The sequence below is a fragment of the Saimiri boliviensis genome, chromosome 7 (genome assembly GCF_048565385.1).
Source record: "Saimiri boliviensis isolate mSaiBol1 chromosome 7, mSaiBol1.pri, whole genome shotgun sequence".
Taxonomy (NCBI): domain Eukaryota; kingdom Metazoa; phylum Chordata; class Mammalia; order Primates; family Cebidae; genus Saimiri; species Saimiri boliviensis.
In genome coordinates, this window is record NC_133455.1 from 6,705,554 (window position 1) to 6,777,642 (window position 72,089).

The following is a 72,089-nucleotide window of genomic DNA, read 5'->3' on the forward strand; positions in this document are numbered from 1 at the left end:
TTAATGAGTCGTGTTCTGTAGCAATGCAGGGTGACTATACGTAACAATAATTTATTGTATATGTCAAAATAGCTGGAAGATATTCAAAATATTCCCAGCACAAGGAAATGATCAATGTTTAAGGTGATAGAGATCCTAAATACCCTGGTTTGATTATTACACATTTTATGCATTACCAAAACACCCACAGGTACCCTATAAATATGTATAATTATTATGTATCAACAAAATAAATTAAAAATTAAAACAGATTTAAAAAAATTATTGCCATAGGTTTTGGGGGCACAGGTGGTGTTTGGTTACATAAGTTCTTTAGTGGTGACTTGTGAGCTTTTGGGGTATTCATCACCCAAGCAGTACACATTGAATCCAATTTGTAGCGTTTCATCCCTTGCTCCCCTCCCACCCGTTCCCCCTGAATCCCCAACGTCCATTGCATCGTTCTTATACCTCTGCCTTCGTGTTATCTTAAGCATTTAACTGACTGAAGCCAAAAAGTGTTCTCATTATTGCTGTCAAGACACGCAAAGATCTGACAAAAAAATGTATCGATCAAGCAAAGCTAAGTAAATCAGACTTACCTCAGGGAAGAATCCTTTGAAAGACCCTAGCGAAGTTCTTAAAAGGGTAATTAGGGCAGGTGAGCCTGGGCTGGGTGTTGTGAGATGGGCCTTGCAGGGCAGGGAGCTGGTTGAGATCAGGCTCTCGACCCCACCTGCTGCAACTTGGCCAGGAGCTCAGGCCGTATCAGCCTGACTTGACACTAGTCCATAGAACCAAGGGCCAAAATGTTGCATGGTCTCACCTGCCAGGTTTCACTGTGCCTTTCTGTGCTTTTTGAGGAAGTTTGCCTCATCTTATTATCATACATAGCAATCTCAGAGCCTCTGGGCCCTTCTGATCTGCTAAGGGTCTCTTTGGATGAGTTACAGATTTCCACGGCACAGCAGGGCATCACTTTATGATTGTAAAGGTATCATTTCCTACTCTTGCCTGAGTCCTGCAATCCGTCCATCTCCATCATGGATACTATTGGTCATCCTGCCTGACATCTGATGGGGAAAGGGGGTGACCTGGTAATGTGTTTGAGCATTCTCCCTGGGGGAAGTGATTCTCTGTATGTCTCAGTTGAACACAGTTCAGATGCTCAGGACTGGGTCTGCAGCTTAGGAGATCTGAGTCTTATAGCCACTTCAGCTTGAGAGACAGCCAACCCTCTCTCTCAGCCTCACTGTGGTTCCTGCCCAGCATCACCTGCACACCCACTCTCTGTGTTGAGATTCACTCAGGGTGGCCGGCAAAACGTTATGGAAAATATTCAGGGAAAATTATAGATTATAGTCACAAACCTTTTGGAAGGTCAAAAGGTTTTATTGAGGCAGGTTGAAGGCAGCTGCCTCATTAACTAATATAGGAAAGAGATAGAGACTGATCAAAAGACTTTACCCCATACCCATTTGTCTCCACTCTGTTTACTCATGTTAATTTTGTGCTGGGTAGTCTCTCTGGGGAAGATCACAGGGGAATTACCTATGAATAGTATTTACTCTGGGCCCCAGAACCTAAAGCTCTTATCAGTCGTATAACCACTTTCTTAACCATGTTAATTATCTACACGTGTGTTAACTTAGAACCTCTGTTGTAAAACCTTAAGGGAATAAATGTGTGGATAGACAGAGGGTAGATTGGTTGCATTTGGCCCTCTGAAAGCAGCCAACGGCCATCCCTAGCCCACTTGAAACACTAATGGTGTGAGGAGTGCATTCATTCATCCGTCACTGAGTCAGGGTCTGCAGGTCAGACTTCCGCAGGTGGTTACCCACGTCTCACCTCTGCACCCCAGCCCTGTGCCCCATGGTCCAGCCGGCCTCTCTCTCTCTCTCAACCTAACAGGTCTCAGATAAAGGAGCTCCCAGATCAAGAGGGCAGCTAGAGATAAGTCCCTGGAGCCACAATAGAAAGCTGTTCTTATAATCAAAACACATTCAATTTCCCCTGGGCCCAATATGCTGGCCTTTTGCATTAAAACTCCAGCTTAGATTTTAGCTGGGTAGTGTCTCATCCACCAGACATGAAAACTTTTCCCTGACTTTAAAACCTCTGTGGTCACAGAACATGGGGTCCCCCTGGGCCTGCTTCTCTGGAGCCTGCAGGAGAGCACCCAAACCCAGCCCCTTCTCCACACCCTGAGGCCTGTCCTGTGATGTTGGATTCCTGAGCAGGTGACCAGCTTGCACTCACAATGGTGTCAGACATCTAGTTATCAAAAGCAGGGTAGGCAAATGGATTTTGATCTTCAGCCAGCAGCATAAGTATCGGACTTGAGTTCTTGGTCTGGTGAAAATTCAGCCTTATCCTGGAACTCCCCAAATCTTAGTGCTTACTGAATCCAGAAATGGGGATGCCCTTTGTTCTGGGTCTTGTTATGTTGAGGCATTTGAAAGATTCTCAGGGAGAGTAGGTGCTTTGTGGATTCCAGCTTGGGCCTCACTAAGAACCAGGCATAAGCAGATCATGGCTACCAGAGTCCTGAAAGAAACCTCTGCTACATGGACCTTATAGGTTTGGATGGGTGGGCACGGCCGTGGGAGGTCATGAAGTAAGTCTCACTAGGCAAGCAACTGGTCTTGATAAGACAGCTGTTTAGCTGATTCAGCCTTACCTTCCAGAAGCAGGCATTTTCTGCAACAAGGATCTATATGACTATGCTTGGTCTCTGGACTGACACAGGAAGAAGGGACTAGAATGACTCAATCATAGTATCTTCCATTTCTGTAGCCTTGTAGTATAGTTCGAAGTCAGGTAGCACGATGCTTCCAGCTTTTTGTTTTTGTTTTTGTTTTGTTTTGTTTTGCTTTGCTTAGGATTGTCTTGGCTATGCAGGCTCTTTTATGGTTCCTTATTAAGTTTAAGGTGGTTTTTTCCCAGTTCTATGAAGAAGGTCAATGGTAGCTTGATGGGGACAGCATTGAATCTATAAATTACTTTGGGCAGTATGGCCATTTTCACAATATTTATTCTTTCTAACCATAAGCATGAAATGTTTTTCCATCTGTTTGTGTCCTCTCTTATTTCCTTGAGCAGTGGTTTGTAGTTCTCCTTGAAGAAGTCCTTCACGTCCCTGGTTAGTTGTTATCCTAGGTGTTTTATTCTCTGTAATAATTGTGAATGGGAGTTTGCTCATGATTTGGCTCTCTGTTTGTCTGTTATTGGTGTATATACTTCAAGGCCACAATAATCAAAATGGTACGGTACTGGTACCAAAACAGAGATTTAGACCAATGGAAACAGAACAGAGGCCTCGGAAGTAGCACCACACATCTACAACCATCTGATCTTTGACAAACCTGATAAAAACAAGAAATGGGGGAAGGATTCCCTGTTTAATAAATGGTGTTAGGAAAACTGACTAGCCCTATGCAGAAAGCTGATACTGGACCCCTTCCTTACACCTTATACAAAAATTAACTGCAGATGGATTAAAGATTTAAACATAAGGCCTAACACCATAAAAACCCTAGAAGAAAACCTAGGCAGTATCATTCAGTGCATAGTCATAGGCAAGGACTTCATGACTAAAATACCAAAAGCAATGGCAACAGAAGCCAAAATAGACAAATGGGATCTAATTAAATTTAAAAGCTTCTGCACAGTGAAAGAAACTATTATTAGAGTGAACCAGCAACCAACAGAATGGGAAAAAATTTTTGCAATCTACCCATCCAACAAAGGGCTAACACCCAGAATCTACAAATAACTTTTTTACAAGAAAAAAACAACCCCATCAAAAAGTGGGCAAAGGTTATGAACAGACACTTTTCAAAAGAAGACATTTATGCAGCCAAAAAATATATGAAAACTGCTCATCATCACTGGTCATTAGAGAAATGCAAATCAAAACCACATTGAGATACCGTCTCACGCCAGTTAGAATGGTGATCATTAAAAAATCTGGAGACAACAGATGCTGGAGAGGATGTGGAGAAATAGGAACACTCTTACACTGTTGGTGGGAGTGTCAATTAGTTCAATCACTGTGGAAGACAGTGTGGCAATTCCTCAGGGATCTACAACCAGAAATACCATTTGACTCAGCAATCCCATTACTGGGTATATATCCAAAGGATTATAAATTGCTCTATTATAAAGACACATGCACTTGTATGTTCATTGCAGTACTGTTTATAATAGCAAAGACTTGGAACCAACCCAAATGCCCATCAATGATACACTGGGTAAAGAAAATGTGGCACATATATACCATGGAATACTGTGCAGCATTCGAAAAGGATGAGTTCATATCCTCTGCAGGGACATTGGATGAAGCTGGAAACCATCATTCTCAGGAAACTGACACAAGAACAGAAAACCGAACAGTGCATGTTCTCACTCATAAGTGGGTGTTGAACAATGAGAACACATGGACACAGGGAGGGAAATATCACACACCAGGGCCTTTTGTGGGGGTGGCCTTTTGAGGGATGGCAGGGGGTGGGGCATTGTGGAGGGATAACATGGGGAGAAATACCTAATGTAGATGATGGGGGATGGATGCAGCAAACTGCCGTGGCATGTGTATACCTATGTAACAATCCTGCACGAGCTGCACATGTACCCCAGAACTTAAAGTATAATAAAAATATATATCTTCCATTTCATTTTCTAAGTAGTCTTTTTAGAACTTTATATTTCTTCTTTCCCCATGATCATGAACAGGACTATTTTTTTAATTAGTGTACTGAAGTGCAATACATCTCACATTTCCTTATTTATCTTAATGTCACCCAGTTTGGCTCTGATCTACCCGTCTGCTATAGAAGGAAATCAATCCTGGTAATTTTTAGGGGATGTTTCCTCCCTGACTTGTCATGGAACTCTCTATATCCCTGACACTTGTTCAATTCAGATTTGAGTAAATTCCCTGGTCCTCAGTCCATCCCAGCCCCCACCCTTTTTTTTTTTTTTTTTGAGACAGAGTCTCAATCTGTCACCTAGGCTGGAGTAGTGCAGTAGTGCGATCTTGGCTCATGGCAACCTCCACCTCCCGGGTTCAAGCAATTCTCCTGCCTCAGCCTCTCCAGTAGCTGGAACTACAGGTGTGTGCCACAATGCCCAGCTAACTTTTGTATTTTTGGTAGAGACTCAGTTTCACCTTGTTGGCCGGACTGGTCTTGAACTCCTCACCTCAAATGATCTGCCTGTTTCAGCCTCCCAAAGTGCTGGGATTACAGGCGTGAGCCACCACGTCTGTCCAGGACCCACCCTTTAAGCAAAGCCTGGGCCACATGCTTGATGCACACCCTTCTCAGGAAGTTTCCCACCTCCTCCATGTGATGTTCTAGTCCCTAAGGATGCTTTCTTTGTGTTTGAAGATAGGGTGGCTCACCATACCAGTTGGCCCAGGAAACCCTTTATTTTAACATGGAAAGTGCAGCTTCCCAGAAAACAGCTTAGTCCTGGGTCAACTGGGACCATTGGGAGGACAGTTGGAAGGATGGCAACTCCTCCATTTTCCAAATTGAGTAACTTCCCTAGAAAAGCCTCTCAATGGGCTGCTCCTGTCAGTTGAACCCCTAGGACTCTCTCTTCCTAAGAAAATCCAGATACCCACCACCGAGAATTCACACTCTTGAAAACCAAACCTTTTTATCTAGTCTCTGCAGTATGGAAAATGTAGACTTTTAGAAGCAAAAGCTATAGTGTGAGCCTGGTTCTTGAGAGGAGAATCAAAGCACATCTTCAATTCTCTCAGGATCACCTTTCTGCTGAGAAAACAAGGCACAGCTATTCTCTCAATCATGCCATGCCAGCTCACAGGAATTTCTGATAGGAAGTGGTTCTCAGACCCAGCTATAGGTAAGCATAATCTGGGGAACTTGAACAATTCCTCCATGTCTGGACCCTTCTCCTGATCAATTAGGTTAGAATCCGTGAGGTTTGGCAGGGCATAAAAACAGTGAAAACCCTTCATTTCTTGGGAAGTGGTAAAGAGAGGCTTTTGTTTCAGATACAAATATTTCAGTCATATTTGTAAGAAATTCAATAAGCAAATTAAGTAGATGACTGGTTCTATATATTATGAACCCTCAAATTCCCTTGACTTCTGACCTTTGAAGGCTAAGGCACTAAAGGTCATGTAAGACAGGCTGCCATGCATGCTGAAATTCACTGACATGGAAAATTTCTTCATCAACCCCACCATAAATATTGTGAATTCTTCTGACCTCCATAAATACTAAATGTAAAACTCAAGTGTTTCTTAGACTGGGCTGACAAATCCTGTAATCTCAGGATTTGAGATCTGATAGCCTCCTCCACCCATCTTTTTCCATAACTAAATGAAATTAATATTATCAAAATTATTGTTGTTATTAATTTTCTGAGCTCCTTCAAAATCTTCCTTGGCAAGCAATTGCTTTATTTTCTAGGTATTTTCTCAGATTGAATTTTGGTTACATCAGCTCTAGAGAGTACATAGGATCATGTATACTTAAGCATATTTTTATCATAAATGTGCTGGCAGCTGCTTTTAAATGATTATCATGGACTCAGTCTCAAATGTCACACTTTTACATTAGTTTGACACATTTATAATTGACTGGAAGGATTTCTTTAACAAGTAGCACTTTTATTGGGTCGGAAAATCTTGATGTGACCTAAATTTTATATACAACCTCTATTTATTTCTGTTGTGGATGAAAACGATTGAAGTAATTTAAGATACCACTGAGTAGGAAAATCAGGAAAAGTAAATGGCCTGATTGCTGCCTTTTAAAAATTCTAATTAAATAATTTAAAGAAGTTTGGATAAAATATGTGATACAAAATAAAATTACCTGGGAAATGTTCAAGACCATGTATTATGTAAGACCGAAGTATGTGAGTAAAAATATTAATAAGGTTGTGCGCATCTGGGTCTGTTTAAATGCGGCCACTAATGAGACCAAGCTTTGAAGGTGGTGAGTCTTAAATTAGTAACCTCTCATCCAGGAACTCTTGAGAATGAGGACACTGAGTCTCCAAAAGATTAAGTAGCTTGGGGTTAAGTGACTTTTTCAAGAACTCATTCCTAGTAAGTGGCAGGCCAACCCAGGTTGCTTCTGATTTCTGATCTCAGCTTTTCACTACATTGCTATATCTCCTTCCATCAGGGGAAAGTTTACAACATATTCTTAGGACAGAAACAGACTTCCTTCCAGATACAGGTTAAACGATACCTATTCCTTACCAGTTTCTCAAGGTTATTCTCATGATTTAATAGTCTTTTTTTTTTTTTTTTTTTTTTTTTTTTTAAGAGATGGTGTCTCACAACATTGACCAGACTGGTCTCAAACTCCCTGGCTCAAGCAATCTCCTGCCTTGGCTTCTCATCAATTATCGTCTTACGAAGTTGGTTTGCACTCCAGATCATGGCTATTATTACGATTTCTTTATAGCTTAGAGAACTTTTTCTTCCCCATTGGGTACTTTCAGAAAGTTGGTGGTCATTTCTGCAGAACAAAGAGAAGCACCCTCTGCCGCTGGGTGCTTCCCAGGCTGGTGTGGGCCATGATGTATGAGGTGGGCAGCACCAGATATTTCATTAACATTAGAACAACTAATGGCCTGGAGTTTCTCCTCACTGACAGGTGGCTGACCCAAGTGAGCACAAGGGTCCATGCATAATTACAAGTGATACCTGAGCTGCTGTTGTTTGCAGCATTCTTTGATGCAATATATTGGTTGTACACAAAAGTTACAGCAAGAATTGAGTTGAGAGGGAGGGAAGCAAGACAAAAAGATTCATCAAAGTTCTCTTGGTTATAAGTCATAAAAATCCAACTCAAGTTAGCTTAAGCGTGAAAGTCATGTACTGTCTGAAATAACTGAAGTGTTTAGGGGTAGGGTTCCTTTCAGGTGTGGCTTGATCCAGGAGACTTGGGTTCTCTTCTTTTTTTATTTCATGGTTCCTTTTCTTCATGTTGGTGTCATTCACAGAGAAACCACCATGACTGCAATGGTTACAACCTGATAGCTCTATTTGTTCTTGTTTCTGGGAGAAGCGGGTATCTCACTTTCCACATTTCCACATGGACTTTCCTTACTCTTTGATCCCAAATGAATTGTGCATTTATAAACCAATTGCTGAGCTCAAGAAATTTGAGTTTCTGATTGGCCAGGAAAGCTCATATGATCTTTTCCTAGAATGAGGCAAGAAAAGCCCCCTACCACTCAGAATTAGGGAGGCATATTTTCCCCAGAAAAAGATCTGTTACTAGAGGAGGGTACAGCTGTTGAGGCTCTCAACAAGCAATAAATATCCACCATAGTGGATGGTGGCCAGATGGTCCATGCCTTTCAGAGTGTTACACATGAGAGGGCTTGTGATTAGGTGGGTTCTTCAGGACCCCTGCTGCTGGACTAGCACCCAAGTCAAACTTTCAGATCTATGCAGTGGAGAGCTTTCTTTCCAAATGAGAACAACCTGGTTATGAGGGAGTGAGCAGGTAATTACTGTGGAGGAGAAGCAGAGGCTAGATCAGTCTTTACCCTAGGACAGGCATCCCCAGACTTTTTACACAGGGGCCAGTTCACTGTGCCTCAGACCGTTGGAGGGCCGCCACATACTGAGCTCCTCTCACTGACCACCAATGAAAGAGGTGGCCCTTCCTGAAGTGCGGTGGGGGGGGGGGGCAGATAAATGGCCTCAGGGGGCTGCATGTGGCCTGCGGGCCGTAGTTTGGGGACGCCTGTGCTAGGAGATCAGAAATGCTTGTTGGCCAGTAACTAATGTGAAAGTTATCGGGATCAAAATGGAGTCACTCGTGTCAAACCAAAAGAAAGGAAAGAAAGAAAAGAATGGGAAGGAAGGGAGGCAGGGGAGAGAGAGAAAAAGAAAAGAAAGAGAGAGAGAAAAAGAAAAAAGAAAGAAAGAAAGAAAGAAAGAGAGAAAAGAAAGAAAGAGAGAAAGAAAGAAAGAAAGAAAGGAAAGAAAGAGAAAGAAAGAGAAAGAAAGAAAGAAAGAAAGAAAGAAAGAAAGAAAGAAAGAAAGAAAGAAAGAAAGAAAGAAAGAAAGAAAGAAAGGGAGAAAGAAAGAAAGAAAGAAGGGAGGGGAAGGAAGGAAAAGCCAGGCCTCTCTTAAAAAAGGGAGGCCTTCGCACATATATGCCTGTGCTGGGAACTTTTACAAAGACTCCGAAGGGCTTTTACCCACATATGCCTGCAACAAGAACTTTATCAAGGACTTTTCAAACAGCTTGCTACCTGAGCTACAAGGATATCTAGTCAGATGTACAAGAACACCTGCCCTGTCTCTACTAATAAACTGGCATCAGCTCCTGGAATAGCCCCTGTAACCAATGTTCTTCGCTTTCAGAACAAATTATGTCTACATTTTCCCTTTTCCTTTAAAAGCTTGTTCTTACCTCAACCTCTTTGAACATGCCCTTGATCCCCATACCCTGCAAGTCCTGGATTTGCAAATCCCCTGTGCACTCAACGATAAACTAATTATCTTTGGAGGATCTTTCTCTGTCTGCTGTTTAAGTGGACACATAGATTCAAACATTTTAGAAAACTCAAACTTTCAAGGTTGCTTCTGAATGTGAATGAAGTCAATGAGAGACTCTGGAAGGATGAAAGGTAGTTCATCAGACACTGTTACACACCTGCTCCCAACACATGTTACCTTCCGTGGCCTCTGCAGGGCGTGTCCTTACGTACACATTCCATCATTATCTTCTGGATGACAGAAATAAGTCACACTGCATTGTATGTGTGTTTTTGTGAACATATCAATTTGTGTTGTGGAAATCTTTAAGCATAGATGCGAACTTGAACCTCACTTTTGTATTTCTTGTTTCTGCCAAGTCTACTTGAAGCCTCTAAAGTGGGGGAACCACAGCACTGGATGAGAGGGTGACGATCTAATGTGCCTTCTGACTCTCACCCGCTGTGACCAGGGAATGGGACAATGGTTGTGACTGAGGGTTTCTTTGATGCAACACCTAGAGTAAGTTCACGAGCCACAGGGTTCACGGTTTAGAGTCCCTGCTTGTTCTCCCCTCCCTGTCCTGGAATCCCTTTTACAAATTCCACCATGGGGATGCCCAAAGAAATGCAGAGCACAACTGGCTTCTAAATAATTTCACTGTATTAAGTGCCCAGTTTAGTGCCAGTTGTGTACAGAGCCAATTCCTAGATCCACAAATTCATAGAATCGACAAAATTCTATAAAAAGGAAAAATAAAATTAGACCCTGTTGAGCTCATCTGCTGTTTTTGGCAATCAGAATCCACTCCTTTTTCAGATAGAAGCAGCTGATTTCTCTTTGAGGAACCATTCCCAAACAGGAGAAGTTCAAAGAAAAATCAGCTTTTTTTTTTTTTTTGAAAGAGCCTCTCTTTTGCTCAATCAGTGGGCAGTGGAGAAGTGGGGACCATACTTATTTCTTCCCCATTCCTGTCTTTAAGACCTTTCATAAGGCCAAGGCCTTTCTTCTCCATCTGTTCCTCCTCTCTTCAAGGTGATTATGTGAGGGCTGAGCATGGACTGGTCTATTTGTAGTCCGTCAGAATTGGCTTCTGCTCCCATGGGAGTGTACAGAGGGTATCCCTGTTAAGCAGATCAATGCAGATAAACTGTGTTCTACAAAACATGGGCATTAGGGGGGTGCATTGTGGAGGTACACTGCTTACTGCAGATGATGAAGAAAAGGTTCCCTGAGAAGATGTCTGAAAGATGCATAGGAGATAGTTACCGACGTGGGTGAGAGTGGGAAGAGAGAAGTAAAATACACAGGAAGTCTGATTACATAAAGATAGGTAGGTACTGTATGAACAGAGATGCGGGAAGGAGGGGCTGCTGCAAGATGAAGGGCTGGTGAAGATGCCAGGAGCAGGTGACATGGACATTTTGAAACCCACTGGAAAGAATTTTCAGCACTTACAGTGCAATTGGCATATGCAAAAATAGATCAGAATGACTCATTTTCAGCCATGAAGAAGAAAGGTGTCATTGATGGGATTCTAACTACCAATATTTGGAGGTCAAAATTATGAATATATATAGTCTGATATAGCCTCTGCTTTTCCTCTGTAGTAATCATTCACTCATTAACTCATAAAGAGGTTGTTCCAATTTGAAAAGAAGGTTCTCCACTGTGTTGATCTAGAAGTTTGACTTGGGTGCTAGTCCAGCAGCTGGGGGTCGTGAAGAACCCACCTAATCACATGCCCTCTCATGTATAACACACTGAATGGCATAGACCATGTATATATATACAACTGTTATATATATATGTTTATGTATATATATGTTTATGTACATATGTTTATATATATTATACATATATGTTCATATGTGTAATATATATACACACATATGGACATATAGGTATAATTGATGAATAGGAATATTGATAAAATTAATATATATATCTAATTGTTATATTACTTGAACTCACAATTATCCTTCTATACTGTATTCTACAGCAATATTTGGATAAACATGTAAAAAATAAAGCATGCCAAATGGAACACCATTGAGAGTAAGAAGAATGAGCTCGGCAAAAATGTACATCACTAGGGGTGAGTTATATTATTTATACTACAGCCACACAATGGGGTGCACTGCAGTCTTTAAAATAATGTGGTAAGTTTAGGTGGACCAATATGCAAAGATACATAAGAAATATTAAGTGAAAAAGGTAATTTACAGGTAAGTGTATTTGACTACATACAGACGCTTGCAAATGTTCACACACAACTCTAAAAAGATAAATTCCAAATTGTAAATACTTTGGGATGACGGGGTGGAAAAGTAAAACCATTAAAGACATTTCTAATTTATAAATTTATATATTATGATACTATTTTAATAAGCAAAAAATAGATGTTGTAACCATTTTTAACCTTTAAAAATTTAAAGAAATAACTTGCACCTGGAAAATAAATGCATACTGAGGCATTTATACAGGCTTAGTTCAAAAACACTGTACTTTTTTTTTTTTTTTTTTTTTGAGATTGAGTCTCACTCTATCTGATGCTCAGGCTGGAGTGCAGTGGCGTGATCTCCACTCACTGCAACCTCCGCCTCCTGGGTTCAAGTGATTCTCATACCTCAGCCTCCCAAATATCTGGCATTACAGGCACACACCACCACGCCTGGCTACTTTTTGTATTTTAGTAGAGACAGGGTTTCCTTCTGTTGGCCAGGTTGGTCTCGAACTGCTGACCTCAAGTGATCTACTTGCCTTGACCTCCCAAAGTACTGGATTACAGGTGTAAGCTACCATGCCCAGCCCAAAAATACTGTAGTTTTGAAATAAATCTTGTTAATCACACAAACCCTAGCACAATGTCCACAAGACATGGGGCATGCGGGTGAAAGTCCTGGGAAAGGAGAATGTATGCTAACCCGGTCCTCAGGGCCAACATGGAGGTTGCACTGCAGGTGTCAGAGCTCCAGGTGCTCCCTGACTCTTCCTTGGAGGCCTCTGCATAAAGTAGGCAGGAGAATGGCTGCCTCTGATGGTTTCCTGGGCTTTCAGCTGCTGAAGGAGCCCAAGCCATCTTCTGGAAACAGCTTTCCTCAGACAGAATGCAGAGGACACAGGTGCACAAGGTGACGGTGCCGTAAACCTCGCGCTGCCTCTCTTCCTCTGCCACGTGCTGACTGAGCACCCCCAGGTGACATCTTTCACTTTTCTGAGACTTGTCTCTCTTCCCTGAAAAGTGGAAGCAATCATTCTTGCTCTGCTCACCACGCAGGTTGTTGTCAGGATTGTTTGGATTAATGAATGTGAAAAAGATCTTGCAAACCATGAAGGGCTGTCTGTGCCTAAGAAAAGAAGCACTTTCCTCACATAGGGATGATTTTCATCTGATTTCAAGGGTAGGAAAAAATAGTCAAGCTTTCAAAGGCTATGGGTAAGATGATGGAGCTTTCTTTGCTTAATAAATAAAGGGGCCGGGTACAGTGTCTCATGCCTGTAATCTCAGCACTTTGGGAGGCTGAGGTGGGTGGATCTCTTGAGGTCAGGAGTTCAAGACCAGTCTGGCCAACATGGCAAAATTCTGTCTCTACTAAAAAATGCAAAAATTAGCTGGGCACGGTAGCAAGTACCTACAATCCCAGCTACTTGGGGGACTGAGGCCAAAGAATCACTAGAACCCAAGAGGTGGAGGCTACAGTGAGTCAATATCACATCACTGCACTCCAGGGTGGGCAAAAGAGCAACACTCCATCTCGAAAAAAGAAAAAAAAAGATGTTTGAGAGGCTGATGCCCAAAATCCCTTAAGCCTTGGAGTTTGAGGCCACGCTGGGAAATGTAGGGAGACCCTGCCTCTCCAAAAAATAAAATAAAAAATTAGCGAAGCATAGTGTCATGCACCTGTGGTCCTAGCTACTCAGGAGGCTGAGTGGGAGGATCACTTGAGCCCAGGAGGTCAAGACTGCAGCAAGCTGTGATTGCCCCACTACACTCCTGCCTGGGCAATATAGGACACACTGTCTCTAAAAAACAAAAATAAACAGAATTTTAAAAGTCTGGCAATTTGATTTTGCAAGACAAGGTCATGAGCCTTCCGGCCCATGGTACTGTTAGCACTCTGCTTCAAAATTAGCTCAATGATCTCTCCCAAGATACAAACACAAGGAGACAATCACAGACAGATCCATTTATCACTCAAGAAGATAAGAAAGGCTTTAATTCTTCCTTCTTCCATTTTCTAAATACATGTGAAAGTCTGTCCAGACTTCGTTGACACTTCAGAGCCGTGTTCACATCGGTGTCCGTTCCTGAATTGTGTGCCCTCTCACACTGAAATGGAGGGCAGTTTTGTTGGCTTACCTGTTTTATTTTCTCAAGTCAATCTCAGACTGAAAGCATAACCTGCAGATTTTACACTTTTAGTTTATTAAGGGTGTTTTGGTGGATTGATTTAACTTTGGCAGAAATTTTATTTAAATGTATTTGTTTGAAGTAAATATTTAAATATTAACAATCACTGAGGACGAAAGAGGGTCATTTATATCTAGTTGATTTCCTGGAAGGAGCTTTGGTTTTTTCTCTCTCTCTAGAGGTTTATTAATCATTTCTCAGTATACATTGTCCTGTCCTGGAGGGGCCACATTGAAGTCAACCAAGCCCCAGGCCAGACCAAGAACAGAACAACTTTGTATGTGGTGCTGGGGAGGGAATGAAAGTTAATAAAGGAAGCATTCTGACATCCAAAAGGTCAAGGTCTGTTTACAGACACAAACACGCCATGTGTCAGGATAATATGACCAAATATTAAACAAGGTGTGAACTTTCTCACTCTTCCTCCTGTCCACACTTATCTCCAACCCTGGAAGCTAGGATAGTCCTATCATATTACCCAAGATAGGACCCAAATCAAGCCAAAAAGAAAAGTAAATAAATCCCTTCTCAGCTTTGGGCTTTCACAACAGAATATTGAAAGAGTGACTTCTATTAAAGAGATTTGTATCATAAGAGCCTACTTGGTGTTTTAGTGAATTGATTTAACTTTAACCTTGAAATTTGACCTAAACAATAGGCAGAGAAAATCTATGACCTGGCTGGGTGCAGCGGCTCATGCCTGCAATCTCAGCACATTGGGAGGCCAAGACCAGCTGATGGCCTGAACCCAGGAATCCAAGAGCAGCCTGGGCAACATGGTGATATCTCTTCTCTACAAGAAATACAATAATTAGCTAGGCATGGTGGTGCACACCAGGAAATAGAGGTAGGAGGATCGCTTGAGTCTAGGAGGTCCAGGCTGGAGGTACATGAACCAAGATCATGCCACTGGGCTTCAGTGTGGATAACATAGTGAGAACCTGTTTCAAAAAATAAAAATAATGTGTGTGTGTGTGTGTGTGTGTGTGTGTGTGTGTGTGTGTGTGTGTAATCTCTCAGAATGGACTCTTGTTTTCCTGCAATGACCACCCCCAAGTACTTAAGGGTAGAATGTGTCTGGCAGGAAAGCAAGGGAAGGTACATCGTTTCTACCCACTGGTCTTGGTCCTAAGTGGTGATAACGGGGTCATATGTCTTCCAGAAGGTTTTGGAGATCTGGAATAGAAGCAACCTGGGTCTCTTTTCTTATCTGGTTGCCACAGAGTTCCTTGTGCCACCTTGGTTTAAGAGAGTAGACTAAAGATGGCCCCATGTGAATTCAAGGCACAGGGGCCTGAAGGGACCATGCACTCCAGTGTTTCCCAAGAGAACGGAGAAGTCTAGCAGTCTTCTGAGCAACCAGCACTGGAGGACAAGGATGGGCCTCGTGACTGAGTTCAGAGTGCACATTCTGGATATGTGGCAAATCTCATATTAGGGGACCAGCTGGGATGTAAACTTATCAGGGAAGGTTAAGGAGGGAAAGAGGTCAGGCAGGAAAAACCATCTCTGTGGACACCAGCATGGAACAGAGAAGGGCAGAGCTGAGAGATTATTTGTGCACCTACTACAGTACTGTGCGAGCCTCCTGGAGCTTAGACTCAACTCCATGAAAAACAGGAGGATGGAATGACCAATTAATTGAGTGTCATGCATATTTCTTGAAATCAGTCAGAACTGATGGTCTGATGCTTTGCACCATCTGGCTAAACAGGGCTATAAATAAGTGTTAAGTTGATTAGGTAGACTGAGAGTGTGTGCCTAATACACACAGAAAGAATGAGAGATAGAAATGGAGATAGATATGGGGGGAATAAAGGAAAGAGAGACAGAGAGAGAGAGACAGAGAGACAGAGACAGAGAGACAGAGACAGAGAGAGAGAGAGAGACAGAGAGAGAGCACATGCATGATCTATCCTGGTACACAAGCATGACTCTGATTAGTACATGGCTTGTACAGAGTAGGGACTACTCAGTAAATGATTATTGAACAAATTAAGCTGAAAATGGAATCTGAATAAGGAGGTGAAGACAGAAATAGATGGTACAGAGTGAGATATGAGGGGAAGTTGTTCGCTCTTTTTTTAAAAAAATCTCTGTCATCATTTTTTCCTGCAGTAGGACCCAAGTTTAAAGTAAGATTGGAATGTGTTCCCTGGTGTCCTCAACACTCCGCTCTCTCACTTGCATTGGAAAAACTGGGTGTCCTGGTCAGACACAGTGCGAGGGGACAGTTCACAGGGTGTCCAGCTCCTCCCTGTTCGCTTGGGTCTTGTTCAGCTTTAGCACTGAAAGCCTGTCTTAGAAAATCTGCAGTCCAGGCACATGGGGATGGTTGATCATTCTGATTCAAATTCCGAGTATCCAGTCATGGAGGGATAGTGTTCACAGCTCACAGCTCTCTACTTTGAGGATCTGAAAACCAAGGAAATGGAATTCGAGGTACTCGGCCTGTTGCATCTGCACAGATAATGGTCAATGTTCAAACAAGAGTGTTATTGAAAAATAAATGAGCTCATTATGGTTGGGGTCATTGAGAAAGATGTGGTCTCACCAGTCTTCAAATCAAGAGACACACTGGTGAACCAAAGGTCACCATCCCTTTATCACATCCCTATCTGAATGCAAAGCCCCACTCAACCTGAGCCACATCACAATGAGATTTTAAAAGGGACCCTTCTCTGGAGAGAGGAGACCATTCATGTGGCCACGTTAATTTATCACAGTTGTGATCTGGTGCATAATTTAACATTTATCTCATTAATTTTATAGGTACTCCACAGCTCTCACAACAGAAATGTTTGAGGGAAAAGAAAGCTTTCTTCACCTCCTAGTCACTCCATGAGAAAAGGTTTTGGGAAACGTTCTATGTTGTGTGTTTCTCCTCCCTGACCTCTGTTTTCAGGCTGCTGCAAAGCGCAGTGTGCCCAGTTTTCTGGATGATGAGGAGGCGCAATTCACAGCATCAAGTCATGCAGAGGGGAGGGGAGTTAACTTGATGGGTGTCTGAGATGGGCTGATGAAATGCAGCATGGAAAATTAGCCCAGTAAAACAGCTATAAAATTTGAATCACAGTATCATAAAAATGCCAACAGACCAAGAACAATAAATATCGCAGGCAGCCAAGAACAAGGCAAGTTACCCTACGCACAAAAGTGGATATACACATTACCTTTAATAATTTCCTTGTAACATTGTTAATTAAGTCGTCTCTGAAACAACAGTCAATGTACTGAAACAATGATTCTACCATAGAAAGTAGAGACAAGGTTTAACCCTGATGACTTTCTACTTCTTTTCATAAAAATATCTGCAAAGATGGAGAAGCTTGAAGGATATTCTAGTTCGCTGTTTTCCCAAGCAGAAATAAATTCTTGTTATCTGTTGCAGCTATTTTCTTTTTGCTTTTTAAATTTTTTAGTTGACAAATAAAAAAGTATATACTGATGACATACAACCTTGCATTTTGAAATATACATACCATACTTTGTATAACTAAATAAAGCTAATTACTGTATGGATTACCCCGTTCTTATTTTTTTGTGGTGAAAACACTTCAAATCTACTTTCTTAGCAATTTTCAAGAATACCATACCTCATTGTGACCTACAGTCACTATACAATAGTTCTCTTGAACATTTTCCTTTTATCTAAAAAAAATTTTGTATTCTTTGACTAATTTTTCCCCAACCCATCCCCCATCCTGCAGTAATTATGTTTTATAGCATCACCTTGGATACGGAATTATCAAATACTGAACATTTTCTAGGAGAAACAGAGAGAAACTTGTGCAAGCCTCTTGCCACAACATTTTCATCCATCAATGGATACATAACCTTGTCTTATGTGTGTTTCTGTTTAAAGACACCTTATTTAATACATAGCACCAACCGCTGTCTGTCACTCATGCCTGAATGAAGCGTCTTTGCGTTTTCTCTGTCAGGTGCCTCACACTGCCTTCTTGTGTTAGACAAGACTTCAGCACTGTGCTTGCAGGCCATGTTAAACAGCAAAAGCATCCATTAGAGAAACACAAAAATAGGCCAGGCGCAGTGGCTCACGCCTGTAATCCCAGCACTTTGGGAGGCCGAGGTGGACAGATCATGAGGTCAAGAGATCAAGACCATCCTGGCCAACACAGTGAAACCCCGTCTCTAAAAAAAAGAAAGAAAAGAAAGAAAGAAAGAAACACAAGAATGCAAACAGTTTGGCACTAAATAGCCTACAGGAAGGACATTGATGCTATGAGAGCTGAAACGAGACAACTCAGTGTTACCTTGTTTCATCTTGGGTAGAAACTTAAATTTTTTTTTTTTTTTTTTTTTTTTGAGACGGAGTTTCGCTCTTGCTACCCAGGCTGGAGTGCAATGGCACGATCTCGGCTCACTGCAACCTCTGCCTCCTGGGTTCAGGCAATTCTCCTGCCTCAGCCTCCCGAGTAGCTGGGATTACAGGCATGCACCACGATGCCCAGCTAATTTTTTGTATTTTTAGTAGAGACGGGGTTTCACCATGTTGACCAGGATGGTCTCGCTCTCTTGGCCTCGTGATCCACCCGCCTCGGCCTCCCAAAGTGCTGGGATTACAGGCTTGAGCCACCGTGCCCGGCTGAAACTTAAATTTTTTTTTCTGTTTCATGTATGCTCAAAAATGAGCACAAAAAACCCAGGAACATTGATTTTGGAATTATAAGTACATTGTAGCAAGGACATTTGCAAACACAGTATCTGTAAATAACAAGGACAGAGAGTGACTTTGTTTGCATCTTCCAATAATTTAAATAATAATTAAACTAATGTATTTTTCTGTACCAGTCTGAGTCTCTGGTTGCAATAAACAGGAAGGATAGAAAATTCATCTTTCTTAGAAAGCAACATAATGGAAGGATACAGGAAAACTCAAAAAGTCAAGGCAAAATGTAGGGAAAAGCTATGAAAGGAGAATCTCCTAGGATTAGGTGGCATTCATTTCTGCATTCCTACGTATTTACAACATTGCTATGTGTTAGGCACTGTTCATGTTTGGGATACAAAAGTGAACAAACAAGGTCTCTGTCCATATGGAATTTACAGTTTATCAGAGAAGACAATAAGACGTTAACATATGTTAGAAGTGATATGTGCTATAAAAACTAAAAGCCAAGTCACTGGGCATCTGGTCTGCCAGGGACAGGAGGAGGCAGGTGGCAGTTTTCGGTCCTATTTCTGCTTCTTTAGCAAGTCATGTGAACTCAGCTAATTTTCTTAACTTCACTGCATCTTTTACTGTGTCATCCGTGGCATGGGTGTAATAATGACACCTAGCTTACAGGGTTGTTCATAGGATTTTTAGGATTATGGCAGGTGAAGTCTTCGGCACAGTGCCCCGCACATAGTAGGTATGTTTTCCGTTTCATGCTTATGCTAATATTCTATTACAATAATGATGCAAATGCTGCATAGGCCCTCTGAATCACCACCAGTGCCGAGCCTGTCGAAGATTTTGACTTTCCTGACATACTTGTCAATGGAGAGATTGTCCCTGTCCTAAAGAATGTGCTTTCCACAATTGTAGAATAAGGAAAAGACAGTAACAGAAAACCCAGCCTTAAAAAATATATGGTGCAGCAAATGAATTTTTTTCAAACACTTTACATATTTTTTTTCTTTCTCATCTTAGGAGAACAAAATAGCTGTGTTCTACTATGCAGCATTTATAACTTTCTTGCTGTAGAGAATGCCTTATTACTAAACCTGATAAGGAACAGAGCTTTTTCTTGTGGTTTTCAACCACATCACCCAGATAGAAACAAGCCTGCAGATATTTCTGCCTCTCAGTTGTCTCTTTGAAAGTTTAAAATCATCCCCTAATTAAACTAGAAGACATTATGTATGATTTTTTTTTAAAGGCTGTAGCTGCTGAGACTGACTAGCTAGCGAGTCAGTTACCTGGTGAATAGCTATTTACCAAACCTCTTTCCTTTTCTTCCTGAGCTCATAATTCTACTCCATTTATAGCCTCCCTTGCAGGGGACAAGGACCTAGCTGAGAAAGATGAGTAGAAGCCCTATCACCACCTCCCAGACTGACCTATAAAACCGCTCATGGACGGTCCTCCGCACTCCATTGCTGCAACACGGAAGATGTTTGTTAAAGATGGAGAAGTCACAAGATGGAAAGAGCCTAGATTCTTGAATCAGTGCTTGGTGGATCCGCTCACCCATCAACAAAAACGACCAGACTGGACTTTCAATGAGTGAAAAATAAACCTCTATGGGTCTCTAACCATTATGTATCTTGAGGTTCATTTGCTACGGCATGAAGCTTTACCCTAAATGAGAATTGACTTTAGGGACAGACCATGATTTCTTCAGATAGCATAAACGTCTAAGATCTTTACTTATTGATTTCAAAGAAACAAGGACACAGCTATCCCCACCTTCTCAAAAACATTGCAGGAGTTGAAAACATTTCTGGGATTGCACCTAGTCACACTGATCATAGAGAAAATGTCTGTGCAGGTAACTTGGTTGGGCTGTGTTCTGGGATGGTTTCTTCCATTTCTGCTGAATTTATGGTCTCTGTTCGGCACACGGAATACCCAATGAAACACTGACCTTGCATCTGTAATTATACCACTGTTTTCAGTAAGTATCTGGGAAATGTATTGGCTTTATAATTTCCAGCGAGGATGTGTTCTTCCCTTCCATTCTCTGTAAAATTTCCCTGAGTCTGTGAATTGACTTGTTTATCCCTGATCAGTCAAACTGTGAATTTGGGGAAAGAAGTTGCAAAACCAATCTAAAAAGCACATAGGGCAGTCAGGGTGCTGCTATTAGGAGAGAAAATCCTGCATGTGCTTCAGGACTAGGAGAGCTGACCCAGCCTCACCTGCAGTTGTGAAGCAGGGTCGCATCTCCTGCTCCCAGTTCTCCAGGTTTCCAGAGACAGACACTCCACAAGCCAGACTCCTTTGTCATGACACTGCTCAAGATGTGCTTCATGTATTTCAATTTCTGATTTGCACTGAGGAGAGAAAAGCAATCTATCATCTCTTAGGAGAAGAAAGCCATTTGGAAGAATCTATTTTGTACATTTATAACAGCATTGCTGGTTCTTGATGAATATCAACAGCAGCAAAAGAAAGAAACAGGGAGATAGGAAGGGAGGCAGGACGGAGCGAGAAAAGAAGGGAGGGAGGGGGAGAAGAAAGGAAGGAAGGAACAAGGGAGGGAATAGAGGAGGGAGAGAGAATCCTATGAAAGAATCTTCAGAGTTTCCCATAACCTCAGACACCCTAAGTAGTCAACGGGCAAATCTGTTTACTTTTTTAATGTATGAAAAACAAGCCATGTAAGTAACTTTTCACATAGAAGTGAATTTAAGGCACCTGAGACTTTCATGTGTGGGCAGAGGATAAAAATTATGTTGAAATGTTTTCATGCATCTGTGCCTAAAATAATATTCTGAGATGTTATCATCTTTTAGTTCCGATTCTCTTTGTAGTGTCCCCTTTTCCACCCACTCCCTGTCCAACAGTCAGATCCCTGTTCATTGTCTCAGGGAAGATACGAGGAATAGTGGAAAACAGAAATACCTTATTATTTTTTGGCACTTAATTTAGAAACGGCTGGTTCTTAGGAGACAATGGTAGCTAGCACGCTCACAGTTAGCATGTGCTGGGTGCTAGTCCAAGTTCTTTGTTCTTTAACTCATTTAACTCTTAGGGCAGTCCCATATCATCCCTATGCTACAGAACAGGAAAACCAGACACAGAGAGGTTAACAAAGTTGCACAGGTGTGTACAGATAGTAAGGGGCAGAGGCAGGTTTTGAACAAAAGGAGTCTGGTTCCAAAGTCCGGCCTCTGTGCCGCCCCACTGCAGGGTTTTACGACACTACGATGCCTCATTATGCTAACAGGCTTTTCTCTGAGCAGGGTTTTCGGGGAGACAAATGGAACACGGTTGTCAATCTTTGGTAAGATCTTTTGCTCACCAACAGGAAGAGAGAAGGACTTGCACACTGAAAAACAGTGCCATCCTCCAAGTGCCTGGGGGAGGAATGGACACAGGAACAAAGAAGACCTCCAATCTCATCTTGGCATGGCCTCTGGAGGAAGAGAGGGAGAAGGAAGGGCTCTGTGTGCAGCTTCCAGAGGTCCCCAGTCCTGGAAAGAAGCAGATTTTCCATTAAACTAATGAAGCTTGAGCTACAGAGCCCTTCATTGGCTTAGATCTCCCAGTCCTCAGGAAGAAGGGCTGGCCACGTGTGCATTCTGTGACATGCAAAAGATGCTTTCATTACAACCCGTCAAGACCTTTGTTCTATTAGGTTGGTGCAAAAGTCCCTGTGGTTTTTATTATTACGTTTGGTGGCAAAAATCTTAATGACTTTTGCACCAACCTAATAATTTCTCCTCTGTCGTGCATCCCCAAGTTGCATGATGGGCCAGTGGCTGCAGGCATGTTAGCCATGCGGCTAAGTGTTCTTTGAGTTGGGTGCACATTTGTCTGGATTTAGTGGGATGTATTTAAGTGGCCAAACTCAATTCTCAGTATAGTTATGGCTCGTTGTCTTGCTGTAGGAAGAACTTCCAGGAGTAATTCTTCCGCACTGTGTCAACCCACTCAAGGTGATGGGTCAAGTTTTGTTTCCTGATATGAGCTTGTTCTAGAAGTGAGCCTGATGTGGATAGTGCAGGAGAAAAAAGTTTTAAATGAATGGAAGGAGAAACTTGTCTATAATTGTCCCTCCAATCTTCAGAGGTATAAAACTATCAGTGAAGGATTTGGTTTTCATCAATGCTTAGTCACAACAAGATTTCTGGTGATTCAATGGTATCTACTACGTGTTTGCATTTCCCCACAATTCATATGTTGAAGCCCTAAACTCCCTTTGGCTGTATTTGGAGATGATGCTTCTAAGAAATCAATTATAATAAATGAGATCATACGGTGTAACTTAATCATATAGGATTGGTGAATTTATGTTAAAAAGGTTGAATATCTTTTGGTAGTAACATATTTTGAGCTTGTCATCAAAAGCATCTGGAAGGCAATTCTTTAAAATTCCTTTTTAATTCTTCTGTGTTTGTTTACATGTTTTATTAAAAAATCAAATATTCCCAGTTTTGACAGTGTATATCTCAACTTCCTGGAAAGGTCACCTGATTATCAGTAGTATTGACAGAAAAGGACCTTCTTATCAGCACAGAGCCTCATTCCTTTGTGTAGCTCACAGGTCTCTGAAAAGCCTCGTGTATGGGCATTAATTGCTATTCAGAGCTAACACCTAGCACCAGGAGATTTTTGTCTTTCTGAAGATTTGCCTGTCAGTGTGATTGGATTATCTGGCTATTAAATAGTGGTCCTTTCAGCATGCCAACCCTCTAAAGAGATTGTGCTAGCAACTCAAGAGATAAACAAAGTGACTTTCTCTAAGTGTAAGCAGACTCCAGCCTTATTCTTGGAAACAACTAACAATCTAATGTGCTACTTAATCAATCTGCAAACAGCTAATGGGTGGCCCCTGGGTGCTGGACACTTCCAGAATATTAGCACCATGCTGGATGACATCAATCAGACGAGGATTTTAAAAGTTAGCCTGTTGGGTTTTTTATAAGGTGATGTGCTTTCTAATTTTGGAGTTGGAATATTTGGAAAAGAGAGGGATTAAGGAGATAGGCCAGAGACTAAGCATATTTCCTGCTTTGTCATGGAGAAGAGAATTAATAAAACATGAATTGTGAACAGTCAGAATAGAAGCAATGTAGTACTTAAACACGATGAGATTAGAATTGATTGGGGTTTTCTTTTTATCCTTTTTATGTTTTGGCCAATTATTAAATGTTACTTGTATAGTTAAAATAAAATGAAGGTAAAATAGTATCTGTATTGCTTAGGATGCTTCAGCGGTAGAAGGATAAATACCCAACCAGCAGCAGCTCCTCCCAGAAGGAAGATGATTGCTTCCTTCACAAGGATCAGGAGGTTTGTGGTTCTGTGCCTTTGTCCAGGGTTCCACGATGTCACATGACATTTGACCTCTTTGCATCTTTCCTCATTGCTGTCTTCTCTGTGCTGGCGTTTCCTCCTCCTGGCTCTCATCCCATGATGATAAGACGGCAGGTGCGGTGCCAACCAAGTATTACGTGAGTGTCCCAAGCAGGAAGGAAGGAGGTGACAAAGTGGCTTTCATCTTAGATGTTTCCCCAGCAGACACTCCCCCTTTGGCTGAAGAGAGGCCAAGAAAACCAGCGCCTGAGAAAGGGAATCACGAAGGGCATGATTTTCAGCTGTGGCCAATCAGAATCCATGTATTGTGGGTGAGCATGTTGCATTGCAGTCACATCAGGATTCTATCATCAAGAAAATTCCCAGATGGGCGGACAAATAAAAATGTCAGCCCCTACCTTCATCACCCTCCTCTCCACTCCTGTCGAGAGCCCTAAAGATTACCCGATTCTCAGCTGGGCTCTCTGAAGAGCCAGTTGTCATAAGGAACAGGAGAGAAAACTTCTGATTCTGAGTCTATCACAGGCGTCCCCAAACTACGACCCACGGGCCGAATGCAGCCCCGAGGCCATTTATCCGGCCCCCCACCGCACTTCAGGAAGAGGCACCTCTTTCATTGGTGGTCAGTGAGAGGAGCACAGTATGTGACGGCCCTCCAGCGATCTGAGGGACAGTGAACTGGCCCCCTGTGTAAAAAGTCTGGGGACGCCTGGTCTATCAACTTAGCTTCTGACACTGCACACAATGCTTCATCCTAGAGTACCACTTTTTTTGGGGGGGTAGGCAGCCACCAGAATCCAGAGTTTATATTATTCAGAATATCTGCTTGTTGTAAACAACAAAGCTATACAAGTAAAACAAAAGAGGTTTGTTTATGCCTCTAAGATTCACTCTAAGGGGCCTTTTTTTTTTTTTTTTGCATTTGAAATTGTTTGTTTTACTTATATATGGCCCTGTGAATTTTCCAGTGAAAAGAATCATGCTTCTCTGTAAGTGCTAAGAACATCACCCTGGAGAAATTGGAGACAGCCAGTTCTCTGCTTGGGGAAATAAGTTTCTTTCCCACGGAGAAAGAGAAACAAGGAACAGGGGAACGGAAAGAGCCACTTTCAATCAATTAATCCACCAAAGCCACTTTTTGTAGCTGGCCCCATGATTGACGTGCTCCATACTGCAGCCTTGGCTTGGTGCCTAGGTCTTGTATCTATGTGAGCTGAGCAGTCTCCTCTCAAAATGCCTGAAGTGCCACTACTAACAAGATCTTTATGCTAAGAATTGCCCTTTCTAGTCTGCTGCTGTGAAAGCAAAAACAGCTCTTCTAGGGAAGAAGAAGGATAAATAACATTTATCCAAGGAGACCTAACATTACATTGGTGGGATGAGATTAAAGATACTGTTTTGTGTCTGTGGGGTGTGGGCGGGGGTGGTGTGAGACGGAGTTTCACTGGTCACCCAGGCTGGAGTGCAGTGGCGCAATCTTGGCTCATTGCAACCTCTGCCTCTCAGGTTCAAGTGATTCTCCTGCTTCAGCCTCCTGAGTAGGTGGGATTACAGGCATGTGCCACTACGCCTGGATAATTTTTGTATTCTAGTAGAGATGGGGTTTCATCATGTTGGTCAGGCTGGTCTTGAACTCCTGACCTCAGATGATCCACCCACCTCGGCCTCCCAAAGTGCTGAGATTACAGGCATGAGCCACCGCACCTGGCCTTAAAATGCTTTTATTCCTCGTGAAAGAAACAGACAGAAAGAGCATCCTGGAAAAAGTGAAACAATCAGACAGGTCACACCTTACACTGCCGTATGCTTCTAAAGACTGCATAAATGTGAAAATTAGGCATGATCAAAATACCTCAATAAATTCAGAAGAGACAGTGTTTTCCTCCAAGGTCGCAGATCGCCAGTCATTTGTTGCACCACAAGACCCAGGACCTGACACGTATCTTCCGTTACCACCCCCTTTTTGAGAGATTACCAACACTCAGTCAAGGTGAGGCTTTCTTGCTGCAGCGATTACAACAAACTCAGCTTTACTTCATCAACATGTTTGTCTGATGGTGTTTCTGGGGTAGCCGAGAGTTGACACTAGGAGGTCTAAGATTAGAGCTGTAATTACACATTTAAAGTCTCCTGGTGTCATAACCATTATTTTGTCCTTTGAGGAGAGTATATATCAACCACTAGTATTTCAGCCATTGCTTTATGGCTTTGTATTATTATTTTCCCATTTCACCCACTTAAACTCTTTCAGCTGTGGTGTCTGCCCTCAAGTCAGAGGTATATCTGTAATTCCTGTTGATGGTGGATAGGACGTTGCTGTTAGAATTCCAGTTTCATGAGGGAGAAGAAATACTGGTGAAGAAAGGAAGTGTTTAGAGTCCCTCAAGGCATTTATCCCCTCAGGAAGCCACAATGTAAAAGCTAAGAGATACATTTTAATTGAGCTGATATCCTAAATGTCAAACCAGCCTGCAGCACGCTCTCCAATGGGTGTTTATTGTCCTACTTCCCCACACAAAACTGAGGGCATTTCATCTGTGAAAATTCCTTGAAGAGTTCGTCTCTCAGCTGTTCTCAGCCTGAAGAGGCATTTCAAGGAGGTATTGGAAACCTTAGGAAAAGGTTAAGTTTTTTAGAAATAATTCGTGGTCAACAGATTCCACTAGGTAAGAAACAACCTTCTTACTGCTTCTGAAGAGTAGAAAGAGAAGACTTGAAGAGGCAACGCTTAATCTAAAAGATTACTAATAATGGAATTTGGGGCATCTCAAGAGACCGCCACTCAGATTCTAGCAGACCCAAGGCCCAAGCAGAAGGCTGTGGCTGCCCGCGTGAAGGGTGTCAATCACGAGAGGCAGGTACAAAGGTGGTTTTCCAGAAATAACACAAGGAGCTAGGGAGTGTGCCAGGCTCATTTACGGCCTCTGGATTCGTGGCCAGAAAAGTAGGTAAAGAGGCAACCGTGGCCACCTGTTGCTAGGTTCCCCAGCAGGCAAGATGTCTCTGGGCTGTTGTGGTCCACAGTGGTTGGCTGTCACTGAAAGTAGCAGGTCGCAGGGTCACACCTTCACTAAGTATCTTCTTTCACTTTCCCCCCAAATGAGAGCATGGCTCCCTGTGGGTTGCCTGAAAATTTAAACCACTTAATATATACTTACCTAGTTGACACAAAATACCACGGCAGCTGGGTTGCTTATTGGGTATGCTTACTCTCATTTTTACAAGGATATGAATTTGCTTATTATTTTCTTTAGGTGAGGAAGTTCCTGCCTTATGAGACACAAGTGTGAATTCATCCCAACTCATACAATAATCCCAACTCATAGCAATCCACTGTGAACCTCCCCACTCCGCTGGGCTCCATGATGCCGCTCTGCAGCTGGTTCATACTGAAGTTACCTCTGAAGTCAGAGACTTACACATTTTAAGGATTTTGTTTTATTTTAAGCCGTTTGTTTGTCCTTCTATCTCGGATTTGCCTGCATATAAAAATATGTAGTATAAATTATAATTTTTGTTCCTAATGTGCATTGCTAAGTTGTTTGTCACTTTTAGCAGCAGTTTCTGTCTAATGACTGTCCTCCTTTTAATTCAAGTATTAAGAATCTGTAAAAGACAAAGTCCATATGGTAATGCTTCATAGCCCCTTGTTCATTTATTATGTATCCGTGTACTCAGTAGCTGCTGTATATAGCCTGAATAGAGCCTACTTTGTTACACTCTCCAAAATTCTTGTGCTAATGAGATAAGACAATATTTGCTCAACACCAGAACAGTATCTGACTTATACTAAACGCTCCATAAAAATCAGCTGGTACCTTGATTAAAGATATTTAAGTCATTTGCTTATTCACTCATTAACTCTGCACCAAGCAACTATACAAGAGGCACTGTGCACACCAGTCGAGAGAGAAGGCATGTTCACTTAGACGAAACTTAGTCTAGGTTTTGAGATCCCAGGAGCATGGACAGATGCTGGGGAGGAATAAGATAAGTTTACATGTGTTGCTTGAGCTTCTCTCTTTAATTCATTTAATTTTGTAGTTATACAACAATAGATTAGTTTGGTTTTATCTGTATTTACTCTGGGAATTTAACCTATCAGGGGATGGCTCATTGCTGGGAGAACAGAAAACGACACAACAGTGTGCTGGAACTGGTGACAAAGGCTTAGTGGCAGAGACAGAATCAACAGCCATCTGCCCCCAGTGTTAGCATTTTTCTCAATGTCAGTAAAACCAATGTTAACTGAGATGTATCCTAAGTGTTTACTCCATCACTGGTTACTAATTTAATTTACCCAAGTCCCGAAGGCCGGACTTTCAAGATGGCCGCCTAAGAACAGCTCAGGACTTCAGCTCCCAGTGAAAGTGCAGAGGGACAGAGACAGACAACAGGTGGATAAACCCACAAAAATGGGTAGAAACCAGCGTAAAAAGGATGAAAACTCCCGAAATCAGAACACCTCTCCTCCTAAAAGTGATCACAACTCCTCACCAGCAAGGGAACCAGACCAGATGGAGAAGGAGGGTGATGAAATGACAGAATCAGACTTCAGAAGATGGGTAGTAAGAAACTACAATGAGCTAAAAGAACATGTTCTAACCCATCGCAAAGAAAATAGGAACCTTGAAAAAAGATTGGACGAACTGCTGACGAGAATGGACAGCATAGAGAGGAGAATAAGTGAATTGATGGAGCTGAAAAACGCAACACGAGAACTTCGTGAAGCATGCACAAGCTTCAACAGCCGAATTGACCAAGCAGAAGAAAGGATATCAGAGGTCGAAGACCAACTCAATGAAATAAAAAGAGAAGGCAAGAACAGAGAAAAAATCGCAAAAAGGAATGAACAAAATCTTCAAGAAATGTGGGACTATGTGAAAAGACCTAATCTACGTCTGATAGGGGTACCTGAATGTGATAAAGAGAATGAATCCAAGCTGGAAAATACTCTTCAGGATATTATCCAGGAAAACTTCCCCAACCTAGCAAGGCAGACCAATATTCAAATCCAGGAAATACAGAGAACACCACAGAGATATTCCTCAAGAAGAGCAACCCCAAGGCACATAATCGTCAGATTCACCAGGGTTGAAATGAAAGAGAAAATGCTAAGGGCAGCCAGAGAGAAAGGTCGGGTTACCCACAAAGGGAAGCCCATTAGACTCACAGCAGATCTCTCAGCAGAAACCCTACAAGCCAGAAGAGACTGGGGGCCAATATTCAACATCCTTAAAGAAAAGAACTTTCAACCCAGAATCTCCTATCCAGCCAAACTCAGCTTCATAAGTGAAGGAAAAATAAAATCCTTTGTGAACAAGCAAGCACTCAGAGATTTCATCACCACCAAACCTGCTCTACAAGAACTCCTGAAAGAGGCTCTACACATATAAAGGAACAACCAGTACCAGCCACTCCAAAAACACACCAAATGGTAAAAAAGCATCAACACAATCAAGAATCTGCATCAACTAACCAACAAAACAGCCAGGTAGCATCAAAATGACAGCATCAAATTCACACATAACAATACTATCCCTAAATGTCAATGGACTAAATGCCCCAATCAAAAGACACAGACTGGCAAATTGGATAAAAAGCCAAAACCCATCAGTGTGCTGTATCCAGGAAACCCATCTTACATGCAAGGATACACAAAGGCTCAAAATAAAGGGATGGAGGAAGATCTACCAAGCAAATGGAGAGCAAAAAAAGGCAGGAGTTGCAATTCTCATCTCTGATAAAATAGACTTTAAAGCAACAAAGATCAAAAGAGACAAAGAAGGACACTACATAATGGTAAAAGGATCACTGCAACAAGAAGAGCTAACGATCCTAAATATATATGCACCCAACACAGGAGCACCCAGATACATAAGGCAAGTTCTTAATGACTTACAAAGAGACTTAGACTCCCACACAATAATAGTGGGAGACTTTAACACCCCATTGTCAATATTAGACAGATCAACCAGACAGAAAATCAACAAGGATATCCAGGACCTGAACACAGACCTGGAACGAGCAAACCTAATAGACATTTACAGAACTCTCCACCCCAAATCCACAGAATATACATTCTTCTCAGCACCACATCACACCTACTCTAAAATTGACCACATAATTGGCAATAAATCACTCCTCAGCAAATGCAAAAGAACAGAAATCATAACAAACAGTCTCTCAGACCACAGTGCAATCGAGTTAGAACTCAGAATGCAGAAACTAACTCAGAACCGCACAGCTTCATGGAAACTGAACAACTTGCTCTTGAATGTTGACTGGATAAACAATGAAATGAAGGCAGAAATAAAGATGTTCTTCGAAACCAATGAGAACGAAGACACAACATACCAGAATCTCTGGGACACATTTAAAGCAGTCTCTAGAGGAAAATATATAGCAATGAGTGCCCACATGAGAAGAAAGGAGAGATCGAAAATTGACACCCTATCATCAAAATTGAAAGAGCTAGAGGAGCAAGATCAAAAAAACTCAAAACCTAGCAGAAGACAGGAAATAACTAAGATCAGAGCAGAACTGAAGGAAATAGAGACACAAAAAACTCTTCAAAAAATCAATAAATCCAGGAGCTGGTTTTTTGAAAAGATCAACAAAATAGACAGACCACTAGCCAGATTAATAAAAAAGAAAAGAGAGAATAACCAAATTGATGCAATAAAAAACGATAAAGGGGATATCACCACAGATTCCACAGAAATCCAAACCATCATCAGAGATTATTACAAACAACTCTATGCACATGAACTAGTAAACCTGGAAGAAATGGATAAATTCCTGGACACCTGCAACCTCCCAAGCCTAAACCTGGAAGAAGCCGAAACCCTGAATAGACCAATAACATGGTCTGAAGTCGAGGCAGCAATAAAGAGCCTACCACCCAAAAAAAGCCCAGGTCCAGATGGGTTCACAGCTGAATTCTACCAGACATACAAGGAGGAGCTGATACCATTCCTTCTGAAACTATTCCAGACAATCCAAAAAGAGGGAATCCTTCCCAAATCATTTTACGAGACAAACATCATCCTGATACCAAAACCCGGCAGAGACTCAACAAGAAAAGAAAATTTCAGGCCAATATCCATGATGAACATAGATGCAAAAATCTTCAATAAAATACTGGCAAACCGATTGCAACAGCTTATCAAAAAGCTCATCCACCATGATCAAGTAGGATTCATCCCGGGGATGCAAGGCTGGTTCAACATACGCAAGTCCATAAACGTAATTCACCACATAAACAGAACCAAAGACAAAAACCACATGATTATCTCGATTGATGCAGAGAAGGCTTTTGACAAAATTCAACAACCCTTTATGCTAAAAACCCTCAATAAACTAGGTATTGACGGAACGTATCTCAAAACAATAAAAGCTATTTACGACAAACCAACAGCCAATATCATACTGAATGGGCAAAAACTGGAAGCATTCCCTTTGAAATCTGGCACTAGACAAGGATGCCCTCTCTCACCACTCCTATTCAATATAGTACTGGAAGTTCTAGCCAGAGCAATCAGGCAAGAAAAAGAAATAAAGGGTATCCAAATTGGAAAGGAGGAAATCAAATTGTCTCTATTTGCAGATGACATGATTGTATATCTGGAAGACCCCATCATCTCAGCCCAAAATCTCCTGAAACTGATAAACAACTTCAGCAAAGTTTCAGGATACAAAATCAACGTGCAAAAATCACAAGCATTCCTATACACCAGTAATAGACTTCAAGAGAGCCAAATCAAGAACGAACTGCCATTCACAATTGCTACAAAGAGAATAAAGTACCTAGGAATACAACTAACAAGGAACGTAAAGGACCTCTTCAAGGAGAACTACAAGCCATTGCTCAACGAAATAAGAGAGGATACAAACAGATGGAGAAACATTCCATGTTCATGGTTAGGAAGAATCAACATAGTGAAAATGGCCATACTGCCCAAAGTAATTTACAGATTCAATGCTATTCCCATCAAGCTACCAATGACCTTCTTCACAGAACTGGAAAAAAACACCTTAAACTTCATATGGAACCAAAAGAGAGCCCGCATAGCCAAGTCAATTCTAAGCAAAAAGAACAAAGCAGGAGGCATCACACTACCGGACTTCAAACTATACTACAAGGCTACAGTAATCAAAACAGCATGGTACTGGTACCAAAACAGAGATATAGACCAATGGAACAGAACAGAGGCCTCACAGGAAATACAACATACCCACAACCATCTGATCTTCGACAAACCTGACAAAAACAAGCAATGGGGAAAGGACTCCCTGTTTAATAAATGGTGTTGGGAAAACTGGCTAGCCATGTGCAGAAAGCAGAAACAGGACCCCTTCCTGACACCTTACACCAAAATTAACTCCAGATGGATTAAAGACTTAAACATCAGACCTAATACCATAAAAACCTTAGAAGAAAATCTAGGCAAAACCATTCAGGACATAGGTGTAGGCAAGGACTTCATGACCAAAACGCCAAAAGCAATGGCAACAAAAGCCAAAATAGACAAATGGGACCTAATCAAACTCCACAGCTTCTGCACGGCAAAAGAAACAGTCAGTAGAGTGAATCGGCAACCAACAGAATGGGAAAAAATTTTTGCAGTCTACCCATCTGACAAGGGGCTGATATCCAGAATTTACAAAGAACTAAAGCAGATCTACAAGAAAAAAACAAACAAGCCCATTCAAAAATGGGCAAAGGATATGAACAGATACTTTACAAAAGAAGACATACAGGAGGCCAACAAACATATGAAAAAATGCTCATCATCACTGGTCATCAGAGAAATGCAAATCAAAACCACATTGAGATACCATCTCACACCAGTTAGAATGGCGATCATTAAAAAATCGGGAAACAACAGATGCTGGAGAGGATGTGGAGAAATAGGAACACTTTTACACTGTTGGTGGGAATGTAAATTAATTCAACCATTGTGGAAGACAGTGTGGCGATTCCTCAAGGACCTAAAAATAGAAATCCCATTTGACCCAGCAATCCCATTACTGGGTATATATCCAAAGCATTATAAATCATTCTACTACAAGGACACGTGCACACAAATGTTCATTGCAGCACTGTTTACAATAGCAAAGACCTGGAACCAACCCAAATGCCCAACGATGTTAGACTGGATAGGGAAAATGTGGTACATATACACCATGGAATATTATGCAGCCATCAAAAACGATGAGTTCACGTCCTTTATAGGGACATGGATGAACCTGGAAACCATCATTCTCAGCAAACTGACACAAGAGCAGAAAATCAAACACCGTATATTCTCGCTCATAGGCGGGTGTTGAACAATGAGAACACATGGACACAGGGAGGGGAGCACTACACACTGGGGTCTGTTGGGGGGAAATGGGGGAGGGGCGGGGGGTGGGGAGGTGGGAAGAGATAGCATGGGGAGAAATGACAGATACAGGTGAGGGGACGGAAGGCAGCAAAGCACACTGCCATGTGTGTACCTATGCAACAATCTTGCATGTTCATCACATGTACCCCAAAACCTAAAATGCAATAAAAAAAAAAAGAAAAAAAAAAAAAAAGAAAAAAAAAAAATAATAATTTACCCAAGTCCCTAGTGAGGAATTATCCTCATTAAGCAACTCTTTATAAAACAAATCTTAAATCAACACGGGAGACCCTCAGACTCCAGATTTTGTGCCCTTTATATGTAGTTTTTTCCCCAGATCTTTCTACTTTTCAATATTTTAGGTGACACAATTATCATTTCTAGAAAATGAACTTAACAGTGCTAAGCCTTAAGTTCAATATTATGTTCACAGAAAGCTTTCCAAAAAGGGAAAAGCAATGAAAATAAAACCTGAGAAGGTTTGGTACTTTTAAAATTAATCCTCAATTTCATTTTCTATTTTAGTTTCACAGATAGAAAATACATATTTTAATCTTTTTGCGATTTAATTTGTTTTAATATTGAAAGCCTCTCAGGGGTGTGTTACCCAGAATCTCTGCTCACGTTTGCCTGCCTTACCTTTCCCCTCCAGAGACACAGGTGTTTGTATCCTCTGCCCCTCTCTGAGCTTTCGAAGGATCCCCCCTGGTGCAATGCTCCACGTTTAGCTATGACATCACCACGGGTTGAATGAAGGATCTCCTGGAAGCCCTGCCTCATCTCTCTTCCACATAGCCAAAGTCAAAGCAAGCAGAAAGAGGCATATAGAAGAAGCCCCTCCACTGACAAACAGAGTCTGCACTGGGAATTCATTTTTTCTCATTCAGGAAAAGGTGACCTTTTACTACCCTCATAGAGAAAATAGAAACTTTCTCTTCTCAGAAATATCCATGAGGATTGATACTGGCTATTGACTGAAGTTTGAATCTGACATTCACTTCTATCATTCCATGAGTATCACATGTTCCACGGATCTCGACCCTCTGACAGTGTCTAGCACAGCCTATGACTGCAGTTGCAGCAAGGGGCTGAGGACTCAGCAGTACAGCAGTCTTGAAACAAACTCCATAAACGAATGCTTTCTGAAACGTGTTTAAGGACATTTCCTTGGGTATCCTCATTCATTTATCTAAATCCCTCTTTTGCTAACCTCAAACTTTAGCAGTAGAAACTTTAAAGACAATGCATTTTCATATATTCGTTACTCAGTAGAAAAATTAGCTCTTCCTACTATTTTTCCTAGATTTGTAGGAGGCAGAACAAAGGGTCTAATTGTGGGGATGCTCTAGTTTTGACTTCAATCACCTGGTAGCACCCAGACTATTATTTATATGATCATGAAAAAGATAAAAACTAATTCTGTGGGTCAACTCTGATTTTAAAAACCATTTTTCTAATATTTAGCCTTGTCAGTACACATAAAAGAAATATTTCTGCATTTATAATATCTTAGGGGCTAAAGTGCACTGATTAAATGTACTATTTTGAGCTAATCATAAGTAATAGAGCCTTTACATTTTGGATTATCAAAAATGCCATTCACGTTTAATTACATCTCATTACCAATCTTTCTTAACGGCCATTTTAAGGCTTTAAACTCATCAGAGAAACATCCAGTTCTGAAGAGGGCCATACACCCACTTCCCAGGTATATGTCAACAATGAATTCATTCCCTGATTACCTTAAAAAAAGGTGTGTTTCATGCTAAGGGCCAGGTGTTTTGTTAGGTTTATTCATATTTGTTTTATAACTTCACAAATGTTAGCATCATCACTTTATAGAAAAGAAAACTGAAGATCAGAGAGTTTAAGTAATTTGCCCAGAAAACACTTTATCATTAAGTTTGAATTTGGATCTGTGGTTTCCTGTGTAAGCAAATATGACAATTTCAGCGTCAACTTTTCTCACTGGAAAGGGCATTGGAATGGCGTTTTAGTGGATCATCCTATTGAACACTTTTCCTTAATTCCTTCTGCTTCCTTCCTTCTTTTCTTTCTTCTTGACTTTACTGGGGTTTTCAAAATCTCTTTTTCTAGCAATACAAAGATTTGAGTAAACAAATGATTTCTATCAAAATGATCATTTGCCTATGTGAAGCAAAATGTCTCTACTAACTGAAAGCTTTATTTTTTTAAAATTTTTTGTTGCATTTTAGGTTTTGGGGTACATGTGAAGAACATGCAGGATTGTTGCATAGGTACACACGTGGCAGTGTGGTTTGCTGCCTTCCTCCCCTTCACCTGTATCTGTCATTTCTCCCCATGCTATCTCTCCCCACCTCCCCACCCCCGTCCCTCCCCCATTTCCCCCCCACAGACCCCAGTGCATAGTGCTCCCCTCTCTGTGTCCATGTGTTCTCATTGTTCAACACCCGCCTGTGAGTGAGAACATGTGGTGTTTGATTTTCTGCTCTTGTGTCAGTTTGCTGAGAATGATGGTTTCCAGGTTCAAAAGCTTTATTTTTGGATTCCAAGTCTACTCTCTAGTTGGTGACACACATCTGAATCTCAGAGGAAAGTTGGCCTCGGGAAGGATGTGGCAGTCGTCAGCCTAGGGACAGCAGCTGAAACGAACAAACAAAAAAAAGTCATATAAGTGGGTGAGATATCAAAGGAGAGTGTGTGGATTGAGAAGACCAGTTGGCTGAGACAACAAACAAGCCAACCAACTTATCAACCAACAAACAAGCCAATGCTCAGGGAGCAGGCTCATGCAGAAGGCAGGCAGAGGCTGAGGAACCATGCAGGAGTGAGAGGGTGGTAGCTGAAGTCAGAGAGAGGCCTGGTGGCTGAGAAAACTGTAAGCAATAAAGAAAAGTTGGATATAAATCTAGTGTCTTAAATCTGAATTATCAAGGTCAACCTTTAACCAAAATCAATATCTAAACACTGCCAAAGAATAACAGAAACCCATTGGACAGAATGCCCTTTGGATCTCGAGATCCTGGTTTCTAAAACTAACTCAGCTGGAAGAATCCAGGACTCATTGGAGACTGGCTGGTTCTAAGCCTTGGGGCAAAAATAAATTCAGAAGGTGGCAGAAACTTGCTGATGTTGCTGGAAACCAAGAATACATTTTAAATATAAATAGGAATGCTAAAGGGGCAGATAAATTTAATCAAAGACTTTTATGAGCCCAGTTGTTCAAATCTTAAGCTTTAAAAACAAAACTCACAGCAATGAATTATTGAAATAAGTTGGGTTAATAAAAGGTGGCGAGTGAATTGCATTCAAAGGGAAAAAGGATTCAAAAGAGAGACTTTAGTAAGATTTTTATTGAAATAAGTGTGGGGTATTTGTGCATGTGTCTCGCTGACACTGTGTGTGCAAATTTTACCTATTCTGTTAATCACATGGTGGTGTGTATGTGTGACAAAATTAATGGTGTCAATTGTATGATGTTTAGAATATGTTGAAACGGAACTGTAGTAATACATTTTATAATAACTGGCATTTTATGTGTTCTGTCTGTTATTTAGGATTTATTAAGTAATAAGACAAGAACAGCCATTTTAAAATGTCATTTAATTTCTCTAAGAAAATTTAATGAATGTGGAACGGAATTTGGTACTGAATGTTCAAAGACCTAAAAGTTTTTTTCTAAGTCTTTATGTATATTTAAACAAAATCACCTAAATTTAGTTGTGAGTGTTTCTCCTTTTCTACTCCTGAATGCACGGAATGACTATTTTTTAAGGCTTTATGTGTATGCAATTAAATTAGAATTAGCTGTATCAACTGTATGATTTTTTTTGTCCCAAAGAGCCTGGATTAATAGAAGTCCAGTTTCAATCAGGCAATTACCAACAGTGCCCAAACAGGACTGAAAATGTGTATTTGATTTGTCAGTAAACGTGAACCAGGGTGACCTCAACAGAGCTAATCCAATTTGATTGAGCATTGAGGCAGGAATACTGGAAGGTGTGTGCCCTTGATGGCATTAGACCCTAAAACGAAAGAGCCAGACAGAAACACAATAAGTGTGCAGAATGCCAATGTGTTTTTCTCAGTCTCTGGTAGATCAGGGCCCTGCCAGCAAGAAAGAATTTGGAAAATGTGCAGAACAAAATCAGTAGCTAATACATCAGTCTCATGAAGGGCTGAAGCAACTGAGCAGGAGGTCTGACTCCAGTCAAAACTGGTGAACGTAGGACTGGTATCCAGGACGTTGTCCTGTAAGGTCATTGCGCTTTGAAACAGGGACAAATAAAACACTTCAAAAGTTCTAACAAGGCAGTCCAGGGGGTGAGAAAATCACCAAGTGTATCTGCTGCTCCAGAGTTGCTCCCAGCTGAAAATCTGTAATCTCTAGTTCATTGAATCCCATTGAGGAGGTAACATCAACCATTTTTGAAGAATAAATTTCAACTGGCCTGGGATAGTAATTCCAATTTTCTGGAAATGTTAAAATGCTTTCCTTATTATCTCTTTAAGCTCATGGAAGTTTAGAATCAACAAAACAGATGATGAATTATACCAAATCTGTATATTTTATTTATTTGCCAAGGTAAGGAGTAACTGGGGAATTCTTTGTACTTGAAACATTTGTAATTGTTAAGACAATTTGTCATATTAGATTACAGATTCATCTTTCTTTTCCAGTTAAAATGCAATTTAGAAATCGAGTTTTGACTTTTGTCTTTAAGTTAAAAAGTGTAAGAAATTTATCTTAATACAGAAACAATAATAGAACGTAAAAACAACATTTATTTATTATATTTCTAGGCTTGTTTGAATACTTAAGATCATTTTGCTTATTAAATAGCATATTAGTTGCTTAACAAGATAGTAGATATATTTAATTTACAAATACAGTTTAAACTATTTAAAGAAATTTAGTTAAGGCTTTCAAAATTCTCTTAAAATTTTTTCAAATAAATTTGCAAATAGAAATATTAAGACTTGTAAGCTGAACATAACGACTTAGGGAAAATCTTAAGTTTGGCATTTTATTGACTTGAATATTTTGATTACTAATTTAAAAGGCAAGAAGTCACAGATAGTCTTCTCTATGCACTGAAGCAACCCTTGAAGGCGACAACTATACGAACAAAGTGGAATGAGCTGTTACTGGGACAGGGACCAGTGTGGGAAGGTGGGTGGAAAGAAAGAGGAGCAGGAAGCAGAAGCTCATTCATGGAAACTAATAGGAACAATAAACCAGAGCTACCAAGAGAAGCACAGAGGACTCTTTAAAATATAGTACTAAGGGGAATATAGATCTAGGTCACAGTGCGATATTTGTGAATTTAAACCCATGTATAGACAAACCATAATTATACACTATGCAAAGATTCAGAGATACCACACAAGGGCATACATCAAGCACACGGGTCCCTCCACAAGGAAGGGGTAATGCTAGAGGAGACGGGGAGGGGGGGAGAAAACAAAAGGGCCTGGCAGGAACAATCATGATAGGATCTAAACTAAGGAGTAGGATCGACCAAACCTGTCGCTACCTGTGTGTTACATTGTTTTAAAAGAAAAAAAAGAAAAGAAAACAAAGAAAGAAGAGAGGAAGGGAAATGAACTAACAGCTATACACTGGGGTTGATTCTATCCTGATCTGATTTGCAGAAGGTCCTTCAACTCAGCATTCCTGTTGCAGGTTGGAAAGTATTTTATATATATCCTCAGACTCACCTGGTTCAGGAAAATACCAAGCTCCATGGCAGCTACTATTCTAAGAGCCACTTCTTTCTTTTGCCTGTCCCATTACTGGGATCTGATAAATACTACATGTCGGTGATAATTATGAGAACAGTAAGTGGAGTCTGCATTTCCAAATGTGTGGATGAAGTTTTCCTTCTCAATTTTTTTAAATATTACCACTTCTCACCATTCCCCAAATTTGTACAAGTCATTCTGAAACAGAAATACCAACTATTCACACATTAACTGAAACAACTAATTTTTTACCCCTTCCTCTCTCTTTTTGTTCCAACCATTAAGAAATGTGAGAAACTAGTTATTCTTAATGTAAATTTAAATAAAATGATGTAAATGTTGTTGTGGGTGTTTCTCCTTTTCTACTCCTGGATGCTTTGAATAAATAGTATTCATTATGGCAATGATATGGCTGTGTGTGTGTGTGATGAAATTAAAATCAAGTGCATCAATTATACGATTTTTTTTTTTTTTTTTTTTGGTCCAGAGTGTCTGGATTAATAGAAATCCAGTTTCAATCAGGCAGTTACCAACAGTGCCCATACAGGACTGAAACTATTCATTTTATTTGTCAGTAAAAGTGAATTAGGAATTCCTGCAGAATCCTCTGACATTTCCACACTTTACCCCAGGACAAACTTCAAGGTGAGAAACTAGTCGACAAAATAAAGGTAAGAGTTTCCAATTTCTAAAGATGAAAATTGTCTCTCCAGGACAGAGGTGTAGAAACACTTTCCTGTAAAGGACCAGATGGTGTATATTTTAGACTTTGTGGAAGAAGACACAAAACTGCAGATATCAGTACAAGAGAGAAAACTGGTTTCCCCGCCCCATCTGCTATTTCTGAGTTATTCACTGCTGCAAATGCTGGGCTGCAGTGCTGTGAGCCTGCTAGCTGGGATGAAGCTTCTGGGAGTAGAGGGGAATTCAGGGTGGAGCTTGGTGTCTGCAGTCCACAGTGCTTGCCCACTCAATCCCTGAGAGCTGGATATGACAAAAACAGGCAGCTGCTTGGAGCTGGCTCACAGGCCATAGTCCACTGAGCCTTATGCCAAGGAGTCATATCTACCCATAAAATGAACCATCCATGGATGAAGACCCTTAATTGAGGCAAGGAAGTATAATAATTACTGGATGAGAAAGCAGGTCTTTAGTCTGGCTGATGGCAAGTACAATGGATTCACCAAACCCCTTTCATTTTCCTGCTAGCCACACAACTGGACTATATTGCCCAGCATCCCTTGCAGTTAGGTTGGAGCCATGTGACTGGGTTATGGCCAATGAAAATAATGTGAGCCTGGCAGTAGAACTTTCTGCAAGAGTCCAGATTCCAGGGTGACCATAGCAGCTGTGTGTTATGAGGCCATAATACAGAAAGACCAGGGTCGTCAAATGACTACATAAAGCAGGGGTTTCCCCACCACCCCCCACACTTGGGATTGTAATGCAAATAAGTTATTTCTTTCATCAATAAAGGTTTATTTACCTTTATTGATGACAACCACTGCCATTTGGGGGTTGTTACAGCAGTCAGCAGACTGTGACTAATAGAGGCAGCAAGAAATAGGGGGTAGAGAGAAAGGTGTCCATGTGAGTTATCCAGCAAAAGGGGCACACGGTCCAATGTGCTGGAAGCCAGAAATATGACACTGGGTTTCTGAGAAGAAAGCTTTATACTGCAAGTTGACTCACAAGGAGGCAGGAGTGAAGCTCAAACTTGTGCTAGTTTTTTATTAAAAAAGGTTCACAGGGTGGAGAAATTAGTAGGTAATCGGTGGAAGGAAAGGGGAGGTCTAGGAAGTCCTTGGGCATGCACAATTACCTTTTTACGCTATCTCATGTGCAAATGCAGGGGAAGTTAGTATGCACCAGGCAGTGAAAATTCAGGCTGTGATGTTAGTAAGCTCCTCCTGTGCAAACTCCGGTCATCCATATTGGTTCCATCTAATTTCAGTCAGTTCTTTCATCTCACAAGTGGGGTTTCAGTGCTTCAGCAAGTTGTTTCTTTTCTTATCTGCCATCCTACAACCTCAATAATTTCTGTTAGCTACTAGTTTATTTAACTTTTTGGGGAAGAGTTTCATGTGTGCCCCACACAATCCTAATAGTTTCATAATGAGGAATCCCTCCTAGAGAGGGGATGTTTCTGAGAGGTTTATCACTGAGAAGCACAGCTAGACTAACACAAGATGAGACAAGACACGCCAGGACAGAGGACAGGCTTCTCACTGAAGGACTCTCATTTTCAGAGAGAAGTAAGCTGTGTTTTCTCCATTTCATCCAACTCCTGGTAGGGTATCATCCTATGGTATCTTTGAGATGAGGCACTCATGCTGTGCTCTGAAAGGAATGATAAAATTACCTGAGAGTCTTCAAAATAGGTGAGAGATAAAGGACAATGTTAGAGGTGTATCCACAAAACCATGAGTATACAGAGTAAGAAGAAAATATAAACGGAGAATAGAGGGAGTCCGCAACAGTGGAAGATGCAGATTTTAGGTAAATGTGCCCTGTATGAACACCATGGGATAGTCAGCCTTACGTTGTCTGTCCTAGAGGAGTCATCGGGGAAATATCCTAGCAAAACTGCTATGCTTAATATGAAATTTTAAACGACCAGAACTTACAGAGTACAGTGGTTAAGGGTGTGGGCTTGGAAGCCAGACTGTGTGCATTAAATCCTCTATCATTTGCCAAGTCTGGGAGCTAGAGCAAGTTTTCACCAAACCCCTTTCATTTTCCTGCTAGCCACACGACTGGACTACATTTCCCAGCATCCCTTGCAGTTAGGTTGGGGTCATGTGATTGGATTCTGGCCAATAAAAATGATGTGTGCCTGACACAGAATATTCTGCAAGATTCCAGATTCCAGGATGACCATAGCAGCTGTGTGTTATGGGGCCAAAATGCAGAAAGATCAGGGTCTTCAAATGATTACATAAAGCAGAGTTTTCTCTGCTATCCCCGACACCTCCCTGCCTCAATTTTCTCATCTGCTAAATGGGATGGCATTATTAATTCATAGAAATCTTATAGTAATTAACCTAAAACAATTAAGATACATTTATAAAAGATGGCATTTATTAGACAGTTGATAAATGCTAATTATTATAACATTCAGTAATGCTTTAATAATAGCACTGGAGGTGTGAAAGTTGATGTGGTTGGGAAGCTCAACTGACATTCTTGCCTGTTCCCATACACAATATCAGAAAAGTTATTTTGAATATTCAGGGAATACCAAGAATAATGAGAATGGGAGGGAAGGGAGCCCCAGCCCAATGTAAATACCTATTTTCTTTGGGAGACTTCTTTGAAAAACCAGATATCTCATAGTTGGGCATGTCTCTCTGCACATAGGGTTTACAGATCTTAGATTCTATGCCCCGTCTCTCTCACAAGGTCTCAATTCTCTGCGCTGAGTGCTGTTCTGCTCTTCATTTAAGAGTCTGCAAGTGGAGCCCATCATAGGCTAAATTGCCATAGCCACTGGTGCAGGTGTATTACTTGAGCTCAGAGACCAGCAAAGCCTCTGTGTCTGGTTGCCCTTGATATCATCCGGAGATCTAAGCTGTTTCATCTTCACCTCCAGGAGCTGGTTCCATCGGACCTAGGAATTCGTTCCCAGGTCTATCTCCAATCCTGGCCTCTGCTCTGGGGCTCTTCCTGCCAAATTGCAAGATCTTTATCATCAAAATATCCTGAGCCCAGGTATCATATTTACCTGGGAAAAACCCAACACGTGGTCATGGCATTATAGTCAAGAGTCTTGGATTTAGATGGAGGAGGAGAAAGAAACCTGTCCTGGGAGTCAAGATTCCTAAAGTGCACCTTCATCTCAATTAAGAGGCATGTTAAGTCTGCTGTATAGACATTCCTAGAAGGGAGTGAAGGGAAACCGATTTCAGGTATACTGGGTTTAAAAAAAAAACTTTTATTTTAAATGCAGGAGTACATATATAGGGTTGTTAGATACATAAAGTTGTGTCATGGGCTTTTGTTGTACAAATTACTTCATCACCCTTTCCTCCCAGGTATTAAACCTACTAACCATTAGTTACTTTTCCTGATCCTCTCCTTCTACCTACCCTCTGCCCTCTGACAGGCCCCAGTGTCTCTTGTTCTATTCATATATATATGGTTGCATTTTACGTTTGGGGGTTTTCTTCTACGTGTCCATGTGTTCTCATCATTTAACTCCCACTTATAAGTAAGAACATATGTTATTCTATGTCCTTACCTAATTTTTGAAAAATGAATTACAGTTCTAATAACTTTTCTGTACTTTTCTGTCAATTCTATTATGTGTGTCTATTCTAGGTCTGTCTCAATTGATTTAATTTTTTACCTTTATTATGGGTGGTATTTTTCTACCTCTGATTCTCTAATAATTTCTGATTGGATGTCAGATATTGACTTTTACCTTCTTGGCTGCTGAATATTTTAGCAATTTTTATAAATTTTCTTAAGCATTGTTGTGGGATGAAGTTAAGTTGTTTGGACATAATTTGATCCTGTTGGGTCTTGTTTTTAAGGTTTGTACGGTAAGACTGCTATAACATTTAGTTTATGATGAATTAATACCTATTAATGGAGCAAGATCCTTCTGAGTACCCTACCCAATAACTAATTAATGATGAGGTTTTCCTGTGTGGCTGGTAGGGACAAGTACTATTCCCAGTACTATGTGATTGCTGGGTGCTGTTTTCTCTAGGTTTTTCAGGTGCTTCTTTCCTCAGCCTTAAATGGTTTCTTTCCATGCATGCACTGATCAATGCTGGACTGGATACTCAAGGGATTCCCACTGCCGTTCTTCAGAATTCTCTCTCTATGCAGTTGTATCCTCTCTTATACCCTGTCTTGCAAACTCCAGCTTCCTCTTCTCAGACCCTAAGTTCTGTCTCCTCAGCTAAGGGAGTCTGGTTACCCTCCCTGTGTGATGTACTGGAAACTCTATCCCTAGAGTAAGCTGGACAGTTGTAGGACCTGCCTTGCTTTTGTGTCATCTTTCAGGAGCCAACATCTTACTTTGCCTGATGATCCATGTCTTGAAAGCAGCTGTTTCATATACTTTGTTTGGTTTGGATTGTTTCTGGTAGGAAGGTGATTCCATTCCCTGTTAGTGCATCTTGGCTGAAATGAAAGCTCCTCATTACAACTTTAATTGCAATTTTAACTAATTTTTACTCAATGTCCAATTTTGGCCACTTATTAAACAAAGTCTGTTTAAACACAATTATGTCCACTCAATACTTAGCCATTTTATAAAGAATGTTGCTTTGTTTCAGTGACCATTTATCCTACCCTAGGCACTGACTTATGATATTTATGAATCCATTTAAAACTCAATTATTGTTTGAGGTATATACAATTATTTAAAATATTCATTGTGGAAACAGATGATTAAAAGGTGAAGAAATACACATGAAGAGCACAGCTTGCACATGAAAAGCTGAATTTCAACCCAGGCAATCTGTCCCTAAAACCGTCACTGTACACTGTAGAAGATGATGTGCTGCCTGACCTAGGGTGCAGTTGTATCAATCATGATTAGAAACTTGTTTCAGAGCAACACCCCATTGGGATCTTTCACAAACAATAAACCTCTTACTTCAATGTTAAATATGAGTGATGTCACACACAGCACACCAAATGGACAAAGCTTCTTTTACCTGGAAGAGCAGTTTCCTGTTCCTGCATAGCCTCAGATGAGCTGGTTAATGCTTGTCAAGGACCCAGATATCATGCCACAGGAGGAGTCAGGAGATCTTAGGTAAGGCACTGTGGTTTGCTTTTTATACTGTGTGGATTAGCAGAAGGAATAGGAAGGGCCATGACCCAAGAAAGGGACAGTGGGAAAGAGTACATCAAGTCCCTTCAATAATATCCAAATATCCACATCAAAAACCAAGCACTTCTGTGCACCGTCCCTCACCATGTGTGTGCCTTACATTTCACTCCCACCATGACTCCATGAAACAGGGGTGCTCTCACTTCTCCAATTCAAAGATAAGGGGTTTTGAGGCTCAGAGAAGCTGAGAGGATTACAACCCAAGACCACATCTCTAATGGCTGATGAAGGTGGGAGTCACACTTAGTTAGGCCTCTGACTGCAAAGTCCCCATTCTTACCCAGTATCTTCCATTGTCTCCCCAAATACTTTATGGGAATTAATTCATTTCCTCTCCCCAGAAGCTCTCAGAGGTAAGTACTATTATTAACTGATATAATCAGGATCTGCATCACCCCCAAATCTCATGTTGAAATGTAATCCTCAGTGTTGGAGGTGGCCTAGGGGGAGGTGTTTGGGTCATGGGGGTGGAACCCTCATGCATGGCTTAGCGCCATCCCCTTGATAATGAGTGAGTTCAATTCACACAAGATCTGGTTAATTAAAAGTGTGTGACACTGCCCCCTTCTCTCTCTTGCACCTGCTTTTGTCATGTGAGATGTCTGCTCCCACTGTTCCATGAGTAAAAGCCTGGCGGCCTCTCCAGAAGCCAAGCAGATGCCAGCATCGTGCTTCCTGTCCAGTGGGCAGAGCCGTGAGCCAATTAAACCTCTTTTCTTTGTAAATTACTCATTCTTAGGCATTTCTTTACAGCAGTGCAAGAATGGCCTACCACCTTATCCCCAAGGTTTAGTTGAAGACCCTGAGGCACAGACTGGTTAACTGATTTCCAGGAGAAAAAAATTCACCTGAATTTGATACTGCCAGTTATAACAGCAGCAGCAATAACAATAATCAACAAGTACAGAGGATTTATTATGTAACTAGTACTATTCTAAAAGCCTAATATACATGAGCTCTATTAACTTATTAAATATTTTTAATTACCCCATAATTGCTTCTATTATTAGCTCTCTTCAACACATGAGACAACCCAAGCACAAAAATGTGAAGTGGCTGTTATAGGTCATATAGATGGTGAGGGTAAAATTTATTTTACCCCAGGGCAACTGGCTCTAAACCCTCATTCATAACCATTATGCTACACACACCCACACACACACACACACACACACACACACACTGCACACACAAATATCCACATACAAATACATAAGAAACATACACACTCATATACCAACACACACTACACAAAATCATATGCACATGTATATATTCACATACATATACACACATCATGTACTTACACATACACAAATGTCCATAAGCACACACACACAGATACACATATATACATATGCACACTTATACATTTTCACATGTACGAACACACACAAATATACACATATTCAGTAGACACATAGAAAAATACACACCCACTCAAACACATATATACACATATTCAACACACATGTACACGCATACATACATATACCCAAAATGTAATATTCAGCTATGTTCTTAACTATAAACGATTGCATGATAAGAATTAAATTATAAATTTCCCCAAACACAAACGTTTAGGGCTGCCAGCCCTTTGTGCATACATGTCTGATTCAGAAGTTGTAGGATATATCTGGAGTCACTTTTTATTCTTTCTCACACAAAGAGAAACCCAAGCCCTTTTGACATTCAGCATTTGTGGAATGCGGATTTGCTGTTTCCTTTTTCATTAAAACAAATCCTCCCAGAATAGAATGAGGCACAGGGGTGATGTGCTGCTAACTGTGGTAGGGCTGTCGGATTTAGTAGATGAAAATACGGAATGCACAGTTCAATTTGAATTTCAGATAAGCAATGAATATTTTTAGCATAATTATGTCCCATATTGTAGCCTATTCTGTGTCTTACCTGGCCAGTCTATATTTTTAGGATAAGTATATCCCAAATTGCATCCTTTGTTCTATATTTTATCTGGCAACCCTGAACACAGGGCACGTGGACCAACAGCTCATCACAGAGCTACATGAGAGCTGTCACTGACTGTTTGCATTTTGATCAGAAAGGGAGTTTAGCAACCACTGTGGGCTCCTGAGTGTGTTGTGTGGACTTCAGAGACACCCTGCTTCCTGTGTTGTTCAACTTTATGCCTCACTCCTGGGCTTCCAGTTAGAGAACAAACCACAGGAGATTATTCCCTAGGGAAAGTGGACACAAGAGTGGGGGCAAAATCTATTTCTCATCACCAGAAAATGGACTGGCTGGAAATTCACTCCTCCACTGCTGTCTTCTTCCCGAGTTGCAATAGTAAAATACATTGATTGAAATACTGAAACTTCCGCCTACTGTAGTCCAAAATTCGTTCTATAAACAGGGCAACCTGCTCATGAAACAAATCACCTTTAGGGAAGTGAATTTTTCTCAATAAGATACCTAACATTTCGTAGTAATAGTTATAATTTCCATTATGCTGCTGTCACGCGGTTTTGTGGACAGAACTATTACTGTATGTAAATTGTGTACAATTGCTTAACAAGATAAAAGAAGTTTTAATCTACCTGTTTTTCAGGTAGAAATTACCTGATCTAAATATTTCTTTTTGACAGAAGAAAATTTTTCTCAGAAAAGATTTAGGAAAAAAATCGTAGGTTGAAAAAGCTGGGTATATATTTAATGTCCCCAGTGGCATACAGAATAGCTAGTTTTATTCAACTCACTGCACAAATATGAAATTAAGTAGGTTTCACCAAGTACATCTTGGGATAAAAACAAAGTCTGTCTTTAGTCCCATATGATTTAGTGAAATTCATGTACCACTGGTTTGTTATAAATTAAAGATTAGTACAGTTTTTTGGTTTGGTTCAAAATACAAGGTGACAGAAATGAATTAATTTTACAGACGTTCTAAGAAATTGTATTAGGTTCACCCAAGTAGAACAAAAGGAAGGCAGTTATTAAGGAAAGGGATAAAATTCAAGACAGAAGTTTTCTAAAAGAAGCAATGATCTGCCAGGGTATTCCAGACAAGGAAAGAGGAGGAGCATGTCCGAGGAAAGCTGGCTCATTGCCCTGCTGATGCCCTGGCCAGGTGCGGTGTCTGATGATGCCGTGAATCATTACCAGAGCTGAGCCCTGCAAGAGCTTCACGAATCTGAGGGATCGAAGGAGGGAGTAACAAGTCGTTGCATGCATTATTATTCTACTGGGGTCTCCAATTCACATGCATAGAGATCCCAGATCAAAAATTTAAATAAGAGCTCCAGGTATAGATTGCCAAACATCTAAGAGCACTGATCCATGTAGCCCCAGCTGGTGGCTCTCTTGTGGGAATAGATCTTCCAAGTCCAAGAGACTCTAAAAATTCATATTTTGGGAGAGTTTCCAATTTTGTAATTTTAGCCACTGTCACGCCAAGTGTCAGATTTCTCAGACTTCTAGCCCATGCTGAGGTCTGAAGGGAGTGGGTAGATGGGTAGCAGAGAGTGGAAAGACCACTTCGGGAGGCATAGGTAGGTGAAATTCAGCAGGTTTTATTCAGCGGCTCTCTCATACTGTCCACCTTTATCTTGGCTGTCTGCTCCGGCTGCAGCCCCTCTTAGCAGCCAGCTCTGCGGCTCCTGCTGCTCCCATGCTTACAGCTGCCCTCCCTGGAGCATTTGCTGGTTTCTGGCTCCCTGCTGTCCATCAGCCAGCTCTCCTTACAGAGTCAGCAGCTTCACTCTCTCCCTCTGGGCGTGTGCCATATGTACCGTGTTAGCAGGGCAGTTAGACCTTTTACAAATAGTAGCTTTGAGCCAAGTGTAAGCTTACACAAACAGGTCAGATAACCAGTGGAGCTGTGCACCTGCACTCCAAACTCAGAATCATGCTGGCCTGAATGTCCACCTTGGCCTATTCTTGGCCAAAGTACTTCCATTTACCTTACAGCCACTGAGGTAACTAAAGTTAAAAAAGAAAAATAGCATAGAGCAAGAAAATAAAGCTGTAGATTGATTCAGGCTGTTAATCATGAGTTTGTTACCTTTGCACAATCTCATGATAAAAAAAGTGTTTTTTACGTAAGACTTGGGAGAGACTATGTTAATAGTGTTAGTAATTGTTCTTGTTCTGCAGCTGGACACAGCTGGTTAACACTGGGAGATATAGATCGTATTCCATGAATTCTCTTCCACGGGTATACCAGAGTTCTTGGCTGCCTTCCAGCTTCTCAGAACTGCCCTGAGTTCTAATACCTGCCTCATCTTCCCAGTAATCTGATTTAGAACTAGCCTTAGGGATGTTCTAAGTCTCTTTAGTGCTCTTGGGAAATGAGGCAAGTATTTCTCGTAGGCAAGAACTTTTTTTATTATTATACTTTAAGTTCTGGGATACATGTGCAGAACATGCAGGTTTGTTACATAGCCAGACATGTGCCATTGTGGTTTGCTGCACCTATCAACCCATCACTACATTAGATATTTCTCCTAATGCTCTCCCTCCCCTAGCCCCCCACCCACCAACAGACCCCAGTGTGTGATGTTCCCCTCCATGTGTCCATGTGTTCTCATTGTTCAACTCCCACTTATGAGTGAGAACATGTGGTATTTATTTTCTGTTTCTGTGTTAGTTTGCTGAGGACAATGGTTTACAGCTTCATCCATTTCCCTGCAAATGACATGAACTCATCCCTTTCTATGGCTGCACAGTACTCTGTGGGGTAAATGTGACACATTTTCTTTATCCAGTCTGTCATTGATAGGCATTTGGATTGGTTCCAAGTCTTTGCTATTGTGAATAGTGCTACAATAAATATATGTGTGCATGTGTCTTTATAGTAGAATGACTTATCCTTTGGGTATATAGGATTGCTGAGTCAAATGATATTTCTGGTTCTAGATCCTTGAGGAATCACCACACTGTCTTCCACAATGGTTCAACTAATTTACTCTCCAACCAACAGTGTAAAAGCATTCCTATTTCTCCACATCCTCTCCAGCATCTGTTGCTTCCTGACTTTTTAATGATCATCATTCTAACTGGCCCAAGATGGTACCTCACTGGTTTTGATTTGCATTTCTCTAATGACCAGTGATGTTTGTTGGCCACATAAATGTCTTCTTAAGAGAAGTGTGTTCATATCCTTTGCCCACTTTTTGATGGGTTGTTTGTGTTTTTCCTGTAAATTTTTTTAAGGTTTTTGTAGATTCTGCATATTATTAGCCCTTTGTCAGATGGATAGACTGCAAAAATTTCCTCCCATTCTATGGTTTGCCGGTTCACTCTGATGATAGTTTCTTATTCTGTGCAGAAGTTCTTTAGTTTAATTAGCTCTCATTCGTCAATTTTAGCTTCTGTTGCCATTTCTTTTGGTGTTTTAATCATGAATTCTTTGCCCATGGCTATGTCCTGAATGGTATTTCTTAGGTTTTCTTCTAGGGTTTTTATGGTTTTAGGCCTTACATGTAAGTGTTTAACCCACCTTGAGTTAACTTTTGTATAAGGTGTAAGGTAAGGGGTCCAGTTTCAGTTTTCTGCACATGGTAGCCTGTTTTCCCAACACCATTTATTAAGTAGGGAATCCTTTCCCCATTGCTTGTTTTTGCCAAGTTTGTCAAAGATCAGATGGTTGTAGATGTGCAGCATTATTTCTGAGGCCTCTGTTCTGTTCCATTGGTCTATATATCTGTTTTGGTTCCTGGAGCCTTATAGTATAGTTTGAAGTCAGGTGGGGTGATGCCTCCAGGTTTGTTCTTTTTTCTTAGAATTGTCTTGACTATATAGGCTTTTTTAGTTCCACATAAAATTTAAGGTGTTTTTTTTCTAATTCTGTGAAGAAAGTCAATGGTTGCTTAATGGGGTTAGCACTGAATCTATAAATTACTTTGGACGGTATGGCCATTTTCATAACTGATTCTTCCTATCCATGAGCATGGAATATTTTTCCATCTGTTTGTGTCCTCTCTTATTTCCTTGAGCAGTAGTTTGCGGTTCTCCTTGAAAAGATCCTTCACATCCCTTATTAGTTGTATTCCTAGGTATTTTATTATCTGTAGCAATTGTGAATGCGAGTTCACTCATGGTTTGGTTCTCTGTTTGGCCATTATTGGTGTATAGGGATGTTTGTGATTTTTGCATATTGATTTTGTATCCTGACACTTTGCTGAAATTGCTTATCAGTTCAAGGAGGTTATGGGTGGAGAGGATGAGTTTTTCTAAATGTACAATCATGTCAGCTGAAAACAGACAATTTGACTTCCTCTCTCCCTTTGAATGTTCTTTCTTTCTTTCTCTTGCCTAATTGCACTGGCCAGAACTTCCAGTACTACGAGTGGTGAGACGGGACATGCTTGTCTTGTGCCAGTTTTCAAAGGGAATTCTGCCAGCTTTTGCCCATTCAGTATATATTGGCTGTGGGTTGGTCATAAATTGCTCCCTGTTATTTTGAGATACATTCCATCAGTACCTAATTTATTGAGAGTTTTTAGCATGAAGGGGTGTTGAATTTTATTGAAGGCCTTTTCTACATCTACTGAAAGGATTTTTAATGCAATGCAAAATAACTGAGATTGTATTCATCTTGGAAAAAGCACATTGAAGGAGAGATGTTGTCTCTTCGATAACCCATTGGTAAGTTTTCCACCTTTTGGCTGGTGACATTGACCCTTTGTCCAGCCTGTCTCCTTAATGCTGGAATTGACAACACACCAAGTATTAAAATAAATGACCAGGAATCATGAGGATTTCATTCTATTTTTGGATATGTCAAATAACCACTTACTTTCTAGGTAGCCTTGGACATACCTTTTTTCTTCTTCACCTCTCTTAACTAAGCTGAGTCATTGTTTTTAAATCTGTCATTCACAAACAGTTTTAAGATATTTGGGCATATTTTTGCATCAGAGGGTGTGATGATATTTTGGGTGCATACAGTTAGTAAAGCTATCTTTCCCGGCCATGCAAACAAATGCCAATCTAGGAGTTGCTATAAAGGTACTTCATAGATGTGACTACAAACCAAATATCAGTTGACTTTAAGTAAGGGTGATTAGTATACATAATCTAGTGGGTCTGATCCAATCAGCTGAAAGATCTTAAGAGCAGGGATAAGGCTCCCCTGAGCAAATGAATTCCACTTGTGAACAGGAGCTTCTCCCACCTAAGGGTTTCAGCCTGCACTTCCTGAGGCCCTGCCCTGAGGATTTCAGATTTGCTTAGCTATTCCCACAATTACAAAAGCCAATTCTTTGCAATAAATTTTTAAACATGTATCTTCTACCAAGTGATGCCTGTTTGATACCCATATGTTATTGTTTACTTAAAACTTGGATTTGAATACAATCACAAAAGAAAACTTAAATATACTTATTTAGAAAGTGACATTTACAACTCTACCATAAAAAGGGAGATGGCATCACTTAATATAAATAAAAGGTATCAATCATGTTTTCAATAAGAAACAGAAGCAACATTCAAATAAAGATCCATCAGAAACAGTACATTTATAAAGCAGCTCTATTACTCACTATATTACACAGATATTTAATGCCATGTCTAGTCCAGGCATTCCCGTTGCATCAACATTCCCAGCGTTCCTGACACTTGGAAAATGCTGCTTTAAGGACTGCTAATTTGCATCCCAGCTCCAGGACACTCACCAGGCTGTTTACCCACTATGTCAGATCACAAATGCCTTTTGGACAGATAACAGTTGCTCCGTTTAATTCTTTGTTACTTTACAAATGTTAATGTTTCAGTTAAGAAACATGAGCCTTGACATATTTTGAAAAATTTCTATTTCATTAACACTTGTTCACAACATGCCTTAGCCCTAGCTATGCACAAGCAACATTTTATCAGGCAGAGGAGGTAGGGCATATTCAGAGACAACAGTTGTTTCCAAGGAAGTGAGCCATCAGCTCAGAAGGAACCTTGGAGTATAATCCTATACGCAATCCTAAAGGTACTGCTATCTTAAGACTCTGGACTAGACAGGAAGAGCAGTGAAGGGCAAGATTCCTCACTAGAAAGATGCAAGATGAAACCCCTGAAAACATATGTGGAAAGTGTCTATGTGTATTTTTAAAGAGGATGACTAGCTGTATTAGTTTTTGTTTTTGTTTTTGTTTTTGTTTTTGTTAAGAACCTATTTCTCCTACACATTTACACACTGTAGTTAGAACTCTTCAGGTTTCACATGATGAAATAGACTTAGGGGGAAAAAAAAGGAGTTGTGATAGCTCATGTAATTAAAATGCTTAGGAATGTCTGGCTTCAGGTATGGCTTGATCCAGTGGTTCACATAAGGTCATCACAACCTTTTCCCTTTTCCCTCTTTTGATTCCCATTTCTCTGGGTAAGGTCCATGCTCAAATCATTTTTCTCTTCTGATGACCTGCAGCTCTGAACCTTATATCTATTAGATTCCAGTCCAACAGTCTCTTATTTGTTGGCTCTCTAGATCTGTGCCCATCTCAGACTAGAACCCGTCTTCTGCACTGGGGACTGTAATGCTCTGATTTGTCTTAGGTCAGGCCGTATTACCTAATTCAAAGAGGGTGAAGAATCTTGTGAGTCTTTTGGCCTCTCAGCAAGGGCTCCCAAGTTTAGTGGCTACCTCAGATGCTAAGTAAAGAGATTCTAATGAAAAGTAATTTGTTCAGAGGTGTCACAGAGCTTTAGGAATAAAGAAGAGATAACGAGGCACCCAAAGACCAGCAGCAGCGAGAAGTTATTACCAACGTTCAGTCAGAGGGGACAAGGGAAGGAGAAAAGAGTATAATTGGAGCCAATAAGAGCTGGAGCAGGGAAGAAGGGGCCACCTGGCAGGAGCCGCAGTCTGAGAGGGATGCAGTCAGAACTGACACACAGTGTGAAACCAAAGCAGGAGCAGGAGCAATGCCCCATCTCTCTCCTCCTGGCATCAGATCTGCTGCAGGTGGTTCTCAGTGTCCAACTCCAACAAGAAGTCAACCAGCGAGGAATGCCAGGGAATACAGTCCCCAAGATCAGCCTCCTGAGCCAAGTAGGGCTGGAAAGGGCAGACCATAGGATGGAGAGGGCAAAAATGCAAGATGACTGGTATTTGACGAGAACTGGTACTGTAGAGACCAAGACAGTGCGATCCCATAACACTTCCCACCAATGAGTAAGTAAACAAATCAGAAAAGGGAAGAACAGGGAGGCTGAAAGCATGCAAGAATTCTCAGCCTGTCTTTCCGGGGCTTCAAATTTAAACTTTGCAGATTTTGTATGAGATAATAACCAGAAAATGTGATGATTACAGATGTAGAGATTAGAAGCCGCAGAGCTGGGTTCAGGTCCTAACTCCACCTCTGACTAGTTTTGTGACCACAGTTTGCTGTTTTCTTCTCTGAGTGTCAAGGGTCTACCCTATAGGCTTATTGAAGAATTAAATGAGATATAACGTATCTTATGTCCAGCATTTTGCCTGGCAAATATCAAGTGCCTGATAAAACATAGCAATGGTGACACTGGTGATGGTGATAGTGATGGGAATGATAATAAATAGGCTGAAAATGTAGTACAGGTGTCCATTTGTGAACTGGAATGGCAGAGTCAGAAGGAAACCATTTTCCTTTGTATCTGGAAGCCATGCCGCCTTTGTTTTGTCTGCAAATTCTTCTTACTTCCTAATTTGGAGAGATTTTGTCCTGGCCTATTGTAAGATATATTTTCCACTGAGCTTTGATTAGACCAACAGAAAGTGCCATTTTAGAGATCTGTTTCAGCAACTGTCTGATTTATCTTGTGCCACTTGCCCCTGGCCATGTAATCGGCCCTAGTAGCTACAGCCAACATGGCAACTTGCTTTCAGTTTTAGATACATGAGCGAGTTCTCTACAGGGTCTAGTTTATCAGTGACATATTTTGCTAAAGGATTTTTGTCCCCCGCCACCATCCCATGTAAGTGGGCCCACTTTTAACTAAGGGAAAAGCTAATTGGGTAGTATTAAAAAATTCCTGTCCTTTTCTGGAAACCAGCTCATTTGAAGCACGTGGTTGGGAACTAAAGACCCTTGACTTGTGCTTTCTAAGTAGGACTCTAATCCCATCTCCTCACCATATCCCAGCCTGCTCTTCTCTCTGTGCCTCTTTACCTCTGGCCATCAGCATCTGGCACCTGGATGGCAATACTTTCTTCCCATCTGGGATCCTAGCTTCCACCCTCCCTTTCTCCACAGTCAGGGAGAACTGTCTACACTGCCACGCTTTAATGCTTTCACTGGTTCCCCTTCTTGATGCATCCCACAGGTTCTGCCTTATCTAGCTCTGCCTGCATGCACAGCCTAATGTCTCTCTCTTTCTGTTCTTCAGTCCAAAGCTCTGGCAAACTCAGCTTGTGTCCCCACAGCATGGGAGCCTTGTTACATGCTGGCCCCTCAGTTACAAAACCTTTTCCCAGCATATCCGCTGGGCTATCTCTGGCTTATCCTTTGAGAGTCAGCTTGGTTGCCACTCCCTCTAGGAAACTTCATGTTATTCTCCCACTGCCCCCAGCTTCTCTGCTGATGAGACCCGTGCCATTCAGAGTTCCCCTTTTATATTAACTCCTACTGTCTGTACTTAAACCAAAATCTGGATGTATTCAATGGAGCATGATTGCCTTCAAGACACCATCTTTATTTCTGTATCCCCTATGCCCCACGTGACCACATTCAGAGATGAAGTAGAAATTCAGTCAATGCTGTGGTGTGAGTGGATGGATGAGTAGGTGTGTCTGTCTTACTCACTAGTCTGTGACGCCCATGGAGTAAGGATCAGTTGACCACATGTTAGGTAAATGAACTAAAGATGGCCCTTTTATTTTATTTTTATTTTGGCCTCTAGATTGTATACTTCTCACAGCAGGCTAGGACTGTTAGCTCAAAAGCCCACTGGCACTCAACTCAAATTTTTACGCAACTAATTGTTCTAATCATAGTCCAAATAAGCAGACTTTTATCCATTTAGAGCCTGCCTGCTTTGGATACCTATCAAAAGTGTGCCCCAAATCTGCTAAACGTAGATAAAATAAACTCTATTGCTATAAAAGAACCCAAAGGTCTTCTGCTCTTCGAAGCTCTCTGACCCAAACTTCCCACTGTGCTGCTCAGAAACATCACCTGGGCACATAAGCCCCGTCTTCTCCAGAATTTCCCTTGCCCTCTTCCCCTTTTAGGTAGCGGCTCCTGCACCCACGGCCTCTGAGTGCTCTCATGCCATAAGGGACTTGCCCTGCTGGCAAATCTGTCAAAGCAATGCCTGAATAAACTCATTGTGCACTACTACCACCTTGTGGCCATGTGGTTTTCCTTGCTCAACTCTGGAACTCACTACACCTTATTAGAGGGAATCTCATGTACTCCATAAATATATATGCCACAGAAATTAAAATTATAAAAGGAAATATAGAATGTTCAGCAATGACAAACCTATTCCCATCATTGCTCATGAACCAAGGGACATCTTTTTCTTTTCCCATTGTATACAGTTGACGCTCAGTCAGTGCTGCAGAATGAATGGATAGACGGATTTGTCTCTATATATTGCCTTATGTTCTCCATTAGGCCAGGATCTATTGTCTTCATTAGGGTTCTCCCAATGAAAATCTCTGTCATCATCACCTTGGAACCCCAGGCCAATTTCTCACTGTGCAATGGTTTATTATGAATTCTTAATCAGTGCTTTCTTAATTGAACAATATGAGGGAAAAAAAAAACCCTGCATTCAAGTGATCTCTGGTTTTTTATCAAGATAAAGTTTCTGATAAGCAGAGATAGAACACGATTACCTGAATCAGACCAGCTCAAAATCCTAAACAGAGATTCTTAGACCCCTGTGTCTCCCTCTGTCCCAGAGCTTCATGGCAGTGACAGGAAGCCAGAGCCTCCCAGGCCACAGAGTTAAGTCCCTTCCTTGATAAAGGATTTAACTGAAACTCAGAGGGCTTATGTGAGGCTGTCTGAGGTCAGGACTGGGTGAATCAGTAAGCCAGGGTTAGAACCCCAGTCTCAGCTGCTTCCTCAGACATGCTCTCGAATTTCTGCCATTTTTTATGTTTTGTAAAATACATCTCGATGCTTGTTCATCATTTATTCAGCCAACATTTAGCAAATAGAAAGTTTGTACTGTGCACAGGGAAACACCAGTTAATAAAGCTAAATTCCCTATTGCTGTCTTCAAGTACTCCACTGTCATTTGAGTATGACTTCAAGCATTTGTTTACATCAACTTGTTTATTATTTTCAGTTTTGATACATACGAAATAAAGCATACCAGATGTCACAAGAAAGCTTCTTCAAAATCTTTATGAGATTTATTTAGATTTCTAGTTTTCCCTGCTTTCCCTGTGAGTCAATCATTCCGAAATTTATATTATCAAAAATGGATGACTGCCAATCATTCCCAAATTTATATTATCAAATATGGATGCTTGCTTTCTGGAATTTGGAAAAATAAAGTAATATTCCCTTTTTGCCCCTGACATGAATTACCCCTCTAATTAGAGGAGCATTCGAATGTATGCACACCATAGCGTATGCAGGTACAGTGACCTATTAATGCTTGTGACAACGTTCCTAGGCTGGACTGTTTCCTATTGTATAGGGAGGCACTTTTTAACTTTGCATTTGATCAATGGGGCTTTGTATGCTGAAATTGGGTTCGGTATTATCTAGAACCTCAAATGAATAGAGGTATCAGTGTCTGAAGGCCCTGGACAGAGAGTAAAAATGAAGTTTTTCTGTGCTGTAGAGACTGATGATGTGACCAGCCTCCAAGATAAATACCGGTAGAACAGCTGCCAGCCACACTCACAGGCTCGAATCAGTGAGGAGAGAAAAAATCATTTCAGATGCCACATCCCTGCTTTGCCCTATTCCCAACTGTGGAGCTGCATAAACTACAATACAAGAAAGATTCATTAAAAATAGATTCTAAATGGAGTCACCCACAAAACTTCATGCTCAATTCTCTCAAGAACATGCTTTGATCTAGGGGAGATGTGCCCTTCAAGAAGCCTTTTTTGGCTAATGCTGCTTTTGGCTCTGACCCATGGAGTTAATGAGGGTGAAGTCCATTTTCCTCTCTGTGGACATTTCAACATCATGGCCAGAGGAGGTAATTATTTCTCCCTTCAAATTGAATTAAGAATTTTAAGAAGATGTCACTTTTGTCTTTGCATGAGAAAAATCAGCTTCCTCATTATCCTTCAACCCTGGGACACTTTCCAGTGGTGTCTGTGTTGGATTTCTTTATTTAAAGCCCCCCTACTGCACTAACACAAGAGAACCATCTGGCTGGATAGATTCCGAGAGGGGCTTTGGCAGGAAACAAGGATTTAAGATCTCTACAACATAGAGATCTTACACAATCTCACATGATAGAGAAATACACTCAGAAGTATACATAGTAACACAGGAGTCAAACACTAGCCAGGTATCTTGTTTTGCAACTTTCAGAATTCAATTTAATGTGATCAGTCATTTAGGATATGGGAAGAGAGGAGAATGAACTCACAGTAGCTTTTGTTTCCTTTCACCTTATAATCTAAGCATAAAGCTCACATCAAAGTCTATTAAAAGGAATTTCTGTACCTGCTATTTTATTTCTATCCACAGAACAACCCTCACATCATTAAACATCTTAAATGTAACAGTTTCCCAATCACTGGGTGCTGGGAGGAGGAAAGAAATAAATTAACAGACAGAATTTTGAAAAGACATTGTCTTCTGTAGACACCAGATAGTTAGCTTCTTGGAGCACCCAGGCATTTCAGGGAAACATTAAATGGGTAGCTGAGCTTCAGAGGTCCCCAGGAAACTCAGATGTCCCCCAGAACTGTACACTGACTGGAAGCATCAGTGTGCCTTCTGGAGTCACAGTGCTTGTCACTGTACATCAGGCATGTGCCTGTGAAAATCCATTCAAGGCCATATGGCACCTGTGAGCAAGCGGCCTTTTACTGACCTGGAAGACAGATCTGCCAGTGATACAAATTTTCCAAGCTTCACTTCCTACTCCTAAGTCTTGTTTGAGTGACATTCAAAAATTCAGGGAATCATGAGCCCCAATCCCAGCATGCTAGTACTGAAAGGGAAATGAGAGTTTGCTTAGGCCAAGTGAGTCTGTTGTGATGTATAGAGACAGTGTGTTGGTATCCAGTATGCAAGTTGTGTGCTCCCCAGTAACTGTCCCTGAAAAAGGCCCATAATACTATGGGGTACCATTTCCATGACACTTTTTGAACAACGAAGTACAATATAGGGAAAGATACTGCAGCCTGAATCTAGCTCCGTTGGGACTAGATTTGGAGATTTATGATGCCAACTGAACCACATGGTGAAAAAGAGACAAAGTCATTAAATGGAGACTTTGTCATTATCCTTGAAGGTTTGGCCACAAAATGTCAAGGCTTGAGGATTTGCTGTGAACATGTGATTGCAATGTTCCATGAAAATGCTGTCCAGCGATTGGTTGCATTATGGATATGTATCTACAGGTCCAAATTAACAATGGCAACTGCCTTAATCAGTGGGTAGCATGGTCACCATCATCTTCTCAGTAACATGTATTATGGGCTGTTGTTTCCCAAATGACTTTGATGTGAAAAAGTTATACTCAGAATAACTGAGTTACATGAGTTCAAATAAAATAAGGAAGACATTGATGTCAAAGATGCATATGAAAAATGTTAATTGATTCATAAAACCTGAGTGTGAAAATATAAACAAGTATATTATTTTACATAATAGGTGGCTTTAAATACATCTATAGATATAAAAATAAATAAAAGTGTTTATTTCAATGTTGTCTCCTTATATAAAATGTATATATACTTAGATTGGCAATAAAACCTGAAAAATAATTGTATTGGAACACTGTGGCTGTTCACATTAGATTTGAGGTTTTCTTAGAGTTGGGATTTTGTTATAATCCATGTGCACCTGTTGGAGATGGGTCAAATGTTCAAGTGTTTTGGGGATGTAAGATGAAGGAGATGGGGAAGGTGGGAAGCATAATCTGGATCAAAGCTTGCATGTATGACCCAAGGATTGGATTTGGTCCTCAGAAACGATCCCTTTGTTCTGTTTATTGCTTTAAAATGTTTAAAGATTTTACATTAAGTTCAGGATAACTAGCTTTTCAATAAAATAATTGAGGATGTGGTAACAGGGCCCATATGCCCACATAGCAATGATCTGCAGGAGGTGAAGAAACAGACACTGGCTGCTTTTGATGAGACACTTGCTCTTCATATTGTCACAGTCCCCACCACTCCCTATTGTCTTACAGGGGTCAGCTTCCTCGTACAGATTACCTGCTCCTGGTGGCTGTGCATATCTGTATCTATAACTCCAGGCCGCATCATGCTCTGGATTATATGCCAAAGAAGACTGAGTTCCTTAGGACTTATGGGCTTCTAAACTCATGTCAGAATCTTGACCCTATAAACAGAAATTAGGGACTTCATTCATTTTATTAGAGACTCAGTTCTGTGTTTACACACATTGGTTTGTACAAGTTTCTTTAAGAATAATTTATTTTTGATTCCTTAAAATATGTCCTTGTAATGAGAGTACAGAGTTCAGTTGACCATCTTCCTCAATTAATATTACACTATAATCACTGGTTCATAAAAGATCTATTTCTTTGATCACTTTTTCTTTACTTTCATTCTCCAAATCTACTAGTATTCCTTTTCTATTAATAGACACCACCCTAATGTGTTTGATATTTGTTCAGGAAAAAATATGTATCCTTGACAAATGCCTTGTGACATTTTGTGAATAGGTGTTTCTCATCTGACTATACTTCACTATGCCCTAGTTTTCATTCTGTTTCGCATCTCATTCTCTCAACACTGATTTTTCACCTATCCATGATGTGAATACTTTTCTGTAAAAGTCTTTAGGCTGCTCACTTATATTTGGAAACAAACTGATAACCATCTGAAAGACAAATTTTTTCCTGAATCCCGAATACATGAGAGTTACAGGTGAAATGTAAGCTTAGACTAATAACTGGGAGCTCACTTTGCATCCGTTCTGAATTCTGTTTTCTTTTGTTATTAATGTTAGCTCAGAAAGACTATCTCTTCCCTCCAATTCTGAAAGGTGCTTTTTATTTAAACACTTCTTCGCTTCCTGAGTTTAAATACTCTGGCTGGAACATGTGTCCTCTCTCCAAGGCAGTGTTCTTGTTCATTGTGTGTCTGTAACCAGGAATGACTTTGCTTCTCTCTTGATGCAAACATCCTTCAAGGCCTAATTTCAAATTTCACTTCTGGAAACACTCAGATTAATCTCGAGTCATCTGGAAACCTTAAGCCCCCTCCCCTGAGAACCTGCAGGATTTCATTTGCATCTCATCAGCTGTGTCTACCTGGGACAGCAGCTATTGCCATGATGAGTGTTCCTCTTAGAACAAAGGAAACTCTGGGGCAGGAGCTACATTCTCGCTCATCTCTGACCCTCTTTGCCTGATAAACACATAACTAAAGATGCTCAGAAAAAAAATTACTAAATATAAATATTATGTTTATCAAATGGAACCATCGGGGCAATTTTGCACAGTGCTCCCTCCCACCCTGGTTCCCAAACTTTTCTACCTCAATATTGTAGTGTCTCAATAAACCATGTTATATCCAGACAGTGGAATCTTAGTCAACACTAAAAAGAAATGAGCCATCAAGCCACGAAAAGATGTGGTGGAAACTTAAGTGCATATTATTACATGAAAAGCCAATCTGAAAAGGCTGTGTACCTTGTGACTTCAACTATATGATATTCTGGAAAAGTCAAAATTGTGGACACAAATGATCTGTGGTTGGCAGGGGATATGGATGAGAGAAGGATAAATAGGGGAACACAGAAGATTTTCAGTGCAGTGACACTTATGTAATATGTTATGATGATGGATACATGTCATTATACATTTGTCCAAACCCATAGATTATACAACATCAAGAATGAACCTTAATGTAAACTGTGGACTTTGGATGATAATGATGTGTCAATTACCACAGTCTCCGCCACTCCCTATTGTATTACAAGGGCCAGCTTCAAGTTGAATGAGTTTTGTTTTTAGAGTCAAGGGTCTGACGTGTGTTTAGAAGCCCATAGGTCCTTGGATGGGCTATAGTTCATCAATTATAACAAATGCGTCACTCTGGGGGGAGGATATTAATAATGGGGAAGGCTGTCCACGTGTGAAAATGGGGGTATACAACATCTCTACACTTTCCTCTCAGTTTTGCTGTGAATCTAAAGTTGCTTTTAAAAATAGTCCCAAAAAACTATGGCCTCTTTGTGTAATGTTAAACACACACAGGTACTCATGTACGTGTGCATTCACATCGGCAGTGGCAAGTGTATCTGTTTACAAAAGTATGTTTGATCACTTGAACAGCGAACGCCGATAACTTGGAACTGGAATTTAAAAGAAAGTTACGGGGCATCTATTTTCTCTATCATGGGACTAAAAAGGACAGATAAGTGAACACCAGGAGTAAACCCTGAGAATAGCTACATGACGGGACCCTGAGTCCTCAAAACGGTTTGCCTTACAATTGAAGAGCAACTATTTTATCTGTGCCTAAGAATACAAAAGTGGGACAAGCTATAGGAGATCAATTTTAAATCATCTGAAGCTGCAGGAAAGACATTTTCTGAGGCTTCTTTTGAAATTGGATAATATATTATTCCGCCATAGCCTTTTGATAACAAGAGACAGAGGGCACCTGCCTCTTTAACTCTCTCGCTGATGCCGTGCTGTCTGCAAATAACAATTAGGCCAATTACAGGCAATTTAAGTTGTTTTATTTAAGAAAATAAAATATGGATATGAGTTAGTTGTTTCTTATGCACATGTTGCCTTTAAAATATTACAAAATAATTTTAAAATTGTGTCTTATTCATTAGCTCACACTGCTGGTGAAAAAATAATTTTCTGTTTCTCTGCTTTGTATAAGATCCAGTTATTAGAAACTTTACGAGTAAAATGAAATTCTTTCTTAGGAACAGTGGAGGCAGGGGGATCAACAATTAGATACAACATATTCTCTCCTCATAGTACTCCTGGGAGATAGCAAAATCATACCATTTACAGAGAAGGAAACCGATCACATCAGGTTTAAGTCACACCTTCCTGAGGCAGCCTCCTGCTCTGCTGACCCGCTGCATCAGGCCCGGGTGCCCTCTGTGCCTGGCCACAACTGTCCGCTGGGTGCTCTCTTCACCACTGCCTGGGGGATCCCTGCCCTTGCTCCTGTGCTGGACCCCCCATTTCCTCTATCTCATGTCCTGCTCCTTCTTGCTTTACTTTCTCATTTTGGTAGACAACTTTGTCCCATAGCTTCCTTAGCAAGGGTGCAGGGTAGATTGTTGTTTGAGATGTAATCTGGACCACATCTAAGTGACACCTTGAAACCAAGTAACTCACACCCATTTCAGTGTGCACTTTGGTGAGTACTGGCGTCCGTGACTGTGTTGGCGTAGTGTGAATATTCGAAGAAACGGCGCTGAGGTTTTCCTGTGGCTTTACTCAAGCTAAGGGGCCTTGAACACGTGAGGGCTGAAACCACGAGCATGCGGCCCTGTTCCTTCTGCACTAACGAAGCCAAGAGGAGTTGCCCAGACAGCAAGTGTGTCGGGGACCACCCACCGTGAGACAGACAGGGCGGATCAGAGTCTGGATGGGGGATACAGCCAGAATGCTTATTATTTCTAGACCGGAAATCCCATCTGTGCAAACACATTTGAGGATAAAAACCAAGTAGCAGGATCATCCACGAGGCCTTATGAAGCTGGTTTAGCACAAGGAAAATCATTTGCAGTCTGGGGAAATAAATTAGAATATGCAAAGCTTATAAGTACAATACCATTAACTTAGAAGATAAAACAGTGCATAATTTGAAGAAGCCAAACATGAATGCCCTCCCTCAGATTCCCAACTGCCACCTCTTTCCTCTCAGCGCAGTTAATCATTTTTATTGTGATTGCTATAGTTTATGAAAAGAGAAAAGAATCTATGTTTATAATGGGAAATTATTTGCATATATCATGTTTGGTATTCACTGTACTCTTCACCCTTAGCAGAAGTTGATTCCAACAGCTGTGGATGAATCTCTTTAAGATAATCTCATATGTATGCATTTCTTTTGCTAATGGAAAAGTCCCTTCTCCTAAAGAGAAATCTCAGACTATTAGATAAATATTTTTTTCTAATGCTGATCAATCTTTTCAATAAAGTCATCTCCTTTCTCCACTCCCCCATGCAAAAGCAAGCTAATGTTTTCCTACAAAAGGATTGAAAATGCCTGTTTATTTTTACTCCAGGATAGTGGAATATATTTATCAATGCAAAATAAATGACATGAGTCAGGAGTTTGGCTGTGGAGAACCCCTCTCTCTTACCAGTCTTGCGTCTTACCAGACTAAATAAATGAGACACACTTAGTCCTTAAAAGCATATTCAATTCATAATTTTAACCAAATATTTCTGCATTTCTTAGGGTCAGCAGACAAGTGTGATATCCACCAATCTATTTGGCCTTTGAGGATCTGAATTTTGTCAGGAAAAGTGATCTAGAGGATAAATCAGCATAATTACAAATACTCTCTGCTTGCAGCAAAATATCAAAAAAAGTTCCAATTTCTCCCTCCTCCATCATTATGGGCCTGGGGAAGTACCATGCAAATTTCATAGACAAGAAAATGCTTACCTCTAAAGCTCCAGAAAGAATGTGACTCATGACAATCGAGATTTGATTTGTGGCTTCCTTCCCCTCAAGTACATTCTGAGAAAATAATACTCACAGTAACGATATTCCCAGTAACTCATGCAAACTCATCAGTATTTATGGGATGCTTCCAAGATATAGGGCACCAGAGGAAATAGTATAATTTCATCCAATATCTTCCTCTTAGAAAATATGGGGTCAACATCTGCATACAATTTTTGAAAGCTTCTTTGAAAATTGAACTGTAACAGGACTTCAGAAAAGTATCTAAGTCAGAATTATGTAGCTTGATCATTGCGAAGTGAATAAACATACAACCTTCACTTGCATCAAGAGATAAAACATCACGATTGCCCCCAAATCCTCCATAGAACACCTTCTATCACTTCCCACCCTTACCTTCCCAGGCCCCCATGCCCACATATGCGGGCCAGTGTTGTCTGTTTTGAGCTTCACAGTGATGGAATCATAGCAGGATGTATTCGTTTGCTGCTCAGCTTCTCTCCTTCATCATTCGGTTGATAAGATGCACCTGTTGTTTGTATCAGTGGTACATTCATTTTCATTTCATACGGTATACTTGATATGAATATACCAAAATGTATTTGCCCATTCTACTGATGATGAGCCTTTGGGTTGTGTCAGATTTGGGGCTATTTTAATAATGATGCTAGTAACATTCACGTACACGTATTTTAGTGCACATATGAAATTGCTAGGCCAGACGACTTGACTATATTCAATGGATAATGCCAAATCATTTTCCACAGTGATTTGACTAGTTTTGATTCCCACCCACAGTATATAGTATATGATAACTCCAATTACTTAAAATCTTCACCCATAGTTGATACTTTGTCAGGCTTTTAAATGTTTAGCCATTTTGATGTCACATAAGTAATCCTATTGTGGTTTTAATGTGTACTTCCATGACTAATGAAGTTGAAAGCATTTTAGTGTATTTACTGATTCTTTGGACGTTAACAACCAACTCACCAATTTTTTTAAAGTGACTTTTTAAGAAATTTTGCCATTGTTCTAATAGGTTTAAATGTCCTTTGCTTATGGATTTTTAGAATTCTTTATACTTCCTAGAGATGCGTCTTTTGTTGATTTTATATTTAAAAACATTTTTCTGCCGTTCTGTGGTTTGCCTTTCCGTGTTCTCAATGCGGTATTTTGATGAATAGAAGTTTCTAGTTTTAGTGTAGTCTAATTTATCAATGTTTCATTGTGTCTATTGCTTTCTGTGTCTTGTTTAAAAAAATCTTTGCTTACTCAAACATGTTTTCTTCTAGAAGTCCAGTGTCTTGGCTTCTGTAGAGAGCTCTAAAATTCACATGAAACTGTTTTGTTTATGGAGTGTGAGACAATGATCATAATTAATTTTTTTCCTGTATAATATATGTTAAACTCAGAACTATTTACCAAAAAGGAGCCTTTTCTCCACCTCAATGCAGAGCCATCTTTGACATAAGTCAGGTGTATATATAGACAGACCTGCTTCTGGGTGTGCTGTTGTGATCCATTAGCCTATTTCTCTATTTTTGCACCCACACTATGCCAAGGCAATTACGACAGCTTTGCATTATATCTAATAACATACTATTTCCAATGCACTCCTCTTCTTAAAGATTTTCTTAGTTATTCCAAGCCTTTTGCATTTACTGTGAAATTTAGAATAAGCTTGTCAAATATATTCTGAGATTTTGACTGGAATTTTACAGAAACTGTATTAAGATGTTTACACTAGGATGTTTATCCCATGACTGTGGTATAAGCAATTATGCATACATTGTTTAATTTATCTGAGTAATGCATAAAGGTTTACATGGTAGGAGTCTTGAATATCTTTCATTAGATTTAGTCTTCACATTGTATCTTTTCATTCTGTTGTAAATTGCAACATTTAATTTATTTTCTAAGAGTCTGTTACTGGGACACAAAAATGGTTGATTTTTATATGTATAATAGGTTCACATATTCTTACTAGATTTACTCATTGATTTTTAAAATTATCTCCATATTTTAATAATTTCTGTATATATAACACATTACCTGCGAATAATGGCAGTTACATTTCTTCTTTCCCAATCCTTAATTATTTTGTTTCCTTTTTTTCTGTTAGCAGATTGGCTATGGCTTCAGTACAATGTGTAACAGAATTGGTGATATCCGATGTCTATGCCTCATTTCCAGATTCGGAAAGATCTCATTCAACATTTTGCCGTTAGGTATATTTGCCATAGTTTATTTCTTGCGGCTATTCTGTAACAGGCTAATATGTTTCCCTGCTGGTTATAATTTTACATGTTTATTTTTTGCATTATGGTCAATGTAGGATTTTATTAAATGTTTTTTCTGCCTCTAATGAAATAACTATAGAATTTTTATCTTGTACATGCTGACAATTTTGTTCTTTTAAATATTTTAGAAAACATTTTATGAATGTTATCAATTAACCATAAACATTTTTCTTCAAAAAACTCAGCCAGCCTCAATGGCTCACACCTATAACCATAGCATTTAGGGAGGCCATGTGAGAATTTCCTGAGCCCGGGAGTTCGAGACCAGCCTGGGCAACATGACAAAACCCTGTCTCTACTAAAAATACAAAAATGAGCCAGGCGTGGTGATATGTGCCAGTAATCCCAGCTACGCAAGAGGCTAAGGTGGGAGAGTCACCTGAGCCTGGGAGGTTGAGGCTGTGGTGAGCAGTAACAAACAAACAAAAAAATCTCTTCACATTGAAGTATTTTTAATGAAAATGTGAAATCTTCCCTTTTCTCACAGTTCTATCCCCAGAGGTATATACTGTTAATTTTTGGTACAGAATCTTCCAGAATTTTTCCTATAGAGAATAAATTTTAAAAGGAATTATTACTATGTAATCTACTCTTTCCTTAGCATATTTCTCCTTGCAGGCAAGGCATTACACTAATTAAAACTATATTTGAAAAAATATAACACTTTTTGTTTGAATTTTTCCTGGTAGACTAAGGAGAAAAGTTATGTAGAGATCTGTCAAAAGACCAGGTGAGTTATTAAATAAATAAAAGTTATTAAATAAACTTGTCAAATCAGCTCAATCAATACCAGTCAGTTGAATTTGGTAGACTCAGTGATATGTTTTTAGGGTCTAAATTGAAAATGCTTTAGCAATTTTTAAAAAACGTAGCATATTCATTGGATCAGCCAGAGATGTACTGATGCATACAGGAAAGTGTACAGGCTTTGGAATCATCATGGATTTATTCATTCTTCTCATTGCCACATGGGGGCATGAGACCATGAACCACATGTCAGCATCTTGGGTGCTGGGGAGAGAAGTGAGTAAGACGCACGTGCCTCCTGCCTTCACGGAGGGAAATGAAACACTGTGTGAAGCATTGCTATGATGATCTGGAAGCACACAGCAAAGGGACGTGAATACTCAAGGAGCTGAGGAAGGACCTGGAGGTGATGCCTTCTCAGGTGGGACTGGGTGGAAAGTGAAGAGGCAGGTGCTCAGAACCAAGAGGAAGCAAGGAAGTGGGCTTTAGAATTTAGGAGAGAAGATGGCCTTGGATTACTGGAATCTTTAGGCATGGTAGGGAGAAGTGACAGATATTCACATGACCAAGTTTGGATTTTATCTCACGGACAACAGAAGCGTCTCAGAAGGTGTTAGGCGGGGCTGTACCACAGCCAGATTCCTATTTCAGAGCACTCCTGTGTCTTTCATTGTGGAATAAAGACCCACTGGGAGGGGACCTGGAAGGGGACAATGGAGATACTGTAATACACATGGTGAGACATAACGAAGCCTGGGTTTGTGTTAGGGCAGCAGGCAACAAGTTCAGACAATTAGGAAGTCTCCAGGAGAGAGGCTTCATTGGACATTGGATGATAAAGAAGACAAGTGACAGAGGGAACATCAAAGACAGTATCCGCGTCGTTCTCATGAGGAACTGTGTGTGTGCAGGAGCCAGGAGCTGGCCTGGGGTCAGGAAACCTGGCTTGGAAGAGCCTTTGATCAAAGGGACAGGGGAGTGAGAGGAGCAGCCTTTATGAAGCCCTCACTGGGTGCCAGGTCAGTAATCAAAATTCTGACTAGTATTCATACAGCAAGCAGTATCCAGCATCCATTCCCTTAAGTGCTTAATGAAAGCCAACTCAGGCATTCCTCACCACAATCCAGTGAGGTAGGGACATGCTTCTGCCATTTACAGGTAAAATAGCTGAGGCACAGAATGTTTACGAGAGACCTCAAGGACACCCAGTAAAAAATTATAAGGCCATGTCTTAACCTGCAACAACTGACTCTTCACTGCTAAGCTGAGTGTACAACATTGACAACAGGTTGTGTAACCTCTCTGTGCTCCACTGCCTCTGTGACAAGGGAGAGCCAGAGCCTGCCACAGAAGATGTGTGAGTAGGGTGAGTTTAGTGGTAACACTGGCCTGAGAGTTCCCCTGAGCATTAGAGGAGCTCACAGCCAGAACGAGGCCTGATGAGGGGTGAGGGCTCAGGGAACAAAGCTACCTTCCTGCTGCTTTTATCCTCATTCACCTTGTCTTGGGGGGAGCACACCCAGTACCTGCAGAGCATGACAAGAGCTCCTGTAAATAGCTGTCCCAGTAGGAAGGCTGCTGGCTACCCCATGCCGGCATGAGCTACAGGCAGGCTTCCCCACGTGCCTTGGGACCTTGGGAATGTGGCTGCATCTCTCTGGACTCAGCTTCACTATCTGTAAACTAGGGTAATAACAGTTGCTCCTGCTCAGGGCTGAAAGGTTTGAGTGCATTCCTTACCTTATGCTTAGAGCAGCCTGCTGTTGGGCTCAATTAGCATGATTCCCTGTGGACATCACCTGGGGAAGCAGGTGGGCAGGTGAAACATGCAGAAATGCAGAACGTGGAGGACACTAAAATCTACCGAGGCCTGCCTCTGATAAAGGGTGAGAGGTGATCATAGTGCAGAACCTTGTGGTCTGCAGCTAGGCTGTGGCTTTACTGAAGAGACATGCAATCATTGCAGGGTTGTAAATGGGGGGGGGGGGGTGGTCTGACTACTATTTAAATGTTTTCAACTTAATTAAGATAAAATACATAGTCAACAAACACATGCATTCTAGATGTACAGTCTGATGAGTTTTTAACAGATGTAAACACCCGTTAACCACCACCACAGTCAATAAATGGGCTATTTCCATCTCCCCAAAAGATGCCCTTATACCACTTGTATTAGTCACTGTTCTCTAGATGGACAGAGCTAATAGGACAGATGTTTATATAAAGGGGAGTTTATTAAGGAGTATTAGCTCCCATGATCACAAGGTGACTTCTCCATAGGCTGTCTTCAAGTTGAGGAGCAAGGAAGCCAGTCCAAGCCCCAAAACCTCAAGAGTAGGGAAGCCTATCGTGCATCCTTCACCTGTGGCCGAAGGTCTGAGAGCCTTTGGGAAACCACCAGTGTAAGCCTGAGTCTAAGAGCTGAAGAATTTGGAGTTGGGTGTTCAAGGGCAGGAAGCATCCAGCACGGGAGGAAGATGAAAGCCAGAAGACTCAGCAAGTCTGCTCATTCCACTTTCTTCTGCTTGCTTTATTCTAGCTGAGCTGGCAGATGATTACATAATGCCCATACAGACTGAGGGTGGGTCTGCCTTTCCCAGTCCACTGACTCAAATGTTTATCTCTTTTGGCAACACCCTCACAGACACACCCAGGAACAATACTTCAATCAAGTGGTCAATATCAACCATCACAAGTCCACCCGTTGTCAACTTGAACCCATACACATCTTCTGAAATCATACATAATCTTCCAGTAGAGACAATAATTAGGTCATAATTATCTCTAATATAATACAGCTATCCTTCATATGACCGTAAGTGCACTAATCCTTAACCTAAATGCTATTACATAAAGTTAACAACACTTAAATGTTGACATGGTGTCAATAAATCCTATGTCATATGATAAAGGAAAAAGAAAGGAAATAAAAAATGAAGATATTTTCTTGATACAGAGCCTTACCAGTAATTTTAACATAGAAAATATTGACATGGTTTTGCTGTGTCCCCACACAAATCTCATACTGAATTCCCATGTGTTGTGGAGGAACCCAGTGGGGAGGTAATTGAATCATGGGAGCAGATCTTTCTTGTGCTGTTGTCATGATAGTAAATAAGTCTCATGAGATCTGATGGTTTTAAGAAGGGGAGTTTCCCTGCACAAGCTCTCTTTTCTCTTGTCTGCTGCCATGAGAGATGTGCCTTTCACCTTCTGCCATGATTGTGAGGCTTTCCCAGTAAGTCTAATAAATCTCTTTCTTTTGTTAAAAAAAAAAAAAAAAAGATATTTTCTTAGGACAAGTGTATACATGCACAAACGTGTTCTTAACAAAATAAGGAGAAAATACTGATACAGTCCTCATTTTTGCCACTGGTCACACAGTCATTGTTGGTATTGATAACTACCTTCTTCTACCACCCAATTTGGATTCCCTTTGCCTTCAGCAAGCACCTCAACAGATCATGCTTTTTTTTTTTTCTTTTTTGGCCTGGTGGAGTGACCCAAACCTTCATTCCTAAAGAGTCTGGGCCATATGTAGTCCTGCCTGGATTGGGCTGTTGTAGTTTCCCATTGACCTTAACCACAGAGCATGGTAATGCTAAGAAACACCTGAATGGATCTCCTGTATTCCACGCATACACTTCCTTACCTCCATCGAGGAGCTGTAGACTGATTTCATCTTGATAGGCTGGGTCAGTCACCCTAGCCAGCACTGTAACTTCCTTAGCCTGTTGACTTAGAGGTAGGAGGAGCCCAAAGTGTCCAGGTGGCATCTTAAGTTCTAGTTTAATTGAGTCATTGTTGTGTCTCTTGGTGGCAGCATTCCTCCCTCCGGAACTAAGACCTCTAGGCCAGCAAAACTTAATGTTGTGGGAAAAGGAAACCAGACTTTTGCTAGTGGGTCACTAGGGGTGATGGTGAGTGGTGCCACTTCCACTTCCAACCCTTGATTCCTAGACCCGTGAACCCTGGCTACGGGAGAAGCAGGACCATATATTGGACACTGGTTCAGAGCATGCACAGCCTTCTGGAGAACTTTGCCCCAGCCCTGCAAAGTATTGTCACCTAATTGGTGTTGTAGTTGTGACTTCAGGAGGCCATTCCATCGTTCTATCAATCCAGCTGCTTCAGGATGATGGGGAACATGGTAAGACCAGTGAATTCCATGAGCATGAGCCCACAGCCACACTTCTTTAGCCATAAAGTGAGTGCCTTGGTCAGAGGCAATGCTGTGTGGAATACCATGATGGTGAATAAGGCATTCCATGAGTTCATGGATGGTAGTCTTGGCAGAAGCATTGGGTAGAGGATAGTCAAGCCCATATCCAGAGTAAGTATCTATTCCAGTGAGGACAAGCTGTTGCTCTTTCCATGATGGAAGAGGTCCAATATAATCAACCTGCCACCAAGTGGCTGGTTGATCACCCTGAGGAATGATGCCACATTGAGGGCTCAGTGTTGGTGTCTGC

The 72,089-nt window shown here is 40.8% G+C and overlaps 1 long non-coding RNA gene across 1 annotated transcript; it reads right to left on the bottom strand.

Annotated features, from left to right (window-relative positions):
- Nucleotides 1-35,781: 35,781 nt before the first annotated feature.
- Nucleotides 35,782-41,765, bottom strand: LOC141584980 (uncharacterized). Its single transcript, XR_012518263.1, has 3 exons — nt 41,621-41,765; nt 39,850-39,977; nt 35,782-35,890 (listed from the first exon to the last, which is right to left on the bottom strand). It is a non-coding gene; the product is annotated as an uncharacterized LOC141584980 (long non-coding RNA).
- Between the last annotated feature and the right edge of the window lie 30,324 nt (nt 41,766-72,089).